This window comes from Aricia agestis, chromosome Z, assembly GCF_905147365.1.
Source record: "Aricia agestis chromosome Z, ilAriAges1.1, whole genome shotgun sequence".
In the NCBI taxonomy this organism is placed as follows: Eukaryota; Metazoa; Arthropoda; class Insecta; order Lepidoptera; family Lycaenidae; genus Aricia; species Aricia agestis.
In genome coordinates, this window is record NC_056428.1 from 22888683 (window position 1) to 22960771 (window position 72089).

Below are 72089 nucleotides of genomic sequence, written 5' to 3' on the forward strand. Positions count from 1 at the left end.
CATTTCTATAATATTGCTGTGAAATTGGATTTTCAATGTCTATTTTCTATGACCATAACCTTGTGATGCTAAATTGTGCCAAGATTCAATTAACCTCGCATCAAACTCATCAGCTGTTCGGATGTTTCTGTAAAAGGCCCTTGATGTACCATAATATAGTGATATCGTATACCGATGTTAAAATGTAAATGTTATGTATGTACGAGTATGCCAACCATAGCAATTTCTCTTTTCAGCGCAAACTTATAATATGCGTGCTGTGGTGTAACTTTTAATTATAAAAATATGGAAGAATCATGAAGTTATTCCAATCTATAAATAAATAGTAGGTACTATTACCATATAATAATACATATTATATTATATACTATGTAAGTACATTACATTATTAAATTGAATAAGCTAGTTAACAGTCATATAAAATTCTGTTTCATTTCACATTCGGGTCGTGTTTTATAACTGTTTTATGAGTACGAACAACCGCAGCGAATCAAAATAAGTTGTGGCATTATTTTTGTGTTTGTCTCGCTTTTCGTTTTCTGTTCTATTTAGTTTTAAAGTTATTCTTAAACACATACTCCGATACAATTTTTTTGTTGTCTAATTGTGGATTAAATTATTTCTCGTATCGATATAAAAAGTAGATATAAAGCTATTCTCAGGCCTAACGAAGGTACATTATCAGAATGTACTATCAGAGAAGTTGATTCCTATGCAAATCGGGGACCTAAGTAGTTTGTTTGCGTTACGTCAAACCCAGCCGACAGATCACAATTAACATTGAATTGGCATATTCGACCAAATAACGTTGGTCTGTCAATTGCATAGGAATCAACTTCCTCGATGGTACATCTATAAACTTAGCAATGTTTGGGTATCCAAGCTCTGTACAGTGTACAAGCACTAATATTCTTACCTAAAAATTGGTTACCTAAAAATTTACCAATTTAAAAGTCAAAGTAACTTCAAACCAAACAGACACACTTTCGGATTAATTATAATACCGTCGGTGGCGAAATTATTATACTAATTTGAAAAAGAATAATAAAAAAGTTAATATTTTTTTTTGCCTTATGGTAAAGTGCAGAGTCTTGCATACATAATATGCAGGTGCCGTCTAGCTGCTATTCAGCCATCTGGGAATGGCGATGACTTTGTAATACTAGCAGATATTGGTCATAACGCATGGTTCCTTCAACCAAGTGTAGTCGACCATTCCCCTTTGAGCTAATCTCGCCCCATGTCGTAACCGACGAAGGAGGTTTCACTCGTTCAATAAAACACCTTTTATAAAAAAAAAATATCGTCTTTGTTGAACAAACTAAGGATTGTCCTGGAGGATCACAATCAATTGGGTTATATTAAGGTCACGCCTTTATCTTCATTATTTAAAAAAATGCAACTTGTTTTCCTCCTTCCAGTATTTCTCAGACCAGTGTTTTTACATTTTAGCAAACGCCAATCGCTTAGCATGCATGCATCTGAGGTAAACTTAGGTTTTTTTGAAGGACGGAAACAACTGAAATCCAGTTTCTTTAGAGTCGTCTTAGCATTCTGTTAGATAAAGCTACGCCAGCATCATCTAACAAAACTTTTATGACTTTTAGGGGTTTTCTTCTGTTCTCAATAATAAAACGCCTTGTTTCCTCTTCTGTTCAAGCAGTTGAAAGACGTTTTCCACCGCATTTATCAACTCAATATGGTGACAAGAATTTTTTTAGGTTCATCACTTTTTTATATTTCAAAGTGTAGACTGAGAAACTCTCTGGATATGATTTATATGACTCTAAGGTGTCTAAATTTTAGATTCATTTCTAGCTGAAATGTCTGAATCCTTAGCCATGACTAAATCTTTCATTATTTTAACTTAAAACTACGTTATCACAAAAAATAGCCAAGAAACACCAGAAACATGCGAACACCTATTAATTATAAATTATAATAAAACAGATATATGTAAGTAGGCTTAGGTATAATACAAGATTATTATTGAATAATAAAATTAATGTTACTGACTCACAAAATGTGGAAGACAATTTAAAATAACAAAAAATAAATGAAAAAACTAAAACTAACAACACAAAATTAAATGGCTAAACGATCAACCAGTACGAATCAACGTAAAAATGTCACATTAAGTATATTAATTTGGCCACCCACGTATATCCATACTAATATAGATATACAATATAAAATCATTTATTAACTTTTATTGTGAATTGTAATTGCATTTTCATTCACGTTCCATTTGATCTGTAAAGGATATTAATTTTAACGTTGGAAAAAATGTTTCACATGAACTTGAGCGCGCGATCGATAACCATTTTCACTTTCATTTTGTATTTACTTCGAGGTGAAAACTGCACTCAATGTCAATATCAAGTTCAATTTAATTTACAACAAAGGAGGCTGGAAATAACAGCGTAGAGGTGCTTCCAAGCGACTTTAATGAGCAATTTTCGGTTGAAAAGACCAACTTTTGTGGTGCAACTGAAAATACAAGCAGTTTTATTCCAGTTATTTTGACCATAGTTTACTACTTACAAACTAACTAAAAAAAAATACAAGATATCCACATGCACTACCTATTCCTTTACTCTCATAACCCAGTCGTGGGATGGACGACCGACACGACTGGCGAGAGATCAGGCGCTGAACCGACTCTTTACATGCCCATCCGACGCATGGATGATCTTACTTGTCAGACAAGGTGATTACTTGATCAGCCTGCATTGGCTGGTTACGCCAATAAAATAAAAGTTATGGTCAAAAAAACTTGGAAATAACATGTTTCCAGCGCGGGAAATGAACCCATACCTCCGAAACGAGAGCCACGCTTTAAACTACTGGACCACGAAGACCTTACTAGGATTTCGTATTATACAATACTGCTGTGGCGTGAGTCGTGACGCGTATTTCGGCAAAGCGGATAAGTTTTAGCAGCGACTAGCGAGCGTCAAATCTATAAAGTTTTCTGTTCAAAATGGTCCATGCTGGCCCGCTATAAGCCATCGCCATTATGTAGACGAGGTAATGGTGCATGATGGCGGACGATGGCCATTGGATTACCAGGCAGTAATGAGCCACGCGCCATTGTGTCTAACACCAAGTGAACTTGGTCTACTTCACGATGGCCTGCAGTGGAAAATCGTGGACCATTGTGTTATGCTGGGGGCTTTACATTTTTGACATTCCATAGCTTAGTCTGTATCTATCACCTGACTAGTTCGCTTGACTTGGAGAATACTCTTGAATGGGCATTGTCCAAAAAAATCACATGTACTTTTTATTTATTTTTTCGTTAAAATAGGAATATAAATTAAATTATTTTCATTGGCTAGTTTTTTCTCAATAAATTTTGAAAGTTCCCTCGGCGGCCAATAATTAACCTCTGCAGTATGTTTTTTTCCTTTCAATCTTATTTATAATGGCTGATTCGTCAAATGCAAGTTCTCATTAAATGAAAGCTGATACGAGAAGCTTACCAAAAGTTCGAAACGTAATGTTGGTCGAATTTATTGCTAATTTAACGCCATTGAAGGTCAAACAAAGGTTTAACATATTTGTTCAACAATATAAGTAACTAATGGGTATTTTTTTCGTTTATATACAGAAAAACGATCATTAACCTTATTCCTCGAAATGTTTTTGTAATGAGCAAAATTAAAAAAAAATGGACAATCCCCATTGCGTGGAATACGCAAATCCAATTTTTTGCCTCGTATTTAATTTGTGTTATACTGTTGATATATAGTTCATTATGCTGTACAGTATCGTTGCAAAAAATCGCTTCCGTTCCATTCCACAGCGGTATAATTGAGCCTAGGCAAATATTTTTTTTGTCAACACACGCTTTAATTTTATTGATCAGCTCATTTGACAATTATGGTTGATTCAGACCTCAACGCGACGCGTAGATGCATTTCTAAATTTGTATGGATTTAACAGATTTCAATTGCGTCAGACGTCTTGCGAATCTGTCAAATCCATACAAATTTATGCCGCGCCGCGCCTCGCCTCGCCTCGTCGCGTTGCGGTCTTTATTGACCCTTGGACCGAAGGCCCGCAATGTTCAATATCAACCAGTTAGTAATACTCGTATTACGCAATACGAGATATTTCATATTGTTCAAAATTATGTTTTTTTTTTATGAAAGAAGGGGGCAAACGAGCAAACGGGTCACCTGATGGAAAGCAACTTCCGTCGCCCATGGACACTCGCAGCATCAGAAGAGCTGAAGGTGCGTTGCCGGCCTTTTAAGAGGGAATAGGGTAATAGGGGAGGGTAGGGATGGGAAGGGAAGAGAAGAGGGGAGGATAGGGAAGGGAATTGGGCCTCCGGTAAACTCACTCACTCGGCGAAACACAGCGTAAGCGCTGTTTCACGCCGGTTTTCAGTTTCACGCCGGTTATGTATGTCTAGGCGCCCGCTTACACGAGTTTATCGCGTCGTTCTCCCTTGTCGCTCGTCTTCCGAGTTTTTAGTTTACAATACCTGTTGCTAAAGGATAAAGCGCGGAATAAAGCTGTTACCCTTGTCATTTATGTCAGAAATCTTGCAGCAAGGTTATTTAGCAAGAAAATAATTTCCTAGAAAATGAAGAAAATAAGTTGCTTGGGCCAAGAGAGGTGTGTGAATCTGGAGTATTTATCCTCCGTGATCAAGAGATTTTATGCATGTCCTATTTGCTACATACTGTAAATTATAACTTTTATGATGCGTGAAAAATTTTTATATTATTATCCTTACTAATTAGAGATGTTCCGATCATTTCATAGGCCGACTGGCTGACTAGTCAGTTGCAAAGAAGCTGACTAATCGGCCGACTAGTCGGCCAAGCCGATTATGGTTTCGGATGTTTCCGTAACGCTTCGCTTACTGCTGATTCGCGGGTATTAGTCGCATACGATTCCTGTGAACTTGTCGGATCGCGATTGTTTCACGTCATGATACAGTTGATGGTTTTCAGGATAATATATTTTATACTGTGCATCATGTGTAACAAGCAATCTTGCTTTAATAATTACCTAATTAGTTATTACAAAATCCGAGTCTTTTATATATTTACTTAACCCATCACCGGTGAGCGAGACACAATAGAACAACAATAGATTTCCAAGAATCCACGATCGAAGGAATAGTCGGCGCTTTTTGCCGACTACTCGGCACATATCTCTACTATTAAAAGTCACTTATCTGCCTGCTTTTAACGTTTAAAAACTTAACCTATTTAGTTGGACATAGGATTGTTTTTATGGTGCTAAAATGTAAGGTTCCCACGTGATAAACTAATTTCTGCCCAATGCAGTTACCAACATCAACTGTATATATCTGTTTTTATTAACATTTATCCGTTTTTCAATATTGAAAACTTTTCAATTAGCTTAGAAAAATCTTACGGAAATATTCAAATAATTTTGTTGTGCTCGAGAGAACAGTTATTTATTTCAATTTGTCTATTTGATTTATGTAGTTTTGCAAAATAATTAAAAAGAAAGAAATTTCAATAAACTTTGATAGTGAAATATTAATAATAATATTTCGTTTGCACTTGATAGAAAGGAATTTCATAAAACACTTAATGTGAAGAGATCTGTCTATCTGTTACCTCTTTATGATACGGTCAAATTATTGATGAAATGATATTTTATCTCAGATACGAGAGACTCGACTATCAGAGATACGATGAGACGCAGACGCAGGATAACAAATTCGCGCAAGGCCTCTCACCACCATGCAAGTTGAAAACCGAACGCGCGTTTCGCCCCAACACCGGAGCATCCTCAGGATGTGGACTCTACAAAAAACGTCCGTCAAGTTTTTTTTTTAAAGTGCGATGGCAGGGAAGTTTTTTGAAAAAAAAAATTACTTACATTATTGCTTGTGTGGTGGTTGTATTTGCAGGTTCTTGCATGCGAGTGTACGTATAGGCAGTGTGGGAGAGGAGGGAGGTGCTATACGCATGCCTATACGTTGTACACTCACTCATTTACTTACAGGTTGAGGTTTATTTCGCGGAATATTGCTAAAAATAATAACATACTAAATTTTAAGCTATCGATTTCCGCAAAGTAACGCCTGATTCTATTAACTACACAGTTTTGTTACACCCCGTATACTAGTTGATAAGTGATAACTATTAAATTACGTCACGTAACACGTAGCACAAGAACCCCGTAGACGCACTACGGCGTAGCATATACATTTCCTTAATATTATGTACCTACCCACAAATGTATGGTACCAATATATCTTGTAAGGCGTAGTACACACGGCATCGTCATCGAGTGACGCATATGACGTACGCTACTACAAAATGTATGGCAAGCATTAATCTTGACGAGATAAGGCATGGTTTACACTTGACACTGTGTACACAAGTAATAGCTTCATTAGATATTGTTTTGTTTAAGCCACTTTAAACGGTATTCTATTATTCTATTGTTTTGAGACAAGGCAAACTCTAAAAATATTTAACAAGATTTTTGACTTTAAAAATTTTGATATAAAATTAATATTTTTTTTATTTTTAAATGCTTATAATATTTTACAACGTGAAATTTTAGTGGTTGTTTTCCCGCATCAGAACGATTTACCTTTAATAGTAGTACTATCGAATCAGGCAAGTTATTTTTTGAAAATAAAAAATATTTTGTATGACGAACTATGACAACTTTATACCGATAGGCTTAGGTGCGAGCGGCGATGACCCGGACGAATTTTATTTATAATTTGAATAAAAAAACTTCACAAATTTATTGTACTACTAAGATAGAATAATTTTAATGCGGGAAAACTGCCATTAAAATTTCACGTAATATACAGGTGCAATTAAACCTTCCTGCCAAATTTTTCCAGGACTTAGGTATCATTAGTAGAGTCCATTTAACCAAAAAAGTTGGGTGTTATTTTTTAATAATTTTATCGCGACGCGTTGTGTCCATTAATTGTAGTGTTTTTAGGATAACTTTCGGATAACTTTCTCATCATTTTAGTACTGAGTGATTATAAAAGAAAAAAATACGTGTATTTTTATTTTTAACAAGGATTAATTATATATCAAATTTTGGCAGGAAGGTTTAATTGCACCCTGTATATAATACATCGATAATAATATAAAAAACTATCATATAAAATAAGAAAATTGGATAAACTATTTCATAGTGATAATGATTAGAATAAAATATGCATAATAAATTACAAAATCACATTTAAATTTATGATTCTGTAGGGGCTATTCCATTAATGATGCAAAAAGACCTTAAAGTTGGTCGTATACCGAGATAGCACTCGTATTATTACCGAGAGCTCAGGTTTACTACTTATTTATAGGATATTAAAGTTCCAAACTTTATCTACTCAAGAATTGAGCTATTCGATTTATTTTCATTGAAAATTGTATCGATAAAAATAGTGTTCGAAAGAATTCGTCTCCTCAAAACCTTTAAAAAAGGTTTTTATCACTTTTTAGGGTTCCGTACCCAAAGGGTAAAAATTATTATTACTAAGACTTCGATGTATATCCGTCTGTCTGTCTGTGTGTCTCCAGGCTGTAACTCAAGAACCGCTACAGCTAGACTTCTTAAATTTTTACAGATTGTGTATATTTGTTGCCCTTATAACAACAAATACTAAAAACAAAATAAATTAAATATTTACGGGGCCCATACAAAAAACACACTTTTAGCCTATTTTTGCTCTATTGTGGTACGGTAACCCTTCGTACGCGAGTCCAACCCGCACTTGGTGGATTTTTTATGTTTATGCAATTCAAAATCCAATATGCTTTAATGGCTGTTGATATGATAGTTTCAGCTTTTTAGTTAAAAAAAATATATATCCACAGCCGAATATATAACCTCCTCGTTTTTTGGAAGTCGTTTAAAAAGAATGCGTAAGGCGATCGGGACTGCCGCAGTAAAGCTATTTCATATTTTATCAACTTATGCAATCATATATTCGCATAAATATTATGTCTAGTCACACGCACACAAACACAGTGCCAAAGTTTGGGAACGCCATACCGACCGGTCGATGTTAGGATATTTTCGTCACGGATTTTCTTGATTCGGTCGCCACGTTTAAAGGCCGCTAAAAACAATTGGTTGCCCTCCGGGTGTGCCAGCTGAAATTAAAATGAAACAGCAGAGCAGGCCACTTTTAGAGATAGACGCCGCTAAAGAAACTATCATCTCATAATTCATTTCAAAACAGTTTAGTTGTAGACACAACTAAACTATCCATGTAAACAACGATTGTTACTATTCACAGAACACTACAATATTAATGTACACCACAACAAATCTGCTCCAAATACGAATCAATCGAGAGCTCGAACAAACAAAACTAACTCAATTAGGGTCATGTGTAACTAGCTTAAGGAGCAACACGTAGTGACGTCACGTAGCGGAAGCGAGGTGCTACGGTCAGTGTGGACGCGCGCCGCATTCAGAAATAGCCACTTGCTGGTTGAATGAACGTTAACTTAAGAGCCCGTCACAATGTACTGTTTTTTTTTAGGTAAGTATACAATAAAATAACGAAATAATGTTTTGTAATATATTACTTTTCGGAGTATCTGTATATTAATACGCAAGCGAAAAACTTTGTATCCCTTTTGACGAAAAATGCGGAAACGTAGGTGAATGAAATTTTGCACAGTTATAGTTTATATGGTGAAGGAGTGCATCGAGCTAATATTATTTTGAAATTATGCTTTTATCATAATTTTTTTTAACAAATAAAACATTACACATACTATAACACACACACATGAGAAATGACAGATTTTTGAGTGATAAGCCTATACATACGAATAACACTCTTTTATTTATGGTTGAACTCTTTTGACAACAAGGTGACAAATTGAAAATGGATCATAGTTTTTTTATTGAATCTTAGATACTATTAAATAATGCATACACGGCCAATCTGAGATCAGCTGAGTCCCAGAGATGAGAATTGAAAAAAAAATATGATTAAGTCAATAAGTATATTTTTTTACAAATATAGGTAGTAGTCCTAATGTCGTTGAAACTAAGGTCGAATTTCGACCATTGGGCGATCGCTAGTTTTTAACTATTGCATGGCTTTTAACGCGGGTTTTGAGCGCGGCGGCCGAATCAAGAAATTCCGCAACGAAAAACGCCTAACATTCGTCTAACATTTCGCTTTGCCGGTCGGTGCAACGTTGTCCCACTTTGGCATGGTGTTTATGTGCATGTGACTAGATGTATGCGAATTATAATTGCATAAGTTGATAAAAAATGCTTTGCAGTACCCGAGTACAACACGTATTTTTAATGTATTTTTCATAATAGATAGAAATAACCACTTGTTGGTTGAATGAACGTTAACCCTTAAGCCCGTCACATTTTACAGGATTTATTTATTTAGATTTATGCAGACAACAAATAAACGAAATGCTTTGAAATATTTCTTTTTTCTGAATGTTTTTACGCATTTTTCATAATAAATAGAAATAGGCACTATTGTTGGTATAATGAGCGTTAACCCTCAAGAGCCCGTTAGGAATTATTTATTTATTTAGGTATACCGACTACAAAATAACGAAATAATGTTTTTGAAATATCACACTTATCGAATTAGTTATTGTTCATTTTCCACAATAGTTAGAAATAACTCGTTGGTTGAATGAACGCTAAGCCTTAAGAGCCCTTACTAGTACTTACTAATATAATAAAAATTTAATTTACACAAATCTTCGCCTAAGCAAGTAAAATCATAAAACGATAGTTAAATCCATACTTAGAATATTATATTATAAAATTATTATAAATGCGAAAGTTTGTCTGTCTGTCTGTTTGTTACCGCACACTCAAACCGCTGAACCGATTTTGCTGAAATTTGGTACGGAGATACTTTGAGTCCCGGTAAAGGACATAGAATACTTTTTATCCCTTAAAAAAGTACGGTTCCCGCGCGATCGCCTAATTTCAGCGCAATAGAGCTGCGGGCGTCACCTAGTGGTTAATTAAATAATTATACACTTTCCTTGCACTTATTTCACTTTATTTTAATATTTTTATTACAAAATAGTTAAATACACGACTGGTTTCGAAAAATTTTGTGATGCTGACAACCCGTTTTTTGTTTACAAAATTTTTAAAAATTTAAAATTACCTGCAGTACACCTGATGATGATTTTTTCGAAACCGGTCGTGTATTTAACCATTTTGTAATAAATATATTAAAATAAAGTGGAATAAGTGCAAGGAAAGTGTATAATTATTTAATTGAAGATCAATTTCCACCAAGAAGTGACAGTACATTCAATATCATACCTAGTGGTTAATAAAATAAACAAACCAAAAACAAAACCCATTTTAAACAAAATCTCTTCACAAAAGTCTAGTGCGATTAATTTAATAATGCACTCCGGTTAAACAAAGGAGAATTTCAAATAACGATCACAAATCGATATCTCTCCAGCGATACTAATAACTTAATAAGCTTATGGTTCGTTCAATATTTACATTCAACATTTCAGTAATGAGGTGTTTACAGGCCAATAAAAGTTTTTATTTCATTTGTTACCACATGATAATTATTATGTAGCTGTAGATCTTTTGTGTCAAACAGCTGTCATATGTGACAATGTGGCTGTCATATTATGTCACAATGTAATAAAAATAATAACTCCCAAACCGGTTTCGGTGAATGGCGGTGTAAGGTTTCATTAAAACCAGGCTCCATAAGCAGGAGTAATTTTATAGAGCCCAGGTGTGCGCGCTGTACACAAGAACACTCTCTATTCCTGTTAGATGTTACTCTCATAACCCAGTGGGATGAAAGACTGACACGACTGGCGAGAGATCCGTGTATTCATATTCATATACACTTAAAGGCTATAATTTTGTTTAAGCCCGTGCGAAGCCAAAGCGGGTCGCTAGTATACACATATTTAATACACATCTATTATGACCCAGGAACTTTTTGTTTTGTTGGAGGGATTCGAACCCCCGGCTTGAGCTGCCACACACTCTTAACCATTAAGAGCCCATATGACCCTAACTTGACTACATACTTTAACCTAGATCTCAAAATCTGTAAGGTCTAGAAAACTGATTTTTTGACACAAGTAACTTCAGTTCATAAAGATTAAATGCTCAAGACGAAAACACGATTACTCAAAAAATGCTCCATAGTTTCTTTTTTTACAAAAAACCTTGTTTTAGACACATTTTTGCTTGGATCTTCGAAGTTTGCTGTCTTTTCTTTAATATTTTTTAATATCTAAAAAGGTATTGATAAAACCTAAATTTGCTCAAAACACTTTTTTCATAATCATTATAGTTCATCTTTTATTCATGTAAAACTAACTCGGCGATGATTCCGCGCCGTCCTTCTTCACCTGGCATATGAAAGACGGTCGTGAGTGCGAAGAGAGTAGGAAGATGTTTGATTTTTAGAGTCAGGTGAGCTCTTAAGCCACAGAGGTCTTCGACTCAATTGAAACCATTTTTGTTCTTTCTGAATTCGAATCTCTCTGGTTTGAGCGCCGGGCACCAGAAAGTCACAAAGGTCGTCGAAATAATTCACTCATAATAATTTAATTCACAAGTTGTTATATTAAAGGGAAGCTGGAATTAATGTAGGCAAAGTTGGGACCATTGGGACCAAAATGCGGGGTGTAGGCATTAGTTACTTGGGACTTTATTGATTCAGATATGACAAGATTGTTAGTCATTAATTACTGTATAGCTCAATCTTCAGGTCCTTAATGAAGTAACGTTAAATACAAGCTGTGTAGTTACAGCTTGCGTAGGCATAAAGGTCAATTCAGACCGCAACGCGACTACGAGGCGCGGTGCGACATAAAGTATGGATTTGACAGATTTCAATTGGGTGAGACGTCTTGCGAATCTGTCAAATCCATATAAATTTAGAAATGCATCTACGCGTCGCATTGCGGTCTGAATCAACCCTTAAACAAAGTACCTTTTCGCTGTCTGTCCCTATAATATGTTTAGATCTTTATTATAGTTAAGATCTTTTACAGACATCGCACATTTAGCCGAACCGCAGCGTGTATCATAATTCATATAAAGTTGCTGAAATTGCTACATTAAAATTTGTTTTAATAGCACACATTGTGTGGGGGCGCAAAGGATCGCATTATTAGGGGGCGCTGCGACGCGGCCCACCCCGCTGTTATTCATAAATAATAAGAATAAGACATTGTATCTAAGTGTCTAAACACACCATGCCGAAGTTCCGCGGCGGAAGTTCGGCGTGATTCCGTCTGCAATGTATTTTATTTTTACCAATGACACACCATGCCAAAATTACGTCGCATTAATTGTATGCGTTTGACATTGCTGACGTAATCATGCCGAACTTCCACCGCGGAACTTTGGCATGGTGTGCTTAGACACCTAGCGCACGAAAGTGCGCAGGCCAAGTTCCAGCAATAGGCTCCGCGCTTTTCGTGCACTATTTACACGAACCGTTTTGACGCACATTTGACCCATCTGCATCTCAGTGTCTATTGCAAGTGCAAGTATAAAATGATACCTTTTATTCTAATAGTTAAGCTATATACCGAATTTCATAGATATAACTTTGGTAGATCCTGAAATATGTCCCTGTATAAAATAGCTAATTTTGGCACTGACTCACTCACTGACCGGTAATCAAAACCTCTTGGCCACTTCCAATTGTCCTACGTTATGAAATTTGGCACACAGGTCGTGTGTTATATATACATTAACAAAAAATTAAGAAATTTAAGAAATCAGTCAAGTGTGAGTCGGCAATTTTAGATAAAAATTCTTATGAACCAGTGATACAATCTGATTACGATGTGGTAGGAGGGGGAGAGGGGGAGGGTATAAAATATTGTTATATACAATGTGTCCCGACACCGGTGTCCGATCCTTTAATGTCATGATTTATAGCATATTTTATCGACAAATTGGCTCTTAATTTTTTTCTCCAACTTTTGAAAAAAAATTTGTTTCTCTGGCTTCATACTAATCTGACCACCTCATCATAAGAAAATCGTTATAACTTCTAAACTATGTGACTTAAAGCATTGAAGTAAAATAATTTTAGAAGATGAAAACTTTCTCTATCTTTTAAAAATAAAAAAGAACCAGTTTAATGTGCTAGATTTTTTTACAAAAAGCCATTAATAAAAAATACACATTTTTTTTTAAACTTGGGTTTTTCTATGTTTAATTCCACGAAATTTATAACATATTGCCTGTGTAAGCGTAGTCCACAAATTTGGCTATCAAATGAGACCATTTTTATCTTCATAGGATATTTACAAGAGCAGTTCTGGTCAGATTAGTGTGAAAGCCCGAGAAAAACAAAAATGGCTGCCATTTTACAACCATGAGAGAGAGAAAAAATTTTAGGGCCAATTTGTCGATAAAATATGCCATAGATCACGACATTAAACGATCGGATACCGGTGTCAGGACACATTGTATAATGCACACTGTATAGCTTATGAAATAAATACTGTTTACTTAAAAAATTTACTTCTATTGAAAATTTAACAAATACCACTAGCGGCATGTACCGAAAGTTTTGTTTATAAATTACTTTCGATAGATGTCGCTAGCAAAGTTGCTCTGAAATGCAAAAGACTTCTTAGATTAACAATGGATGCGGACGAGAAAAAGATTTTTCGAATTTTTTTTTATTGAAATCGCACCAAAACATACCTGTTAAAAATGGGGCCAGGTTCTTATTGGCTAATTATTCGCCTTAAAAAGATTTGAAATCCAATCCAATGCCAAGTTTAGATGTACTTTAAAATCGATCATAATCATCTTCATCAACATCCTGATCCATAATACTTCTAAGTTTGAACTTGGCAGGTTCTCATGCTATACGTAGCACTTGATTTATTGTATAATTAAATTTAAATATTAGATATTTATGTGATTAAATTAACCAGCCAAGTTCAAATAGGAAGTATTATGGAGCCGGCTATTGATTAAGATGATTATGATTGATTTTGAAGTGCATCTAAACTTGGCATTGGATTGGATTTCAACTCTTTAAGGCGATCAATTAGCCAATAGGAACTTGGCCCCATTTTCAACAAATATGTTTTTGGTGGGTAAGATTTACATGACATTGTCACAATAGACATAACGACCAGTCCAGTAGTTCGACTGCAAAGAGACGGACAGGTTTCAATATCTGTCAAATTCGTCGGGTTTCACTAGGATTATGAACGGATTGTGCCTCGCGCTGGCTGATATAATTTATTTTTAAATATTTAAAATAAAGATTTCAAAATTGGAAACACAAACAAAAATACGACCAAAGAGGAACACGTCCAGCGAATATGTCATAGTTTTAAATTCGTAGGTAATAATTTAACAACCCTAGCGACGATTTTCGCCATAATACGACAAATTTAAAAATTTCAACATCAGTTCTAAGTCGGCATACTCTATAATTCTGTCTACTCTGACATTGCAATATTCCAATACTTTAAAATCTTAATTTTTACCACTTTCTTTGGTAAAAAGTTTCTTACGCCGCTTCTTCTCGCCAGATTAGCCACCGAACCGTGGTAACCGGTAGTAGGTCATAACGTAGACTTTCTAAAAAGATTTGATTCACTCAGAAATAAAACATTTTTTTTATAAATAAACAAAGAAACCGAAGGAACTCACTACTAATATTGAGGTATCATTAATCAAATACGAAGAAGAACTTTTGTTTAATACGAAGGCTTATCGGAAGAAATGATAAAGGAATAATATTTACAATAAAGTTATTGTAAGGCAGCCGCGGCCGCTGAAGTCAGCGGGCGTGGGAGTAAAACCAATATCTATTAGGAAACAACTCTTTGAATTTTCAATCTGTCCGAGAAAATTCAATGTTAATATGCAGCCTTAACCTTGACGAGAAATAGAAAGTCGCCTTAGATATTAGATTCTACATGATACCTTACGTTTGCTAAAATGAAAATATTTAATATAAACTTTCCTCAAGAGGTAAGCATAGACATTATAATGGAAAATTGCTTTAGGACCCATACTAGCGCAGTTGATGCGAATTGAAATGAAAAAAAAAATAGTTAAAAAATTAATCTTTACAGTACAATCGTATATTATATTATAACCTTACATTTTTCCGGGATAAAAAGTATCCTTTGTCCTTTCCCGGGACTTAAAGTATGTGCATATCAAATTTCAGCAAAATCGGATAGACAGACAGACACACTTTCGCATTTATAATATTAGTAAAGATTAATTGTATTTATTATAATATTATTTATTACGCCTTTATTATTTCTGCCGATAAGCCTTTGTGTAAACAAGTTGAAGTTCTTCTATTTACACTTATAATATTATCAGTATTTACTTCCTAGTTTCTTTGTTTAATATACCAAATTCTGTATAATGATAATTAAGATGTAATAATTGGAATACACCTATTATAATATTATAATATAAATCAATGTCGATTTAAAATATTATCATTAAAATACTTAGATTAGTTTTAAATTTGTAGTTTATTATTTTTCTATAATTTTGAATCATATAATGCAAATTGAATTTTGTATGTTGTTATTAATATTGAGGTGTATGCATCAAATAGTTAAAATTCTTATTAGTCCGTAGTCAACCAAGTTTTGTTGATTTCAGAAACCTAAAACGGAACCAGCGAATTGTTTGTATATTAGTAGGTTAATAGTTACATAATTTAAGAGTAACATTGTCCTACAAATAGAACAATCCATATTTTAGGACCATCAGATCAAAGTATTAAATACTTTCTATCTCTGTTAGCTACCACTTTCAAGACTTTTCGCAAATAAAATTGTTGTTCGTCTCATCAAAATGAAGCTACTCACAAAAAATTAGCTTGATAGTTGTTGTAATAATGTTCATCGGAACCCGGACTATTATCTTCTTGTAATTCGGGCTCTACACTCGCGGTGCGAATTGCGGCCGCGATTCTCGCCGTGAATACGATTCGAACAAATACGAAGCAGCGAAGCGCAAATACGAAGCCGCGAAATCCTCCACACTCGCGGTTCGCGGCCTTCGCGGGCTTTCGCGCCGCGAGTGTGGAGCCGGCTTAAACTTGACTGGCATTCGTACAGTTTTGTTCCCGTAAGGGTCAATTCAGACCGCAACGCTACGCGCAGATGCATTTCTGTATGGATTTGACAGATTTGCGTCTTGCAAATCTGTCAATTCAGTATAAATTTATATAAATTATATATTTTTATTTAAATTAGTGACGTAGCAGTATAAGCCCAGTACGCACAAACTTATTGCTGCTAAAACTTCGACGTCCTTCATTGTTGCTAGCTCAAAGACGACTGAACTCGGCACGCGAGTTTAAACAGACAACTTATTAACCATCGATCAACACGAGCCTCGCACGAGGGACGAGGCGAGCCACGAGGCGAGTGACGAAACGTGAGTGTAAAGGCCGTCGGATCGCGCTCTCTCGTATAAAGGCGTAGGCGCGAGTATAAATCTCGTAAGATACGAGATTTATACTCGCGCCTCGTGGCTCGGCTCGCGGCGCCTCTCGCAGCTCGCGTCGAAGCGCGAGTGTAAACACATAGCTCGCGTCCCCCTCGAGCTCCTTTGGAAATCGCTCCCGACGCGAGCACTGCGAGCCGCTAGCCGCGCCGCGAGACGAGCCGCGAGCTCGAGTTTACACTCAGGGCTCGCGGTGCGTCTCGCGGCTCGTCTCGTGGCTCGCGCGCGATTGTAAATCGACATTTTGTACTGAGCCGAGTGAGTTCGAACTCGCCGGAAGGAAATTTCGGATAGTGTTCGGTGTGGCGGTCCGGCCAACGTACAAAATATGTTTCGTATCAGAAATTTCGGACAATGTGCGGCCGGGCCAAACCAGACGAAAAATTGCAATCTTTTTGGCAGTTGTGTGAAGTGATTTGGGTGAAATTTCGAAAAATTGTATTTTTTCAGCAACAGGAAATAATTTTTTATCACAATAATAGCACGGCAAGCTCGCTAGCTTGCCGTGCTATTATTGTGATAAAAAATTATTTCAAGTCAAGAAACAAGCGATGAGTATAATCTACCTATTCTCATTTTAGCTTGGCAGCCTTATGGCCTGTTTCACCGCTTCCTAATAAGGTGCCCGATAGGGTTATTTGACAGACTTTCCATACTCTATCTGTCAAATTAAGTTGTGGATAGCCTTATCATGAAGCGGTGAAACAGGCCCTTAATGTCATTATCACCTATGCACTATCAGGGAAGTTGATTCCCTAGATGGCGGAGCTATGTAATTTGGTCGCGATATGTCAAACCCAGTCGACCGATAACAACTGATATAAGCTAACCAAATGACATAGGCCCTTCATCTGCCTTTGAATCAATTTATTCGATGGTACCTGTTTCGGAAGTGCTTTAACTACGTGAAAAAGACTATTCTGTGTACAATGGATGAAACAAGCTTGTCCCATGGGAGTGTTTCCTTAATATTTCATTTTATGTTTTATTACAGCGGCAAGAACATCGTTTAATATTTAAAACATCAAGTACCATTAACGACTGCAACTTGCGGTCCGTCTATGGCCAGTGTTAGGCTAAATATTTTATTTTTCCTTCTTAAATGCAGTCGTGCGGGTAGAGAAATTTCCTTATTTCTTTCAGACAACTATTGTAGCCAAGTTAACATCATAACACTTGAAGTGTTGTAATCAGCTTACAGCGAAGAAGTTGAAGAGGAACCTTGAATGTTATAAGATATCAAGTAACGTGTATAGTCTTTACTTCATGGAAAAACCTTTTGTGTATCGTAAACTATTTTCTTTGTTCCCTTCTATTCATAAGAGTTTTAAGTTTTAAGAAGACTTTGAAAAAATATAAACTCTCTATTGTATGGTTCTTTGCCACCTACACAATTTTTTTGATGATGTCTGGTTTCTTAAAAAAACATAATATACATTATACTTTTGTATGTACTATGTATGATGGATAAAAATTAAAATAATAATTTAAATGTACATAGGATTTCCCAAGCACATACGAAATTCTTACAACATGGTCGGCCTAGTCCAGAGGAAAGAAAAGGTTTAATATGCATATTATGTATAATATTACATTATAACCATAATATTATATTATAAACAAATATCACACATTTTTCCTCAAGACATTTTCCTTCGCTTGAGATCTGAAAATGTCTCTTAGGTACACCACCACCTGGGATCGAACCTGCACCCTCTCACTAGGCCTAGGCCACGGGCGATCTTATACAAGAAGACGAACATATTATTATAACCTCCTCCTTTTTGATTTATGAAATGTAATTTCATAAATCTATAACGAACGGACAGAGTTTTACTTTTTACAAAAACTGAAAATAATTATCGATGCGATTCCCCACAAAGGACAAGGCCAGGTTCGAAAGCTTTGACGGATTATTTTTTCATTTGTTTATCTCTCTTTAGTTTTGGGAAAGCTTTTAATCGATTTCTACTACGAAATTGCTTTTTCAATGTCAGAAAGCGCCTACATAGCTTTGAAGTTTGAAGTGACTTCCCAAATTTTTGACTATCCTTTGACCATAATATTGTACAGTGTACATCTGGTCAAAGCCACCATATATTATGATCTGCAGTACAGAAATCAAACCTATAGTTTGATATCTGTACTGTTTATTCTATCATTTCATTAAAAAGCAAAATACATTATAAAAAAAACTAGATGACGCCCGCAACTCCGCTGCACCAACAATAAAAAGTTGATTGCGCGGTAACCGTATACTTTTACTTCATAAGAAGTATCAAATGGTGTTTCCAGAGTATGTTTGAGTGTAAGTTTGAGTCCCGTTCAAACTATCCCCATACCAAATTTCAGCAAAATCGCTTTAACGGTTTGGGCGTGTAGAGTATTTTGTTGCAAAAAAATGTACGATTTCCGTAAAATTCCTAATTTACGCGGGCGAAGCCGCGCGGGACATTTAGTATTAGTATAAATATAATATTATGATTATTATTATATAAAATATACAGTGTATACACTATTTTTGCAAGGTTATTTTTGTCTGATGCAAATTTTATGTTAGCCGAGAGGCGAGCGGCCGCTCGCCTCTTGGCTATCTCTATCACATGCTGTTTATATTAGGGCTGTTTATATTAGGGCTTCTAATTTTAAACCTTTCGGTGTTCATCCGAAAGACAGCAAACTATGAAGTTATCTACAGTATAATGTATTGTTTTATTTTATACTAAAGTAAGGTTGAGTAATGGCGGACTAATTGTGCTTTGTATAGCATCATTTGTAATTATAGAATATAATAGTTTCACACTAATTCAGTCTAGCTCCTTGCTAAGTACCTGAGACTTATGTAATGTACTATCACACTAGGCAGATATATGGCGGACCTTAAATAATTAGTCGCATAGTAAGTAATTTGGTCGCGTTAGGCTAAACTCATTCGACCGACAATTTAGACTGCAACGCGACGAGGTGAAGCGAGGCGCGGCGTGGCATTTTGTATGGATTTCAATTGTGTGAGAGGTGTTGCGAATCTGTCAAATCCATATAAATTAAGAAATGCGACCACGCGTCGCGTTGCAGTCTGAATCAACCCTTAGCTGACCAAATGACGTATAGCCCTAGTAGACAAGTGGCAAGTCGTAAACTCTATCAAAACTCTATCGTAAACTCTAACAAAATGTATGCGATTTGACATAATATAGTAAGTCATCGCTTCGCTAGCGAATACTAATGTCAAATTCCATACATTTTGTGGCGTTGGCGTTAGCGTTTACGATAATCGCTTGCAGCTTGTCTAGGCCCTCTGGTCCGTCAACTACCTAGGAATAAATTTCCTCCATGCTACCCAATAATGACGTTGTTCTTAATATTTTTATTTTATTAAAATACAATGACCCAAGAACATTTAAACTTTTTCCGTACGTGTAACCTCAAACTCACTAAACTATTAAGCCACGTTCGTCAGCCACAGAGATGTAATGTAAATTACTAGACTACTTAAAAAAAATCAGGTTCTATTGAAAGATCATCATTGAACTTGTACATGGCTATAGATCCCATTTCAAGGGCAGTAGACTGCTTCGTAATCAATATGTTGCAGTAATACATTAAGCCACATTTAGTATAATATACTGCAACATATTAATTACGAGGCAGCCTACTGCCCTTGAAATGGTTTCTATAGCCATGTCCAAGTTCAATGATGATATTTCAATAGAACCCGCTCCGAACATTACAACCTGCGTATTGCATTGTACAGTTAGCAAAAAACATATAAAATATGTATTTTGACTTTGAGTGAATAGTACATACTAATATTATAAATGTGAAAGTGCGTCTATCTGTTACCACTTCACGCCTAAGCCGCTGAACTGATTTTGCTGAAATTTGATTTGGAGATACTTAATTATATAAAAAAAACTTGTCATACCGGGGTTAAAAAGTATGTAGTGACCAGTCAGTATAAAAATAATATTACTGCAAAATAGGTACTTCTTTAAAAAAAAAATCTTCATAAGAAAACAAATATACAAAAATTAATCACACTACAAAGCAAGTCCTTGACAATAAATTATGGATACTAACATTACATTCAGGAGAAACATATTGTACGGTCCAAATCTGATCAAGATATCTAGTATCGTTAGTGGACAATGAATCAATGCACAACTCAACTTTACTTGATATCTCCACTTCAAGCCAACCAGTTATAATTCCCGTCGACTCGACAGAAACGATTGAATTAAAATGTCAAATTGAAAAATTAAGTGAAGAACTTACCAGCGCACACGAGGAAATCACTAACCTACGATATATATATATATATATATATATATATATATATATATATATATATATATATATATATATATATATATATATATATATATATATATATACCTCATAAATAACCTCATATATAACCTCAACACCGAAGTACTATCACTAAAACGTGAAATCGAAGCCAAAAACAAAACAATTACACTGTTAAAAAGTTGTCTGATTATAGCACAAGCAATGCAAATACACCATAGGTAACAAAATATCTGAACCACTAAGCCAATTTATAAATTTGTCCTTGGTTAAAGGCAAATTTCCAGATATTTTGAAGTACTCAATAGTTAGGTACCTTTATTTAAAAAGAACGCTAAAGAGGACATGAATAATTATCGTCCTGTAACATTAATATCAAAGTTAGCAAAAATTTTTGAAAAAATAATGTTCAACAAAATTTATATTTTTGTAACGTCCAAAAACATTTTAGATCCGGCTCAACTTGGGTGTAAAAAAATAGTAGCAATACTCTAGCAAGCTTCTGCCTACCAAAATATACATAGCAGAAAACATAAATGCTGGCAATTCGGTGGTTGGTTTGTTCCTAGATTCTTTTTTTTTTTATGAAAGAAGGGGGCAACCGAGCAAACGGGTCACCTGATGGAAAGCAACTTCCGTCGCCCATGGACACTCGCAGCATCAGAAGAGCTGCAGGTGCGTTGCCGGCCTTTTAAGAGAGAATAGGGTAATAGGGGAGGGTAGGGATGGGAAGGGAAGGGAATAGGGGAGGATAGGGAAGGGAATTGGGCCTCCGGTAAACTCACTCACTCGGCGAAACACAGCGCAAGCGCTGTTTCACGCCGGTTTTCTATGAGAACGTGGTATTTCTCCGGTCATGCCGAAGCATGGCTCTCCCAATTATATGTCAAAAGCTTTTGATCTAATATGCCACAAAAGGTTATTAAATAAATTAGAAAAATATGGCATCAGAGGTGTAACACTGGAGTGGATCAAAAGCTACTTGAAAAATAGGAAACAGGCGGTAGAAATTATTAGAAAAGAAGGTAAACGAGCAAATAATAATAATGTCGACATATATGATAAACAATCCATATGGCGTGCCACAAGGTAGTGTCTAAGGGTATTTTTTTATTTTTGCTGTATATGATTTCCCTAAAATAATAAAGCATAAATGTTGTTTATATGTAGATGATATTACAATAATTTACGTGACAAACGCCTTTTAACGCCTCCGTGGTCCAGCGGTTCAGAGCTCGGCTCTTGACTCGGAGGTCGTGGGTGCGATTCCCGCGTTGGAAACATGTTATTTCCAAGTTTGGTTAGGATAATGCAGGCTGATCACCTGATTGTCTGACAAGTAAGATGATCCATGCGTCGGATGGGCATGTAAAAAGTCGGTCCTGCGCCTGATCTCTCGCCAGTCGTGTCGGTCTGCCGTCCCACTGGGTTATGAGAGTAAAGGAATAGAGAGTGCTCTTGTGTACTGCGCACACACTTGGGCACTATAAAATTACTCCTGTGTAGCTGGCCTGATTTCCATGAAACCGGCCACCGTCACCGGAACCGGTGTGGGAGCTATTATTATTATTATAATTTACGTGAGTAAGAATAAAGAACTTTTATATGAAGAAATAAAAAAAGCTTAAAAATAATGTATAATTGGATACAGACTAATAATTTAAAGATAAATGCAGATAAAACAAATATGATACACTTCAAGACATTAAAAAGCTCAATTAATGTATATTTAAATATAAGTCACAGTGGTGCTAGTATTGCGCTCACCGACGAAACTACATTTTTATGAATCATAATGGCCCAACACTTTTCTTGGAAACAACATACAGATAAATTGTGCACAAAAATAGAAAGATTTATATACGTATTGCGTAACTTATCTCAAAATGTCAATGAAAAGGCGGCTGTTATAGCTTATTACGGTTACATATACATTTTAAGATACGGTATTGTGTTATGGGGCAATTCATCACACAGCCAAAGAGTTTTTATAAAACAAAAAGCTTGCTGAGCAATATGTGGTACCCGGCGACTAGAAAGCTGCAAGCCGTTATTTAAAAAACTTAAAGTACTACCACTACCTAGCCTATATATCTTTGAAATACTCAAGTTCGTTAAAAGTCACAAAGAATTATTTCATGACAAAAAAGAAGTAATAATTTATACGTGAGAGAGCCATGCTTCGGCACGAATGGGCCAATCCGACCGGATAAATACCACGTTCTCACAGAAAACCGGCGTGAAACAGCGCTTGCGCTGTGTTTCGCCGAGTGAGTGAGTTTACCGGAGGCCCAATCCCCTAACCCCTACCCTATTCCCTTAACTACCCTCAACTATTCCCTTCCCTTCCCTTCCCTACCCTCCCCTATTACCCTATTCCCTCTTAAAAGGCCGGCAACGCACTTGCAGCTCTTCTGATGCTGCGAGTGTCCATGGGCGACGGAAGTTGCTTTCCATCAGGTGACCCGTTTGCTCGTTTGCCCCTTTATTTCATTAAAAAAAATAAGCGAAAGGCCACATAGAGGAAACAAATGAAAAATTCCAATTAAAAGGCTCAATATTTTTGCAAACAGTGCATATTGTATGGCTATTACAGTACTAATGAATTCATTAAGGATAAGGAAATTTCTTTCAAATCTTGTTCCAGTTAGTACTTAGATTATAATAATAATTTATTTTCTTGATTTATATTGTACTGGTTTATTGACATTTAATTAAATAAAATTATATTAGTATTGTTACAAAGATTGTAGAATTAAATTTGATTAAGAAGTAATTATTTTTTGACATACTTAATATTTTGTTTAGTAATATAACTTATTAATTATTAATTTTTTAAGCATGTCCTCTACTATTATAATTTATAACATCTGCAGTCTGCACGCTACTTGTAGCAGAATGTTTGTACCACTTTATAATGTAAGAACTTTTGTAACCTACATTCAAGGCAAATAATAATTAATGATTATTATTATGATTCTTTCAAAGAATAATTGATCTATAAAATTCTGTTCGCGGTAAAATATAGTTGCTGACGTTACTTTGCTGTTCTTCGAAGTTTCGACCTTGAGTATCGGGATGCAGATCAAGTTCGATGCTAGAAATAATTCGGCCGAGATTCAGATTGAATTAAAATATTATATCAAATGGCAAATAATTATATTTTGCATTAGGTACCTGGAAAGTTTTGCTACAAACAAAATATATCATATTAAACAAACGACGTCGAAAATTCGAATTTAAACAACTATTTTTTTAAATGAAATAAGGGGGCAAACGAGCGAACGGGTCACAAAGCAACTTCGTCGCCCATGGACACTCGCAGCATCAGAAGAGCTGGAGGTGCGTTGCCGGCCTTTTAAGAGGGAATAGGGTAATAGGGGAGGGTAGGAATGGGAAGAAAAGGGAATAGGGGAGGGTATGGAAGGGAATAGGGTAGGGGATTGGGCCTCCGGTAAACTCACTCACTCGGCGAAACACAGCGCAAGCGCTGTTTCACGCCGGTTTTCTGTGTGGTATTTCTCCGGTCGAGCCGATCCATTCGTGCCAAAGCATGGCTCTCCCACGTATAAACTATTTAGAATATTAGAATATAATATAGTAGCTGACCCAGCAAACGTCATTTTGCCATAAAAAATATTTCTAATATTAAAATTGGTGTCATTGTCAATATTGGTCTACCAACCCATAACGCCGCTGGTTTGTTACTATCGACCTATTGTATTAAAACTATTTTATTTCTTTTCGATGACTGAATGACTAATTGATTTATAGGGTAGGCCTTTGTGGAAGACCAGGGACAGCGGCGACTGTCGCTGTCAAAACCTAAGCGGTCCCCTATTTATTATTTTTGGCATTGCACTGCTATAAATATAGTTTATGTTGTTAAAATAATATGCAATTTTTGTTTTTGTTTTAGGATAACAGCTAGTGTTTTTTTTTTCTTTATCTTATATTTTTTCTTTTGTATTTTTTTGTTTATTGTGGTTGTAATGTTCAAAAATTGGAATAAAGATTTTATTTATTTATTTAACCCTTAATTGGTCGCATGGGGTCAAATCACTTTCAAACCGAAAAAAAATGTACTAGAGTTCCAGGAATGTAACGATGCTTTTGATAGTTTCCTAATTCCTATTGAGGTATCCTAATAAGACGTGGTAGCCGGTCAGCTAACGATGGTACATCTCTAGAGCGCTGACCCTATGCGACCACTTACGTGACTTTTTTGTCACAAGACAAGTTTCCATTTTTGTAATATTATGTTTAATTATTAAATTATTTTTGATATAATTTAGGATGACTTATAAATATATGAGTATATCATTCTATTGACAACATTTTTTATATAATTGCTCTGTAAAAATGTCAATATAGATCAAGATAGTGAAATACGCTGGCGGCTGGAAGGTTTCTGAAGATATTATAAGAGATTTTCCGAGCCTATAAGCCTCCGAACTTCAAAATTATGAACCGATTTGTGACGGGCATGAATAGGTAGACAAAATTTTAGAGCCCAGAGATGCCTAAAATAATCCCCGACCACTGGATGGTGATGATGATGACGATGAGGGGGTGAAACCACAAGGGCGTACCAAATCACATAAATGAGGAAAATACGTTTGTCAGTGTTAGCACAGGACCTACTTCCTTCGGTGCTGCAAAAAAATCTGGTGATCAAAGTGAATAATAGATTTTTTAAATCTCGATCTCAACCATAGTGATATTTATGAGATTTCAAGACAGGGCAGTAGTTGATTGATTTTTTTTAGTTGTATAGAGGCAAATGAAGGTTTTTGCTTATTAAGATTAATTATCATAAAGCATTCTAACAATTTGCATAATTTATTAATTATGCAAATTGTTTTATTCTTTCCTTACTTCGTTTTATTAATTCCTTTAACTTAATTTTCATTTTTTATTTGGGGTCAGTAGAGACCCCATGCGACTACTTTTGTGACTTTTTGATGCGCCTAATTAAGGGTTAAAATTATTCATCGTTGTTAATCAATAGACTTCTCAAACTCAAGTTGCGGGCAACAGTTCGCTACACAAGAGTCTCCTTTAATGTTTATGTAATACGTAATGCAGGAAAAGTATGAAAACCTATTTGGTATATTTGCAATCCTTCTAAAATATATTCTATTTTCATTACTGAATCACATTTTGCGCTGTTTGCAGCGAGTGGTAATAAATTGGCTTGCCGCTTGTAAAGTGTTGTTTCGCCGGCATATTGTTCTTTTGTAGAGCTCGCAAATGACTGCTTTTGAATTCGCTACTAAAAACCACATTTATAATTCTTTTGCTAGTTTTGTGGATTTTCTTCTTGAAAGTGATGGTTTATAGCAGGTTCAAGTCAGCATCTGGTCACACTTAGAAAATGTTTTTGTAATTACTATAGATATACTATTTTATAACTTTATTTTATTTAAAATCATTCAAAAATCGCACAGGAACTGTAGATTTTTCCGGGATAAAAAGTATCCTATGTCCTTTCCCGGGACTCAAAGTATCTCCAATCTCCATGCCGAATTTCAGCAAATTCGGTTCAGCGGTTTAGGCGTGAAGAGGTAACAGACAGACAGATACACTTTCACTCTTATAATATTCTAGTATTATAGTATAATAGTATATAGGTACATATACAGTATGGATTTTATTTTTGTTTTTAACTATCTTTCTTTGACACCCTGTCGTGGACTGTAGGTTAAAAAGAAAGATAATTAAGAGGCAAGTGGATAAAGTTACTTACAGTAGGTAAAGAACTAGCAATTCGAAATGTTAGATTTTTTTATAAATGGAGGCTAAAATATCGGCATAATGATTTGAAATAAAAAAATGTGGATCTTATGTAAGTTCAACAGATATGTTAGCCAGATGATGAAGTACGTAAGTTACTTATTTGTTAAATTTATAACGAAAAAATGAGTTATTTTCCTTGTTATTTATGTTATAAAATGTTTTATTACACTTACGTCTTTAATTAGAAGTACCTCGAGTGACCCTTTTTATAAAAAATAAAAAGGAACATCCCATATTTTCATAAAATTAATATGCATGCGAAAGGTTTTAGAGTATATTGAATAATATTTGCATTTCTTTGTGTCAATTGAAAACATAAAGAGCTTTTGTCTCCGCGGAGTTGGAAATAATTGATTAATTCTGACCCCGAATAAAAATATTTCTACCTTAATTTTAAACGAAAGTTGTCATATTAAGCTACTACTGTCATACTAAGCACATACGGGTTTGCTCGATCGAGCAATAACGTCGAGCAAAACCCGCGGGTCGAGATTTCGTCCACACACTCAGCATTGCTCGACAGTTCTAAATCGATATATTTAATTCCATCGAGCCGGCTCGATGCGAGCCTTCGAACTGTGAGTTTTGCGGTCCACACAGTAATTATTACTCGATTTGGAGCAAAACTATCGAGCATGTGAGTACTTACCATAAGATATTATGTTTATGTATCTTTCTATAACATAAAATTCTCGTATTACAGTGTTTGTTGCCAAACTCCTCAGAAACGTCTGGACCGATTGTGTTGGAACTGTTTTCCATTATCTGAAAATCTGTTAACGTCTATTTATGTTATACTTGAAATAATGTAATTGCTAACAATAAGTGGATTATCCTAACGCACTATCGAATTTTCTGAGATCGATCTCAGCTCTTCGTTCGGTCGGAAGATCTTTACGCTTTCAGACGTATATGGCAACAAGGTTTGCCGTTAGGTTGTTTAACCATTTAGGCTCGATTTAGGACGGACGGACAGGCGGACGCATGCCTGACTACTATAGGGCTCAACTAACAATGGGGGACAGGCGTCACGTTTTTGCCCACAACATATTCATCATATTGTTCTAATATTTAAGTACCTACTACGAAAACATGGGAGCGCGTGTCACGCATTTGCTCATCGACGCTCCCATATTTTCAAAACAGGTAAATAATAGAACAATAGAGAACAAAACCGCGTCGCTTCCACTCTGTGTGATCTAAGCCTAAGTTGTTTGGGCACGGACATAACCTTAATAATTATGTAATATTATAAAATGTTTATGAAAAATACCATCGAGCAAACTGGTTTACCGTATTGTTAGTCAAAATATGAAATTTTTTCATAATAAGAGTTTTACGTGGGTAGGGCTTATTTGTTAAGGTGTTTTGTCGTTATTTTAAATTCCTTCATTCGATTTTTACAATATTACGTACTGGTAAATAAAACGTTCTGAGGTTGCGTGTTTTTTGTGTGATAATATAAAGAAGGATGAGACATAATACTTTTGAGGAATGTCTTTCGAAAGGTATTTATTTACTATTTACGTTTTTTTTTTGAAATGGTAATATAACTGATATTGCTTTGGATTAAAAAGATAATCTATAATAAATAACAGAAGAAGAAATTAAAAAAAACAAATATTATAAAAAATAAAGATATTCAATCTAATAAAACAGAAAAAATAATATTTATTGAATTAAAAGAAATTAATTTCCACTCTAAAAAAATTCTTAAATTATTTATAATAAAATATAAACCAAAAAAATTACTAATATAAAAAAATCTAATAAAACAAATATTAAACTTATAAATAACTTAAAGTAAAATTATATAATATGTGAACGTGAAGGGCTATTTTGATGCAAGGGTCTATTTTTCTTTATTATTCAAACTAGGTACATTATTTTCCCTTTCTGTCTGTCCGAGTCGCACTCGCGCAGTACCCTTAGTCCGTACCGGTATAAAGCGAAAGTAGGAAAAAAAATGTGTTTCTTGTATGTATTTATATCTGCTAAATTAAAATTTTATTATTAACTAGCTGAACCGACAGATGTTCTTCAGTCATAACGATGATTATTTAATTCAAATTGGTACGGTATTGGTATGATTAATAAAAAGTGTGTTTATTTTTGCTTGCCATCGTGCACTCATCCCAAACTATTAGATTGCTCTGCTGCAATACTTTGGCCATCGCACAATTTCTCGAAAGGTTGCAAGTTGGTGTTTCATTTATCTGCAAGTTCAACCTGTTCGACCGCCATCCAACGACGTAGCTGTAATACCTGATGAAGCAAGTGCAAGACGTGCGATACCATTTTAACTTAACCAAAGTGTTGCAGCAGAGCAATCTAATAGTTTGGGATAAGTGCACGATGGCAAGGAAAATAAACACACTTGTTATTATTAGTTAAACCAATTTGAATGAAATAATTATCGTTAAGACAGGAAAACATCTATAGAGGTCAGCTAGTAAATCAATAAAATTCATAATGTAATTCGCATAAAAAGAGTTTACATTTTCTGTAAAACCGAAATGAATTAATAATTATTATTTGAAACGAGTTATTTATTAAAAGTTAATTCTTACTGCAGACGCCGGAGAAAACTTGTGAAAGTTCGAAAGCTTTATATACCGCGGAACTTTTGATGTTGTCAGGAAACCTCAGAATATTAATACCTATAACTTCCTGGTTATCTTCTAGTAGTCATTCAAGTTATGTGAAATGAAATTTAGAAAATTGACATTGTTAAAAAGTCTAAAAAAGTTATCAAATCAATCCCTTTTATGACAAGACTATGGAAAAAATTGAACCTAAAAATTTTCGCAGCAGGCCATTTAGCCAAGACTTTTTCATATCGCTTCATTAAAGAATCACCGATCAAAATGTATGAAATTGTCGTTGACGTTCGACTCGTCTAAATATGTCAATTCCATACATTTTAAACGGCGATTCTATAAAGAAGTGATATAAATTAGATCTCGGCTCATTTGCCTATTTCATCATCAGTTCTCTAACAGTTTGAAAATACCACCCTGGTGGTCACCTACCCTAGAAGAGCTAAAAAAGGAAACTCTAAGAAAAAAGAGAAGAATTCGGAACGCTGCACCGAGCCGAAGGTCCTTTGTAATTGAGGATTATCTCAAAACAAAGGACGAGTACAACAAGGCAGCAGCAAATGCAGCCACAGAAAGCTGGAAGGAATTCTGCTCAACCCAAGACCGCGAGAGTATGTGGGACGGGATCTACAGAGTACTGAGGGGAACAGCGAAAAGGCAAGAACCGACGCTGCTTAGGGACAGCGCAGGAAATACGCTCAACCCGCAGCAATCAGCGGACCTTCTCGCAAGCACATTTTACCCTGAGGACTCTGTGGAAACCGACCAAGAACACCATAAAAGGCTCAGAAACATCATGGTCAAGTCAGATCCGGAGAAAATGGAAGGCCTGTCTGACGACGATCCACCTTTCACGATGCCGGAGCTGGAATTGATCCTGCAAGGACAAAATCCAAAGAAAGCTCCAGGTCAGGATGGATTAACGGCAGACATATGCACAGCTGCTATAAAAAGTGATGGGAAGCTGTTCCTGGCAATAGCTAACAAATGCCTAGACTTAAAATACTTCCCAGAACAATGGAAAGCGGCCCATGTATGCATACACCGGAAACCAGGCAAAGAGGACTACACCCATCCCAAGTCCTACAGACCAATCGGCCTGCTCTCGGTACTGGGTAAAATCATAGAAAAACTCTTCGTCACCAGATTACAATGGCGTCTCCTACCTACACTACATAAAAACCAGTATGGTTTCACACCCCAACGCGGAACCGAGGACGCCCTTTACGACCTAGTGGAACACATCAAAGCAGAAGTAAAAGCTAAAAAGATAGTGCTGATGATTTCACTGGACATAGAGGGTGCCTTCGATAATGCGTGGTGGCCAGCTCTAAATGTTCAACTAATAAAAAAGGGTTGCCCTAAAAACATCTACGGCCTTATTAGGTCGTATCTTCAAAACAGAAAGATCAGAGTGAATTATGCTGGAGCAACGAGCGAGAGAGGGACAACGAAAGGCTGTGTACAAGGTTCAATAGCGGGCCCGACGTTCTGGAACCTCATACTCGACTCGCTGCTGCAAACTCTTGCGAGAATGGGCATACATGTACAGGCCTTTGCGGATGATGTGGTGCTGGTTATCTCAGGTTATAACAGTGAAACCATTGAACAAATAGCTAATAACATCTTGGCAATTGTTTCGGAATGGGGACTGGAAAAAAAACTTCGTTTTGCACCGCAAAAGACCAACGCGATGTTAATAACAAATAAACTAAAATATAACACCCCCATCATCCACATGGCTGACGTTAGAATCCAATTAATAAATGAGATCAAGCTATTGGGCCTAACTATAGACAACAAAATGACCTTCGCTGCGCACGTATCCAAAACCTGCAGGAAAGCAGCTGACATATACAAACAGCTGGCGTGTGCAGCGAAGATAAACTGGGGTCTAAACAAGGAAATAATCAGAACCATATATGTGTCAGTGGTCGAACCAATCGTGCTATACGCAGCATGTGCGTGGGCCCCTGCGGTAGAAAAGTTGTATATAAAAAAACAACTGAATGCACTGCAAAGAAGTTTCGCCCAAAAAATCTGTAAGTCGTACCGTACGGTATCTCTGACCTCGGCACTAATCTTATCCGGCCTGCTGCCCCTAGACCTGAGAATCCAGGAAGCGGCAACCCTATTTAAAATAAAAAAAGGGTACTCACAAGAATACCTACCACCAAACAGGGAAGTGGAAGCTAAAGTGGGACCACTTCAAAACCCACATCCATCGCAACTCATCATAACTGAGTACGAATGCCTGGAAGACGTAAGCCAAAGCCCTACCGAGGAACACCAAATAACCGGCCCCCAAATATACACGGATGGAAGTAAAATAGAGGGGAAAACCGGAGCTGCTCTAACGTGGTGGAATAACAGCCGGGAAACCAGACACTCCACTTTCCACCTAGAACCGCACAATACAGTCTTCCAATCTGAGATCTATGCACTCTATAAAGCGATCCAATTGGCAAGGACATCAAAGGAAAGCTTAATTAACATCATGAGTGACTCCAAATCGTCACTAAACATGCTCAGAAATCCTTTGGTAACTCACCCACTTGCGATCGAAATGAAGAAAGACCTAAGAGCTATAACAGAGGAAGGTAGAAAAGTGCGGCTATTCTGGCTAAAAGCGCACATGGGTACTCCAGGAAACGAAAGAGCGGATGAACTGGCAAAAAAGGCTGCACTTACCATAGACACGGCATCAGATTACAACAGAGTGCCAATGTCCTATATACGGAGGAAAATAAGGGAGGAGACAACAGTTAAGTGGCAGGAAAGATACCAATCCTCCTCAACCGGATCGGTCACAAAAGTTTTTTTCCCCACTGTTAAAAAGGCGTGGGAAATACTAAGGCACGCTACAATGACGCCTACACACGTGCAAGCTATGACCGGTCATGGAGGATTCGCAGCATACTTGTATCGTTTCCACCTTAAAGACAGCCCCTCCTGCATTTGTGACCCCGCAAAGGACGAGACAATATTCCACCTGCTCATTGAATGCCCAAGGTTTGGTAGTAACAGGTCTGACTTAGAAATACAACTGGAAATGGAGCTAAGTCAGGCAACCCTCCCTACCATCATGGAGGAAAAAGCCACCAGAGAACCGTTGATGGTATTCATTAGCAAAGTTGTCTCCAGTGCAGCCACAGCAAATGGCTCAACATTATACACAGGCCACAACAAATTAAACTATACACCAAGGCGAGTAATAACAAACACATCAACACAACACACACGAAATCAAACACAACGCACACGATCACAAACTCCAACGTCCATACAGACATATTTCACATCAACCCACAGGTCAGGAGAAATACATGCGCCAACACAATCACAGGCACACACAGAAACACAACGGGCAGTTTCAACCGAAATTGTAACACAGCCGACCCTAGAGCAAACCCAACAATTATTAGCCCGTGGACAAAACGGGGAACCGAAAATTAAACTAAGGCCGATCCCTCTCTTTATGTCAAATCCAACGGAAACATTGGGTATAACATACAGCCGTTTTAGCACTCCCAACCACGTCAACATCTCACCGGGACTAGCAGCAATCCTAAACGGAAGTACATCAAAGACGAACATGAAAATGAGCAAATATTTAGCTCTCCCAACAACTACCTTCGCTGGCCAACCATGCAGAGTACTGAAATCAGACACCAAAACGATAATAGTATTCGAATGGGACGCGCAAACAGCCTTTGAACGGGCATGTTCGTCTTTGAAGGAGTTGGGAGCAATGGGGATAAGACACAGTACCACCCCACGCATAATCAGCGTAGACGCAATGTCACTGGGACAGGACAAAGGCAGGGCTGCAAATTACTATGGAATAGTAAAAGCCTCAGAACATCATGAGATAATCGTCTACGAGAACCGAGGGGTTGACCTAAGCTTCCTCAAAAGGAATCGTGATGATCAGCCAGCAGCGTCCCAACCCAGTAATAAGGCGAACTCATCCTCCGCAAGTGAACGACTCCAAGCATCACGGGAGGACAAAAAAGAGGATGAGAAAGAGAGAGATAAAAATGAAATTAAGAAGTCTCTAAACTCAATGGCCAAATTAAAAGCGTTTGTGGGATCCATCAAAAAAGTACTTCATCGTGAAAGAATGATCGAGGATAAAAACACCCTTTCTCGGATCAAGGCTTCGTCACAAACAAATCGGCAGGCTTTAGCAATGGAGGCTTTTTTGAGGGAACCATCTACACAAACACCGGCAAATAAAAACAAAAGATATAGGGCCGATCTCGGGCAAGTGCTCCCGCCAAAACTCAGACTGGCCCAGAGCCCCGAAGATCATATAATAAATGCCTTCCTCGAGTTCCAGGCAATAATAAGAGCAAACAAGACCATAAAGCTCTTGACCTGCAATAAGATCATGCAGGCATATCAGCGGAAAAATCAAAAGCTGTTAGAAGTGAGACTCGAGGATGCAAAAGCTGCCATATACGACAATGTCACCTCCACAATAATTGCCGGGGCGATGACAGGGCAGTATATGGCGGCATTAAGTGCCGACTGCGGATTCGTGGTTCTGGACGAGGATGAGACAAAACGCACGGGAACACTCAAATTTATTACAAAATCTGAGGATCCAATAGTGGTAATAGCGGAATGTACCAGAATAATGCTGGAAGACAGGATACTAGAAATGGCAGAAGTCCTATCTGGGGACCCCGAATCTAGCATGGACTGGGACATATTCGCGAAACCTATCAACTACTCGTGGGTCAATGGGGTTCCTGGATGTGGGAAGACAACTTGGATCATTAATAACTTCAATGAGGAAACAGACGTTATAATAACAACTACAATCGAAGCAGCCGAGGATCTAAAGCAAAGGCTATCGCTACGAACTGGCAACAAAGTTAAAGATAAAGTTCGTACCATGGCCTCTTTGCTGGTAAATGGGACAAAAGGAACCTACAAAAGGTTGATAGTTGACGAGGCCCTCATGAACCATTTCGGCTCAATTGTCATGGCGAATCAGTTAACAGGCGCCAACGATGTCATCCTCATTGGAGATATTAACCAACTTCCGTTTATAGAGCGTGAAAACCTCTTTAAACTTAATTACACTCGTCCAAACCTGGTAACCAGCATCACCCAGGAGTTGTCTTGCACACACAGGAGCCCTATGGATGTGGCATACGCCTTAAACATGGTCTATAATAACATCTATTCATCGAAGGAAATTGTGCGGTCCCTAAAGCTAATGAAGTATACAGGAGCGAGAATACCTAAAACCGATCTAAATACCCTGTATCTTGTCCACACACAAGAGGAGAAAGCAGCCCTCACTAATACAGGCTATGGATCGGGAACGGACTCTCGCGTCCTCACAATCCATGAAGCTCAGGGATTAACGAGTCCTTCGGTGATCATCATACAGACCAAGTCCCGAAAGCTGGCAATCCATGACAGCGTTCCTCATGCAGTTGTAGCTATATCCCGGCACACTAACACCTGTGTCTATTACACTGACACTGATGGAGACGCTGTGGCAAGCTTCATAAAAAGAGCCACGGAGGTGTCAACCGAACACATAAAAGATTATAATATAAAAATGGCTATAAAAGACAGGAACGATAAAGTCCTAAGCCACATGGCGGGTAGATTCGACACAGAACGATGTCTTTTTAACAACCTAGAAACTCCACCCAGCTTGAGTGACCCCTCTCCACCAAGCCAATGTCACAACATCTAAAGGCAAAGGGTGGAGCAGCATAAAATCTAAGGAAATCGGAAAATGTCGGATCTACTGGCCGCCACACCGACTGGGACCTCACCGTTCAAAACATTAATATTATTATTATGCAATTTATAAAACAATAAATGTATATATTTATTTATTATATGTATAACATATTATACTCTATTATATTAAATATACATATACACATATATATATATATATATATATATATATATATATATATATATATATATATATATATATATATATATATATATATATATGTGTGTATATATATTATTTCAATTATCCTTGGTGCGAAAAATCTAAATAATAAAATAACAAAAAAAGGATATGGACGAACAGTCTATAGACGGCCCCAATTTTATAATAAAAAAAAAAAAAAAACAGTTTGACAATAAAAAACATATTACACAGCCCCTAGCCAAGACTTTACCGCTTTTTTAAAGAATCGCCGATCAAAATATATGTCGCCGCGGAGGTTCCTGTCTGATTGGAACTCTTTATTTTATGATTAGAAAAATTATTATAATGTGATTATAATCATGAATTATTGTTAAAATGTGTAATACGTCGTTATTAGAACGATTGATATGCGTTTTATAATTTATTGTAAGCCCGGAAGATATTTTAACTTCCGGGGTATTTATTAAAATTATTATTTAATGATAATTTCATAGTTTGCCAATATAGGATTATTCTAATGTGATTAAAACAAGTTTTTCATGCCAAATTTATACGTGGGAGAGCCATGCTTCGGCACAAATGGGCCGGCTCGACCGGAGAAATACCACGTTCTCACAGAAAACCGGCGTGAAACAGCACTTGCGCTGTGTTTCGTCGAGTGAGTGAGTTTACCGGAGGCCCAATCCCCTACCCTATTCCCCTCTCTTCCCTCCCCTGTTCCCTTCCCTTCCTTACTATATTAACCTATTCCCTCTTAAAAGGCCGGCAACGCACTTGCTCTTCTGATGCTGCGAGTGTCCATGGGCGACGGAAGTTGCTTTCCATCAGAAGACCCGTTTGCTCATTTGCCCCCTTATTTCATAAAAAAAATCAAACTTTTAAATAATTTCTTTAAACATTGTCACTAAAATTATGACGTATTTTGGTTGTGAATTAATTACTTCCGGTTTTATTTACTTCGTAATAATTTAATGTGAATTTTGGTAAATTACAAAATAAATAAGCTAATTAATTTTAACGTTATTTAATAATTTTACAATAATTATTTAATGTTCTAACAAGTAGGGATGATGCTTATAAAAAGACGTGTTCTGAGCGTGGAGCTCATTCCACTGTGAATTTGCGGTGAATAAACATTGTAAGTACAATCTATGTCAGTTTAAATAAATGAAAATGATTTTATCACTTTGTTTCCTTTTCATTTTTAAGTTTTAATTTCTTTTGCTCTTTAAGTTATAGTATTTTTAATGTTTTGAAATTGTTTTGTTGTTGCTTTTAGTGAGAAATCAATAGCTTTGATGAAATTAAACATTCAGATCTCATAATAAGTGAATTAATTATTATTTGTATTATTTTTGTAACGCCCTCTCTGATTTTCGATATAATATATATAATATTGGAATTGACATAAGTCGTATCTCTAAATAATTTTCTTCGTGTAAATGTCAATGTCACTATAATATGGAGCGAGAACAACCGATAGTACCGCGCCTAATTGACACTCTGGACCCAATAATTATTGTAAGCAAAATCACAGAAAAAAATATTAAATACAAGCTTAAAACATTATATTTAAACAAATCCCTAAAAGAAACGGACCGACATTTGTTGGTAACAAGTAAGTAATTGCAATTCTACCAATTTTTTGTGGAATATTTAAGTATAATTAACAAGTATAGTTGTTTTGTTAAGTTTGATAAACAATATTAATTTCTTTTAATTATTATAAAATAATTATTGTAATACACTCCGGAGAAACCTTCATGGTTTATGGAGAGTATATTTTATAACGTCATGTATGATTTATGAAAATAATCGAATAAATAAAAAGATAAAAATAATTACGTGTACTGTACTGGTGTAGTGGTTGACTTTGAAAGTTTTCTGCTCGTTTTGAGGTTCTATGCTACACACAAAGCTTATTTTCATACACGTCTAAAAACACCGCGTACGCGCAGAAAACGCGCACGTTCGAACGTGACCTAATGGTATAGACTCGAAAATCTCTATTTTCATCGAATAAGAAAAATATCTTTCAGCCGATATCACAGACTCAGTCATGCCTTAAATCTTCTGTGAGAGCAAATCAAAGCGAAAATAGCAAAGCCCTACCAAATGACCACGTATTTTGTGTAAACATTTTTACATTTAGAAATAACAGGACTATTTCATTTTACTAGAAAGTGAGGTATCACGTCGTGGTTTTAGGTTTGAGCCTATCTATATTGTGTTTACGCGGCTTTCACTCACACAAAATTTTATAATATGTCTATCAAACTTTCGCGATATAATATAAGTGAGATATAGACACGTTGATGAAAATAAAATCGGCCAAGTGCGAGTTGGACTCGCGCACGAAGGGGACACCATTATAAAGCAAAAAAAGTAAATAAATGTGATTTTTGTATGGGAATTTTATTTAAATTTTATTATTAATTATTAAAGTATAAATGCAATCAATGCCATGATGACAAATGCAAGTGCCAATCTGTTGTCATCATTGATACCGAGCAAATAATGTTTGAAAAATCACGTTTGTTGTATGGAATATTTAATATTTAATTTATTTTGTTTTTAGTATTTGTTGTTACTGTGCGGCAACAGAAATACATAATCTGTGAAAATTTCAACACTCTAGCTATTGCCGTTCTTGAGTTACAGCCTGAAGACATACAGACATACAGACAGACAGACGGACAGACGGACAGATATCGAAGTCTTAGTAGTAGGCTCCCGTTTTTACCCTTTGGGTACGGAACCCTAAAAAGTATTTTTATTACCACGAATAAACAAATTCAGATGTGTTGAATATTATAAATGCGAAAGTGTGTCTGTCTGTCTGTCTGTTACCTCTTCACGCCCAAACAGCTGAACCGATTTTGCTGAAATTTGGCATGGAGATACTTTGAGTTCCGAGAAAGGACATAGTATACTTTTTATCCCGGGAAAATGTACGTTTAATCGCGGGCGTCATCTAGTTTAATATAATATACTCAATTTATATAATAATTTCAATCATTATAGAGTGTGTAACAAAAATAAGTGATAATAACGTGTTCCTTGTAGAGAGTTAACTGCGAAAGTAGCAGCGCTGAAAGACGAAAAAAAATTTTCACTTTTGTATAGGAAAAGTGAAAATATCGGCCCTTGCCCGAGCGTCACGAGTTTCCCCATACAAAAGTGAAAAATTTTGGTCTTTCAGGGCTGCTACTTTCACAGTGAACTCTCGACAAGAAACACGTACACACCCTTAAGTATTATCACTTATTTTTGTTACAGCCTGTATATTATATACGAATATGACAAAGCTGAAAAGTTTTGTTTGAACACGGTTATCTCAAAAACTACTGGCCCGAATTTTTATCTTGGTTAATATTTATTTAGGAGGATTTTAGGCTTAATTTATAGTCTTATAATCCAGTCATCACGCTGCGATAATAGGAGAAAAGAATTGGTTTGAAATTTGGAAAACGGGAAAGTTATTTATCTTTGTTACTTTGAGTTGACGCAGACAAAGTCATGGGGAACAGCTTATAATCTACACTAATATTAAAAATCCAAAGCGTTGGTTTGAACGCTTGCTAATCTCGAAAACTATTATAGGTCTACCAGGATCTGAGGAAAATTTGGATGACAGATTTTCAAAAAATATCCTTGAGCATTGGATAAATTTTTATATTTTTGCATGTTTCACATACCGAATAAGCCGCTTAAGGAAAAAAAAGGATCAAAATGTTTTATTCCTATTACCTCCATATTGCTAGAGCCAATTCACTTTCTCACTTTTTGCCATCAGATTCTGGTAGACCTATACCACATATATAATAATAGTCACAGCGTAGTACAATAAATCGACTAGCCGTAACATATGCGTACTGCGTAGACATGCTACCGTCTACGTTAAGGGTAGCGCCGTAGCATGTCTACGCAGGACGTAGCACCGTAGCGCATCTACGTTAAGCGTAGCACCGTAGCATGTCTACGCAGGACGTAGCACCGTAGCGCATCTACGTTAAGCGTAGCACCGTAGCATGTCTACGCAGGACGTAGCACCGTAGCGCATCTACGTTAAACGTAGCACCGTAGCATGTCTACGCAGGACGTAGCACCGTAGCGCATCTACGTTAAGCGTAGCACCGTAGCATGTCCACGCAGGACGTAGCACCGTAGCGCGTCTACGTTAAGCGTAGCACCGTAGCATGTCCACGCAGGACGTAGCACCGTAGCGCATCTACGTTAAGCGTAGCACCGTAGCATGTCCACGCAGGACGTAGCACCGTAGTGCATCTACGTTAAGCGTAGCACCGTAGCATGTCCACGCAGGACGTAGCACCGTAGCGCATCTACGTTAAGCGTAGCACCGTAGCATGTCTACGTAGGACGTAGCGTCATAGCATGTCTACGTGGGATTATATTTTACGATTATTGTCATATTTCATTACCTTTACCTTTTAGGACAACGCAATAATTGTAATTACATTGACCCAAAAATTTTGTGGGCGCGGCTGAGGGATAGGCAGGATATTTTGAATAAATTTTCAGTTTTTTCTTTTATTGTGATGTACAATCCTGTAACATTTTATTTTAAGGAAAGTATAACACAAAGGTAGGATGTTTAAAATTTAAATTTTTTATAACTGGCGAATGTACGTTTGTACTGTATTCAAGTTAAAAATAAAAAGCATAAAAACCAAAAAATCCAGTAAGTTGGACTATCAAATTATTCGATGCAACATTTTCATCTCATATCGTAACATTGAATGAGGATAAAGATAAAAAATAAACAAACGTAGCATTAAAATAAAAACACAAAATAAACAAAGGTATAATTTATTTAATGTACAAAAGTATATTAAATAAATTATACCTTTGAATGAAATTTAAATCAATCCCATAGAAGTTGTTTAGTAAAGTGCGGCTCTTGAAATATATGAATTGCAAATGTTTTTTTTTAAATACGGTCGCTTTAATCGCGATATTTTTGAGACTCCCGACTCAGAAAATCAATTTGAGCTTCGCTTAGACTAGAGATGCAAACAAAGAAAACACTTTGGCTTTTATCTTTTTTTTATAATCTAATGTCTTTTCTTTCTTTAGTATTGGCGCAATAAATAAAATTTACTGCCGGGAAAATGAGAGTTTCAAAAGGATTTTGTATTTTTTCATCAACGTTTTTAAGGATTTACTGATTAGCATTTTGTCTGTTACTACTGGCAATTATTATTTCAGATGGTAATTGTTTCATGGTAGAGAATGGCTTATGACAATAAGAGTCTGAAAATATATTAACAACTAGATGTCCCGCGCGGCTTCGCCCGCGTAAATTAGGAATTTTCCCATAAAAAATAGCTCTTATGTCCCTACTCCCTTCACTTGGTTTACTCTATATCTGTGCCAAATATTGCCCTAAAAATTGCCCCAGTAGTTCGTAATTTCTAATATTTCCCCCGTTTTTCCATTATTTTTTTGAGTTTCTTCGGTCGTATTAGTCTCAGCGTGATAGTATTAAATAGCCTATAGTCTTACTCGATAAATTAGCTATCTTACACTGAAATAAGTTTTTAAATCGGACCAGTAGTTCCTGAAATTAGCGCGTTCAAGCAAACATACTCTTAAGCAATATTAAGTATAGATTTTTTTCAATTAACAGGGTAATATAACAGATTATTTTTCATAGACTTATAGGCTCATAGGAAACCGAAGTCACCACATGTTTCCATATAAATTTTGAGGAGTTCCCTCGATTACTTATGGATCCTTCATCAGATCACCACTTTTGTGAATATAATACCAAATTGGAATGATACCCTATATACCAAAAGCAAAAATTTTGAATATCGGTTAACAAACGGCGGAGTAATCGTTGAACATAAGAAAACGAACATAACACCTCCCCCATTTTGAAAGTCGGTTAAAATTGTAGCTTATGTGTTATTCTGATGTATAAGCTATATTATTGTAAAGTTTCATAAAATCCGTTCAGTAGTTTTTGCGTGAAAGAGTAACAAACATCCATGCATCCACACACCCACACATCCATACATCCAAACAAACTTTCGCCTTTATAATATTAGTAGGATAATGACTGAAAATATAAATAGCAACTACATACTCGCAGAAATAAGTTTATCGCACATATTTTTTGAGATACAAATAGCCAACGATGTTTAATCGTGAAGAGTAGTACACTCAAAAAAATTACTTTTTTCTGTCATACTTGAAGACGTTAATGGATGAAGTGGATAGCTAACATTTTATCTATATATTATATTAATACGCGACCGAAAAACTTTGGATCCCTTTTGACGAAAAATGCGGAAAAGGAGGTGAATGAAATTTTGCACTATAGGTAATAGTTTATATGGTGAAGGAGTGCATAGAGCTAATATTGTTTTGAAATTATGCTTTTATCACACATTTTTTAACAAATAAATCATTACACACACTAGGAGATTTTGATTTACAAGCCTATACACACGAATTGTACTCTTTTATTTATGGTTGAAGTCTGTTGTCAAATTGAAAATAAATTTAGTTTTTAGGGTTCCGTACTCAAAGGGTAAAAACGGGACCCTATTACTAAGACTTCGATGTCTGTCTGTCCGTCTGTCTGTCAGTCTGTCTGTCTGTCTGTCAGCAGGCTGTATCTCAAGAACCGCTATAGGTAGATTTCTGAAATTTTCACCGATTGTGTATATCTGTTGCTGCTATAACAACAAATACTAAAAACAAAATAAATTAATTATATTATTAATCCCATACAACAAACGTATTTTTTTTGCTATTTTATGCTCGATATCAATAATGGCAATGGGTAGGCACTTGAAATGTTCACAAAATACTCAGTTGTATTTATTATTTAAATAATTAATAATAAAATTAAAAGAAATTAATAATTAAGGTGGGATCCATACTAAAAAACACATTTTTTTACCTTATTTTGCTTTTTAATGGTACGGAACCCTTCGTGCTCGAGTCCAACTTGCACTTGGCCGATTTTTTTTATTGAATCTTAAATACTGTTAGACAATTATTACACGGCCAGTCTGTCATCATATTTTGACCTTATTAATCTGAGACTGTCGCAGGAATTATGTCTAAAAATAATAAAGTTAATATTTTGACAATAGAATATCAATAGAAAAGCGTTAAAATTTGAAACTTATAATTTTTTTTTGAGGTCGAAATTCGACCATTGGGCGATCTCTAGTAACTTATGATAATTCGAACAAACCTTGTAAATTACCTACTTAATCAACTGGCTAATATTTATATCTGGCTGCCGCAGGGCCCCCGTAAGGGCTACTGGCGCCTGTGTGCAAAAAAAGGATTTTGGCGCCCCTTTAGGCAAATTTTTTGGGACCTTGATTTTGGCGCCCCTAAAGATGGCAATTTGCCGCCCCTAGAGGATGGCGCCCGTGTGCATTGCACACATTGCACATATTATGGTAGCGGGGGCTGGTATATATCTCTGTATACAGAAAATCTACATCTTATCCATACTACAAATGTGAACGTCTGTCTGTTGCCTCTTCACGTCAAAAACGCTGAATCGATATTGCTGTTTGTTATGGAGATACTTTGAGTCCCAGGAACAAAGGACATTTTTATTCCGGAAAAATGTACGGTTGTCGTGCGATAAACTAATTTGGTGCAACGGAGTTGCGGGCGTCATCTAGTTTTAAATATTGTTTTGGTCCTAAAGCCACTATTTTGCAAATTAACTAAAATTTTCAAATTGTTTCTCATCTACTTTATCTTCAGTTGAGAAAAATGTGTAAAAAATTTGAACATACTGCTCATTACTCAGGTAATTTCTTATGAGCACATGATGATGATGTTAAGTGCAGAAGCTGCTAAGTTTTAACATTAACGGCAACTTTCAGTGTGCCCACGGGGATAATTCTATGAAGATGTGTCACAGAAAACTTACACCCCACAAACGTACTACTAGCGACCACTACCAGAAGCAGTAGTACACTAATTTACTAAGGCCCAATTTTGCCAGACTGGGTTAACTCTGAGTTAAATTATACTTCGGAGTTAAATTCTCATCATGTCTTGCACCACCGAGAGTTAGGAGTTAACCTCGTGTTAAATTTTAAATTTTTAACCCACCGATTCGGGGCTAGTAATGTCAATTCTGAGATTTTAAGTTATTTACTTACATATTTTGTTGTGTTCAGTATTAGGTATCGGCTATTTATTATTCGTAGGGTACCGGCTTTATTTTGTGTTTAACCATGATTAATGAGTGGTGGTTATCTGATGATGATGAAGAAATTATCAAATACATTAGTTCGGACTCTTTTATTAGAAGGATTGCAGAACGGACCGATCTTTCTTACTCACAAAGAGACCAAGATTTTTATTGAAGATTTTGCCTAGAAAAATAATCTGTTCTCTTTTTATTAAATGAAATTAAAAAGTAATTGCAATAATATACAAATGAGAATAAAAAGTAAGTACCTACCAAAGTTTCAATTATTAGGGATTAGTGCGTCTTTAGTGAACTCCTAGTAAATTGGTAGACAAGATGAATGAAAAAGTGCAATGAATGAAATTCCTACAATATAATTAAATTTTATTTCATGAATGAACATGACATATGCCTGGGTTAGTTGACTCTGGGATAAATTCTTCTGGCGGAATATATAGTATGAGTTAAAAATTAAAAACGTTAACACTGAGCTATTAAGCCCGGGGTCGTTTATTTACCTCAAAATTTTGGCACGAGTGGGCCAAACTAGTTTTTCCCACTCTGTATTGACTTTTATATCGTATTCATTAATTTAATTCATCCTAATGCAATGACATCTTCAATTCCAATACAGTTAAATATTGCTAAGATTATGATAGAAATAAATGATTACACTGTTCACAAATAAAATAAAAAATGTACTTACTACATAATTCAAAATCAAAAATGATAGAATATCTAGATATATTCAGTGCTTGCACTGAAATTTTAAACATTAAATTAGAAATTAAGCACAGGTCCAAATGTAAAACCAATAATAGAAAATTCACAACTAATAGTATTCTCACAATTACTAAACTGACTCGTGTTTTACTGGAGCTTAAAATTAATCAGTGCAATACCTTCAAATTATACAAGTTCATCCTTTATACTACATAGTTATACGAAAGGGAAGTCTCATCATTGATTTTCGGAGGTCCCACTTGAACTAAACACATTCGAAACTAAAGACCCTTCCCGTTTCCCAGGGTACTCAAGATTCGGGAAGTTACGTCGTGTATTATATTGCCATAGTTTGAAAGTATTTCTCGTGTATTTATAAGTATCTTGGTAATATAATGTTATTGAAAAACTTTCCAACTAAAGTATAAACGCGCAACGAGCATCTTTTAGTACTGCATCTTTTATAGTGAATTTTGTATAAGAGATACACACCACACACTTAAGTATCATTGTTTCGTTTTCCTTCACTCTGTATAAATATATAAAGTTGCATGTATACGAAGCCCTGAAAATTTAATCAAACATAAAATAATAAAAAAGCATTTTCTGATAGGCGCCCGATCAAATCAACAAGCTGAGGTCTTGCCGTATTTCTACCAAACCCTAAAGGGGTTGATAAAATATTTGCTTTAAGGGCCTCCTCACACTGACAGTTTATGGGCGGAGCGATGGCGCGGCGGCCATGAGATCACAGGCCTCTAACCGAGGCGGGTTCACAACGCTCGCTAGACGTATCACCTGGCAACCGCTCCTCCCGCTAATCGACAGCGATGATCACAGGATCATGAATATGATAAGGCCGTACAGTGTTAATAAAATACTTACTTTAGAAGGCTTTATCACATTGGTTGTTTACGAGCGGAGCGATTGCGTGGCAGTAACTAGATCATAGGTGTTTGATCGCGGCGAACACGCGGTGGATTCGCGGAGCTCGTTAGATGTATGGGCGCTATAACCCCTACACCGCCAGTATGATAAGGCCCTAAGTCAGTCGACTAGGCACGAATTTCCACAAAAAGCAAAATGAGCTTGCTCCGCCACCCAATAGAAAAATTGGCAAAATATTTGTTGTATGCCAAAAATACAGACGAAACTACCCCGAATAGCTCAGCAAGATAAAGTTAAAATATTTGCTGATAAATCAGCGCGATAGTGTTTGATTTTCATTCCAGGAATTTTAAAGAAAAGTTGAAATTGATGTGTATGAATATTGTCAATAACCACTTATAATGATATAGTGACTGATGCGAGTTTTCACGTGAAATCACGGAATTCCAAATACGGAAAACGAATTCAGAAATCGCATACGGAAAACATTTATGTATGCGGCCCACCTTATCTTATTATCTTATATCTTTAAACGAGCACAATATATCAAATAGCTTGGTCAATTAGCTAGTAGAGTATAATATGGTATAGCGAAATGATGATGATTATCATTGATTTTGATTACACGTCTAGTTGATCGATGTTGATGTTTACGATTTTCTTCTTTAAAAAATATTCCATGTAATTATTTTATTCGAACGATCTAAAATGTTGTAGAACACTTCTACACAATATATTTAAATATATTTAGAATAAGATGGCACCTGCGATACGCCGAAAGAAGACAGATATTATAAGCATTATTTTATAATAATATTAGTAAGGGTTTTAAAGATTCTGGGAACTCTAGTCTGGGAGAGCCGAGACTCACGTAATATCTTTTATCATCAAACATCAAAGTACTTTTAATTAAAAATGGTTCGAATTCTTCGTCAATTTAATTAACAATTTACACATAATTATTCACTGAAGTCGAGAAATATTGTTTTCGACAGTATTTAAATATTGTATTAAACGATTATTATCTTTCATGTTCTATCAGAAAAAAATATTTATAGGCAGACGGCGGACCTATGTAATTTGGTTGGGCAAAGTCGACAAGGACTGACATACTTTGTTCGGGTTGTGACCTGTATTACTTCGAACCCGAAAATATTACATCGGACAGCCGTTTGTCTGCTCATAAATGAATTTCTCTTATGGTAAAATAACTGATTTTTCTAGAGCATTTAGTCAAAATTAACATCTTGACTGGGATAACTCCTAGCGACATCTCCTTCGCGATGAATTATGACCAATAATTGACATTTTCTCAACTAAATATTTGTCAGCATCGTACGCACCGAACGCACCGAATAGTACACGAAATGCGGCGCGTACGGTGCGGACGAATGTATGAGGTTTCACATCATAATATTATAAAACGAAGCTTGCTGATAAATGTTCGATTGCCTTAATCTGTCGAATGTTTAAAAAATGACTAAAAGGTCTGATTTTTAGTTGCCGAACTTGAATAATAATGAGTAGGCACTAAAACATCCAAACTGCTAAATATACTCGTGTATAATATTGAATGTACTGTAACTTCTCAGTGGAAATTGTGGAAAGTGTTTCACAGTAAAAATATACACTGTTCATGCACTTCATTTATTAATTTATTTTATTACAACAATTATGTTTCACACCCGGTTTTGATAGAATCATCATCAGGACACCTGGACGCACCATCGAAACCGGCCGTGTGGAACATAATTGTAATAAAAATAAAAAATATCCACACTCCACAGACAAACGTATTTAACCTCCTCCTTTTTTGGAAGTCAGTTAAAAATGTATGAAAAGTGTTATAAGTGCATCAAAAGTGTATTATTATTACTGAGAAACTGCTAAATGTTTAGTTTTCTTGATTTCATAATATTATACAACAGTATTTTATCACTAATTTTATAATCATACTTTTATCTTCGCCACTTTTAAATTCATCGCAATAATATTGTTCGAGTAATCCCACTGTCCATATTGTAAGTAATTAATGTTTCATCGGTGTACTACATGACAGGACTCGATGGAATTCAAATATTTTATTTTTGAATTCCATGGAATTCCATCGATTATCCAATTTAGTTTGTTATTAATTGTCTGCATGTTGATTAAAGCTAAGCTTTGTCTAGAAATATACCTCAACACAATTTTGAACCTGAGTTTGAAATTAGATTTCAATTATTCTTAAGCCAATGAAGATTTAATTCATGTAATCCATGGATTATTTTACCTACGCTTGATTAATTATTCTAATATAAAATATATTTAAACGCAGTAGCTATAAATATTTTAATCTAAAAACTAATCCAAATAAACGCATATAAATGTGAGTATTTCAGTCTAACTATATTTCAGTTACGTGTTGCTAAAATTGACATATTTAATCGGGTTTAACGACACGTTTTGTAAAAAATGTGTGTCACTTACACCCTCGTGTGGGGACAAATTAAAATATACCCCCAAGGAACCGTAAAGAAGAACTGTCGTTAACTAAACTTGACGCCCGTCTCAAAAACATAACTCACGTTCTTGCTCAACATGAAATTCAGCGTAAAGTAAATCTCACGAGTTTCTGCCAAATAATCAGCAGAGTTACATAATTTAGTCAAAATTGCGACCATTGCGGGTAAAATTTAGCACACCGCTTGATAAAAATCCTCGAGTTAACTACAATATATTATATTACTCCGCCGCGGGCTAAACCTAATTGTAATTTTGTATCACATTAGAAATCTGTACTTTTTCAGTATAAAAAGCATCCTATTATGTGTAAGACCAAAGATTAAATTAAGAACATAACAAATAAATTATCATAACCGAAAGAAGATTTTACGTAAATAATAATACAATTACTTTCTTTACAAGATATATAAAAATTGGCTTGCTAATTTATTATACAGGACATGCGACATGACATTCATTTATTACTATATTATAATGTCAATTCCATGTTCTCTCTTGACGAGAGATTCAAGAATGTGTTAATAACAAATATTACATGATTTATTTGTAATTAATATTTTATTAACATGATGTATTATTAATAAATATTACAAGTACTGCTTTATAATAACACTTGTATATTTATTAATCTTTGACGGTAGTGGTACAAATTGATATAATATTTTGACGAGTAAGATATTGAACCTTCCGTTTATTGTGTTGCTTGTTCAAGACATCTGTTGCTCCGACCCTGTATCAAACCTTATTCGTAGAATGCCGACAAGCACCCGCGTCTCCAGTAAATGATGATGGGCAATCTCCATAATGATGAGATGCAAAAGTGTGGTAAACCAATAAATTGTAAAAAATAAAATTGTCGAGGAAAATTAAAAAGTGTGGAAGCAATTGGATTGGAATAATTTGAGATGAGCGAGTAAATAGGTCTACATCTGCATCCGCCACGTTCCTTCCACTTGCCACCACCAAAACGACATCACCGGTGGTGTCATATGGAATCTTTATTCCATATTATGATACCATCCTAGTGGTGTCGAATGAACATTTGAGTGACTGATAAATATAAACTTTACTGCTTGAACTTATATGGAGTTTTCATATCAACAACTAAGCAACTATGTCACATCACTAACAGTCGGTGGTGTCATATGGACTAGAGATTCCATAATATGATACCACCAGTGGTGTCATTTTGGTGGTGTCAAGTGGAATGATCGAGAAGTTATGATTTGATGATGATGAATAATAATTATGATCATCACCAAAATAATAATATTCTCAAAAAATGTTGACAAACGTCGTTAAATATTAGCTCAATATGAAATAATGCATTTATGTATCATGACACTAACATTAAAAAAAATTACTACGAGCCGTTTTAATCAAATAAAATAAAATGAGCATAATAAAAATATAGATTAAATAATATTCACTAAAAACATTTATAGTATTCTCAAAAATAATATTTTGAAATCAAATTGTCCCAAAAACACGTTACAACCTGAATAACAAAATCCATTAAGCGCAAAGAAAACAATAATTGAATTGCAGCGAATTGAAAATTTCAATAAGCACACACTTCCATTAGGATAATAAGCGAAATTCGGGAGCAACAGTTTGTCGCGGCAAGGGCTCGCGAAAATGGCGGATCCAGGATTATGACCGCTTAAACGAAAAGTAAAAGTGAACGAATCGCTCGATACCGACCTACCTGTTGCGGCGTCGCTTTCTTAAACTTTTCGCGCCCAATTAACTACTTACCGGAAGTGCTGGGCTGCGCTTCGGTGGCACCGCTGTACCTTTTGACAACTTTTATGACACTTGAAAACAGTTTGACGACTTTTTGGTAACTGTTGGGGAAGAACTACATAGCTCGTAACGCGAGTATCGAGCCGGGTCGCGACGTGCGACCAACGAGACGAGAAGCGAAACAGTGAACGCGCTTGCCTCTGTCCCTGTAGCCCGACCCCCGCGCGCCGCCATCCCACCCCCTCACCCTGCCAACACCTATCCTAACCCGGTGCGCCAAATTACAATATTTTTGATATATCAGAAAACATAAGAAATACAGCTGCAGAGCAACAGTTATCAAGAAATACATTCAATCTTTCGTTCGATTGATTTAGACATTTTTCTTTGAAGTACCAAAATTATTTCAGAATGTTAGGACAAATATCAACATGTAATCTTATTTTTTTTTTTATTTAATTAAAATTTATTATCATTTTATTAATATGTCTAATTATACTCACATATCTTTGAAACCTGGTCTCATTCGAGGAAATTATTATGATCGCTTAATTACCTTAATAATTAACATAAATCAAGCGAGAGATATTTATCATAAAAACTATAGCCAGCTAAATGTATTCAAAAGAAGTAAATTACAACGTAATAAAGCTCTAACGCGATTAATTCGAAGTCCATATTTAAATGAAATCACAACGCCGAGTCGAATTACTCTTTACAAAAATATTCATGAAATCTAAAATTAACGGTAAATCTAAGTTTATCATTGGATTAAAAAGTCAAAATATTACATAATAATTGTAAAATTTTAAAAGTTGTATTTACATATTTTTATTTAATAAAATTTTAATTGAATTTTATCGTCATTGTCCTATTTAAATTTAGAGTCCTTGATGACATCATTATTTTATTTCAGATAGAGAAACCTATGACTGAGCATTAGATAGGTTAAAGTACTGAAATTAATATAATATAGGCACGTACCTATTGTCTAAAAAAGTACATTCAATCTTTTAAATAGAAACATAATAATCATAACTAGAGATCGCCTAATGGTCGAAATTCGACCTTAGTTTCAACAACATTAGGGCTACGACCTATATTTTGTAAAAAAATATTAACTTTATCATTTTTTTTTCAACTCTTGTTTTTGGGACTCAACTAATCTCAGACTGGCCGTGTAAGCATTGTCTAATAGTATCTTAGATTCAATAAAAAAAAAAACTATAATCCATTTTCAATTTGTCAACTTGTTGTTAACAGACTTCAACCATAAATAAAAGAGTATAATTCGTATGTATAGGCCTGTCACTCAAAAATCTGTCATTTCTCATGTATGTGTGTTGTAGTGTGTGTAATGTTTTATTTGTTAAAAAAATATACGATAAAAGCATAATTTCAAAATAATATACGCTCGATGCACTCCTTCACCATATTATGCACTATAACTTTGCAAAATTTCATTCACCTGCGTTTCCCCATTTTTCGTCAAAAGGGATACAAAGTTTTTGGCTCACGTATTAATACACGTATTGTCTAAAAAAGTACATTCAATCTTTTAATAAGGTACATAATAATTATAATGCTACCAAAATAATCTAGTATACAGTAGACAGTAGAGTATGACATTTTGTTTGAAATTATTTATATGGACTGGATTGACGAGGGCTTATTTTGATAAGAATTGTGTCTGTGCAGTATCTACTTAGGGCGAGGCCACAACACTGCGTTGCGGTGTGGTATCGCAAAAATTTCAACGCAGTGCTGTGGCCTGATACGCCAAAATCAAAATGTATGGTTTCCGATAGTAAAATCATCAGCGTACTAAGGTGATGCGTTTATAAAATGTTAAAAATAATTTCATATTTAAGTTTAGTAACAATATAAATTGTATAAGTTACTAAACGAAACTGCACCTCCTTAAAAATCCACTTACTCTATAGTAATATATAATTCATTAGTACGGAGCAAGATCGAATTCTGCAGTCCAGTTTGGAACCCACACTATGCCATCAACTCAAATCACCTCGAGAGAGTCCAAAAACGTTTCTTGTAGTATCCCACAAACATGGTGTACAATTTGTACATTCTTGTAGGGAGAGTAAAACACAGAATATTGTTATATCACTCAACACCACCACTCGGGCTCGTAGAAGTGATCGTCAGACCGAAGTCGAGCGACCACTACTACTCTCCCTACTACCTACCCAAGTAGGCGAGGCATATCTTTATTTATATACACTACACATGGTGTAGTCAGAAACCTTGCTCATTATTTCTGTAGATTAAAATATTTTTATCTAGACTCACTCTTGGATCGCCGTAAACATTTAAAACTAATTTTTATGACTGGCGCTAAGGATAAATGCTGAGTAAAATAAAGCTATAAATATTCCCACAAGACCACCCCGAAAAAGTAAATAAAAACCATTCCACGTAAAGCTTGCCAGAACAAACGTAGGTTACTAGCGTAAACGTAGGTTACTAAACGTAGGTTATGCACCACTCTGAAGATTGTGTAGATCTAACAATGCTATATCCGACTGTACCGATATCTGTATTTTGATTCCTTTGATAAACTTAGGTAGGTATTTTAATAGGAATTTAAAATAAGTACTAAACACACCGGCAAAATTAGAGGAACATAACAAAATTTTCAATTTTTTTAAAATTGTTCACCGATTTTTATATATTTATTTATTTATTTACTAATTGATTATTAAAAAATAAATTTTATATAAATTTAGGGCATAAAAACGTGAAAAATAGAAAAAAATCAGCAAAAATCAAAAAATTAAGAAAATCTTTGAAATTTCAGTAGTAAGTTTTTAAGATAAATTCTCCATTATTATTAAAGAAATGCCATGTTAAAAGCGTGTAATTCCTTCTATGGATCTCAAGACGGCATGGATACGCCATTCCATGCTTGCATTTTAATTGTCAATCATTTCCTGTGGGATATTCTCCTACCCCTCCAGTAGCGCCAACTCGAGCTCCTGGACACATTTTGGAGCTGGAGTTTTAACTCGTACCGTTCACCCATTGATGTGCCACACGTCTTCAATCGGATCCACATCCGTAGACCACGCTGGCCTCTCCACCTGGGCTACGCCAACATCGTTTAGGTAATAATGCCCGATTTTCTCACTTTATGGACGCACATAAAATTGAAATTACTACCTAAAACTGTGTAAAAGGAACACCATGCAGTTCCAGGATGTCGGTGCTATAGCCCTGTACTGTCAAAGTACCATCATCTATAATCATCAGCTCCATGCGGGCTCCAAATCATATGCAACTCCAAACCATTACGAAGCCTGCATCATAGGCCACTGTTTCCGGTAAGTTTGATGGCCAGTAGCTTTCCTTATGATTTATCCACATTCTTTATCGCCTGTCAATACAATGTACACAGAATTTGCTCCCATCACTGTACAGCACAAGATTTCACTCACTTGTCTAATTTTGATGTTCACGCGCAAATCTTAGCCTGGCTCTTCGGTGTCCTGTCTCAAGTTTTGGTGCCCTTGCTGGCACTTTTGAGTTTAATTTAACTTCTTTGAGTCTTCTTCTTACTGTACAATCACTTACACGTTCATCTTGGATCTGTTCCGACAGGTTTCGTGTCTACATAGCAGTTTGAGGTCGATTTCTTAAGTTTTGTTTCCTTACAAAATGGTCATCCTGAACCATTGTCACCCGATATCTGCCTTGTTAACGTTCTCCGAACGTTAGATCCAGTCTCTCTGAAGCGTTGAAAGTTACGATGAACCACGGAAGCCGACACACCTAAGGCCTGACTGACCGGACGGTAGGTGTGACCTTTCTCTATCGTGGTTACAGCTCTAGCTGTCGCAGATGCTGGGAAATCACTAATTTTGTATCTAAGCAATGTGGTCTTCCAAAAACCAAATAATCAAATGAGCTGAGCATACCTTGCACCCCGCTAAAACGCCATTCTTATCAGGAACACTTACAACGTCAATAATCGAAAAACACTTATTAGGGCATAATTGCTATAAAAACCTGTCAACTTGCCAGTTTTATTCAATATTTTATTTCTTGAATGAGCTTAGAAGCTATAAAAAAGGCTTTCAGACAGCCCGACCCACTTGAGTTCAAGTTTTGGCCCTTTTTACCTATGTTCCGCTAATTTTGCCAGTGTGTGTATATTAACAAATAAAACATCCTGCAAGAAAAGTAGAAATTATAATAATAATTTACTATTTGGCTATTTGGTTTGTACTGTCCACAGTTTAAATTTGATTTTTGTTATATAGTTTTATTTTAGTATTATTGATTATATCTGTATAGGTATACCAAATAACAGTAATCATTCTTATTTTCCTATGAAAATAAGAATGATTACTGTTATTTGGTTACATTCATATTTTTATTATATTATTATTAACTAGCTGTTACCCGCGACTGCGTCCGCGTCAACAAAAATATGTAAAATACATAGGGAAAAAATAAAAAGTAAAAAAATATCCTCCTCCTTTTTGGAAGTCGGTTAAAAAGTAGCCTAAGTTACTCCTTATTACATCAGCTACCTGCCAATAAAAGTCCCGTCAAAAGCCATTTTGGAGATTATCTGGAACAAACAGACAGACAAAAATTTAAAAAATTGTTATTTTGGTGTAAGTACCGTCTAAATATTTAAATACATGTAGTAAAAAATGGTTACTTTAATATTACAAACAGACACTCCAATTTTATTTATATGTGTGTGTGTAATGTGTAATAGATTACATTTCATCTCAAAGCTTTGTCGCATACGCACGCTGTATTTCATCTGTCATTAGAACTAATACAATGTGCACAATCTTGAAATGTCATAAATGATGGAAAATCGAATCTATGGGCCAAATACATTTTTACATATTAACAGAAGAGTCGATTGAAATATTAGAAAAAAATAAAACGAAGCTATTATTTTTTTAATACCTATTCATTCCGGCACGAAGTTGTTCTAGTGCCGAAGCGCGCATATTTTGTTTATTTTTGTATGAATCACAACGCTTATTCCACAAGCATTCTAGCTCCCTGTAGAGTTGTATAATTTTTAAAGGTTGAATTTTCTCGGCATTTTGTCCTAGAAATTACAAACACGTGCATACCGTACAGACGTTCGCCAGTGACTGGCGAGATCCATCTACTTGCTAGGAGGTCATTGGCTAGAAAAATAGAAAAATAGACGGACCCTCTATTCTCGCCAGTACTGGCGTCTGGCAGCCAGCGTTGGCCTGGCTTGAAAAAACTTTTCACATGCGGCATATACCAAGGCTATACTGGCTGCCAGTCTTATTGGCAAACTATACTTTAACTATACTTTATTTTAGCACGACAATTTAACAGCTATAACTTCATATAATTGTATATATATATATATATATATATATATATATATATATATATATATATATATATATATATATATATATATATATATATATATATATATATATATATATATATATATATATATATATATATATATATATATATATATATATATATACAAGTTATATCTGTTATATATATATATATATATATATATATATATATATATATATATATATATATGATGTGGGAGAGCCATGCTTCGGCACGAATGGGCTGGCTCGACCGGAGAAATACCACGTTCTCACAGAAAACTGGCGTGAAACAGCGCTTGCGCTGTGTTTCGCCGAGTGAGTGACTTTACCGGAGGCCCAATTCCCTTTTCTATCCTCCCCGTTTCCCTTCCCTTCCCATCCTTACCCTCCCCTATTACCCTATTCCCTCTTAAAAGGCCGGCAACGCACCTGCAGCTCTTCTGATGCTGCGAGTGTCAATGGGCGACTGAAGTTGCTTTCCCCGTTTGCTCGTTTGCCCCTCCTTTCTTAAAAAAAAGAATGGAGGTCAAAATTACTACTGAATCAATTTTAATCATTCTTTCAATGAATAGGCTAATAATAATTATATTTTATACCCGTACGAAGCCGGGGCGGGTCGCTACTTTTGTGATATTTTTTATTTGCACATATTTCTGCAACAAAAAATGTCCTCAAGTCTTTTCCCTTTTTTCAGAATATCTCCAAACTTATCTAAATCTGTACAACCGCTATGCACATTAGCTTCATTCCCTTACTTACGGCTGAACCGATAATTTCGATGAAAGTAGGTATGTAGCTACGTTGGGCAGACAGAGAAAGACAAAATAGTTCTGTTTAGTAAAATGTACGGTTGCCGCGCAATAAACTTATTTCGACGTAACGGAGTAGCGAGCGTCGCCTAGTTTATTACATTAGTAGGGGTTCTAACTTAAGGGGGCGACTAACCCTAAAGTGTCGATTTTATAATTCATTTTTATACTTGAAAAAAAGCCCCGAATTGTTTCATTTTCTAAAATTAGATACCTACTACATTATATTTCCGAGAATTCGATCTGAGCAAAAACACGATATCTTAAAATTTTCTCGTTAGAAAAAATCACATAGATGCATCTAATTTTCACGAATTTTTCATTTATTGCCATAACCGTGCATTGAACTAAGTTAATATTTTAACACATTGTATAAAATTCTATCAATGAGAGATCGACCTAGCGGATTTTTAAAATGTTGTATATTTATCGACATATTGAGAAAAAACTAATTTGGCGATGAATCTGCGTCGTCCTTTTTCACCTGGCATATGAAAGACGGGCCTGAGTGTGAAGAGAGAAGGACGATGTTTGATTTTTTGGGTTGGTCGCCGTCTTAAGGCTTTTCGAAGTTGTCTCAGAGTGATTCGGTAATCGGACAGCCGGGCCTGACGTCACAGCCTTAATAGGGGATAAACCTAAACCTACTCGAGACATACTCGAGAAAAGGATAACTTACTAGTGACAGAAATGCCGCTGATCCAACAGAGACAAGAAAATGGAATTAGTTTTAGAGATTAAGGTGCGATTTCACCAAAGAATTTGAACGCGCTTAGTCCACACTGAACCGGTTATAAATGTATAACCGCGTTTATATCACCGAATAGCATTTCACCGACATAAACTAAACGCGTTCACAGCAAATCCGAGTTTCATCTTCTGAACGCCCAATGTTCGAGGTTTATCTTTATAAAACTCGTCAAAGTCCTGACAATGTAGTGTCACGGTGGAACGACAAATATAGACGAAAGAAAATATGTAAATGTCAAAATCACAGTTTACACAGATGTGTTTAGTTATTTTATATGTACGAATAATAAAAATCCAAGGTTCCATGCCGTTATAGAGCGAAAGAAGGAAAAAAAAGTGTTTTTGTATGGGAGCCCCTTTATTATTTATTTTATGTAAGTTTTATTATTAAATATTAGAATAAACAAATAATTAAGGATTTTCAAGTTTTCTACATGTTGCCATTATGGATTACGAGCCAAATAGGCCAAAAAATCACGTTTGTTGTATGGAAGCCCCACTTGAACTTTATTTTGTTTTTAGTAATTGTTGTTATAGCGGCAACAGCTGATATACACAATGTGTGAAAATTTCAGAAGTCTAGCTATGACAGTTTTTAAGATGCAGCCTGGAGACCGACAGACAGACGGACAGATATCGAAGTCTTAGTAATAGGGTCCCGTTTTTACCCTTTGGGCACGGAACCCTAAAAATTAAGGAAACGTAACTCCCATACTTCGAAACCGTTTTGAATTTGCTTCCTTTTCGCACACTAAAATATGGCAATAGCAACGAAACACTAACACTCTTTACGAAATAAGGCCATTGACATTAATTGTCACGAAATAAAGCCATTTACAATATTTGCACAATATTGTGTACCGAATACATGCATAAAGTATGCATGTATTCGGGTCACATTTTGTAGACTCGTGGATAAATTTGACACAGTTAGTCTTCCTTAGTTTTTATTGATCGTAGGTTTATATATTGTTTTTTGCTATTTTGTTGTTAAATTAACGAGACAAGGCTCCAAAATATTAAAAATCATCCACTTATTCTCTCCGGGACTTGAAGTATGTCCAAACCAAATTTCAGCTAAATCGGTTCAGTGGTTTGGGCTTGAAGAGATAATAGACAGACAGACACACTTTCACGTTTATAATAACATATTAAGTATGAAAAGTACAGCTTCCGTGTATGGTAGCATTGGTAGCTAAATTCAACTATATTTTAATAGTTAAAAAAAAACTAAAAAAATACGCTCTAGTCAGTCCGCCATATTGGATTTATGTCAGGTGAGGTTTTTTTGTATTCCTGACAGCAAACCCTTTCATTTGATACCCATATCATATATATCCGTCATCTTGGGGAGGCCGCCATATTTGATTTGTAATGACGTTTCTTAACTAGTCATGTTTTTTTGTTTGTCATCAGAACTTAGAGCGTGTGCAAAATTTCGTCCTAATCGAAGACCGGGAAGTGGGTGAAATCGAAATTTCAAGATTTTCTTACATAGTTAGTTGCAAGTGAAATTAAAAAAAGCGTGTTAAAAACATAAACTCAGCTATGCCATAACGTTTATTTGGCAGAAGTTATTTTAATACAATTTACGCCATCATACTTCAAATGTCAGAGTATACTGAAGTGGCATCATTTGGCAACGCTCTTACCTTGACATGGTCCGTCCATTATTATTTAGGTCTACGCGTTTTTACGTAAAGTATCCCATAAATTCATAATATTTCATTTTAATAGTTTCTCTTATTTTACAGTGTACTTTTATTGAGTCATGACATGCCAGAATCTGACATCACGCGACTTGGCGATAATGATATTATTAGAATTTACGCTAATTTACGTGATATAAATAAACGACGTCATTACTCACGTGACCTTGAAACCCTCTCGTGTGTTTCCGAAGTACATACATACTAATATTATTATAAATGCATAAGTGCGTCTGTCTGTCTGTTACCCCTTCACGCCCAAACCTCTGAACCGATTTTTCTGATCATTTGGTATGGAGATAGTTTGAGTCCTGGCCCCCGGGAAAGGACAAAGCCTACTTTTTATCTCGAAAAAATGTACGGTTTCCACGTGGTAAACAAATTTTGGCGCAACGAGTTGTGGGCACCTCGTAGTTCAGTATAATATACGCAATTTATTAAAAAATATATCGAATCAAATATTTTAACGCGAATGTGAATCAGCGACTTTAATATCGTCACAAAATGGACGCAGTCACAAAGAATACTGACGTCACAGTAGAGAGGCTTCTAAAGCTTCTACTTAAAATAAACCCTAGTTCTGTATGTTGATAATGGATGGCATCGTAAATTATTATTTTTAACAAAAAAAATTAAAGTTAGATAGGGTTTAGGTATGAAACTATGACAATTATAATTGCTGTGTAGTTAGGTGGTTTTTAATTTTCAAAATCACTAGATAAACTCAAGTATCGATCTGATATGCACGGAAGCATATGCTTTTTGTTCTTAAAACAACGCCGAAACCCCCAAACCTGCATCTTTAAGGAGTCAGAAGTTCTCTCAGCATCTTTGGGACTATGGTATACCTGGTGCAAATCTTACTTTTTGATAACATAATATATGCCTGGAATACTTCATATAATACCAAAATTGCCATAATATGTTTCCATATAAATTTTGAGGAGTTCCCTCGTTTACTCATGGATTCCATCATCAGGTCACCACTTTTGTGAATATGGTGCCAAATTGGAGTGAAACTCGATAGGACAAAATATGAAAATCGGACCACAAGCGGCTGAGTAATTGTTGAACATACAAAAAAAAAATTTAATATGCAGCCGAACGTATAACCTCCTCCTTTTTTGAAATCGGTTAAAAAATTAATATTGTTTAAATACTTCGATTGTCTTTAAATAAAATGAGGTGGATAGAGAAAGACCAAAAAGAATATAATATTATGTTTCACTTAATTAAAAGTAAAATAAAACATATTTGACTACTACGAACTTTACATAAATATTAAGTATAATTATTTTTATATAACATTTTAAGTAAAAATTTTATTTAAAGTCGATTAGACGTAATATAATTATATTATGTTGATTGACATTTTCTCCTAATTATAAACTTTATAATATTAGATTGCGGACCAAACCCAATTAACCAACATGAGTATGATGTATTAAATTTGTGAAAGCAATGTGATGCATGAATGATGAATTGAAATTATCGATTGTGCCGAAATTCATGGTCAAAACATAAGTCAAAATCAAGGTCGTCATAGTCGGCTTTTGGTCAAACGTGAACCATTGGAAAAGGCTTTTCATATCATCTACGCTAATAGTCCATTATAAAAAACATTGCAAAATATATCAAAACTAGCTGTTGCCCGCGACTTCGTCCGCGTGGACCTCAAATGTCGCGCGCGATGTTCAAACAACAAAATTGGTGTCAAAAGCTTTTTTAAAAAAAACCCTGGTATCCCTTAAATCAAAACACCCAAAAACAGCTGTGCAGTATGCACATAACTTATTTCATTTTTTTTAAATTAAGTAAACATTATTTATGCCAAATTTTAAAGTATATTTAGCCCCCCAATTACACAACTTTACCCATAAACTATTTATCATTGATAGGTTTAAGGTTTCGTCTCTCATCACTGCATAGATAAAGTACAAAGTTATTTAATAAAGTAAATAAGAAATGACAATCGAAAATACCGAAAACTGAATGTAAGATGATACCACCTCTTATAGAAAGACTTTTGAGCAAGCGTCAGCGCGATGTAGGAGACGGCACGGCGCCATCTATTATGTATTTTGAGAACTGACTTAATTTGAACAAATTTACGGATTTTTACCCCCTTACAACCCTTTTTTCCAGTTAAAAAGTAGCCTATGTCCTTTCTCAGGCTTTAGAATATCTGTGTACAAAATTTCATTACAATCGGAAGTTTTGGCGTGAAAGCGAGACAGACAGACAGAGATACTTTTTATTTTATTTTATTCGGTTTGTCAACAATTGATTACTCGTAATACATTTAAGAAATACAATTTAAGGTTACAGTGAAATCGCATATCAATTTCTTAACCCTTAATTCGACGGATTTTTTTTTTTCGCGATTTTTTTTGTTCATATACCTTTCCTTTAGTGCCTAAAGACGTACATAAAAATATTTAAAAAAATCCCTATTTGACAATTTTCGAGAAAATGATAGTATAGTATATTATACGTTGCCGGGTTCCTACAAAGCACCCTTCCAATATATACGTATAGCCCGCTACGCAACTCTGATTCAGAGCACATTACATTTAATTTTTTTTTAGAAATAAAAATAACTTTAAAATAATTAATTGGTTTTAAGGCTAAGTTAGGACAAATAATAGCTGTTTCTTTGGCTTGTTTATCAATTTGCTCAAGCAGTGACATTTATTGGGGATGAAACATAGGGGTAGTTATAAGTTTCTGCAAAAGATAAATGACCTTTTTTAAGGGTGTTAAATGTCCACATAGAGTAGTAGCTACATTATAGACTTAATTTCAAACGTAATTTTCTGCAAATTGGAGGTTTTCTTTATGGATTTTAAAATTAATCAAAATTTGACTACTAAGAGCATTCAAAGAGAAAAGTTTCTGAAGCTTCGAGTAAAAGTATTTGTCAACAGGCTGTCAGAAAGCATTTAGAAGACGCTTTAAAGATCCTGATCTGTAGAAAAATTTAAATTTCAATAAAATACAGGTATATAACTTACTTATTATGGCTGGTTGGCAAAAGCGCAGTAATGACAGAAACTTTGAAAGCTCTAACAAAATGTTTCATGACCTATAATGGAGTCATATACCTAGAGAACCACAGGGTAAACATTGGAAAATATAATATTATATCAAAAACCGATTTAGTAGCCATCTAAGTACTTACTAAAAGTGTTTTAGTCAAGGTGGTAGGTGAGGGTTTTCATCTAGAAGTAAAGATCAAGTAATTAAATTTTACTTGTAAAAAAAAGCTCAGTTATCGTGTCCAGCTATACTTTTGCTTTAAAAGGCCTTTCATGTATTTTTTGTAAAAAAAAGTCATTGGCAACTAAAAAGAAATGCCTCAAACTAGCAATTTATCAATTTTTACAAAATTAGGAATACCAGAAAAACTTTTTTTAGTAAGCTACGTCTCACTCAATGAGGAAAAGAAAGCTTTGTAAAAGCTTAGAGTGGGTAGAAATGTAAAATTCCTAGAGTAACCAAAGTATTTTTCATAGACCAGTACAAAAGTAAGCTAAGACTAAAGAGGCCGAATAATTTTCCCATAGATATTATCAAATCTGAGACCAAATGTCGAAATATTAAGTACAATGAAGACCATGGACAAAGTTTATGTCCAATAAGTCCAACAGCTCCAGCTGCAGCAGTTCACAAAAGGTCCAGGATGATAGTACCGACTTCACCTTTAATTCGACGAAGTGAAACTCGCTATACATAGAATTTTGTAGTGTGATTTCAGAGAAAGCGGCAATGTATAATCGGCTAAACGTATAGTTTAGGCATAATTATAGGTATGATATGAAAGCAGATTTGTCCAAATTATTATTCAGTCCCTGAATAATAATTTGGACTTAATATGAATAATATTTTGGATTATCTGAATCATTCAGATAGTTGACAATTAATAACTATTGCTAAAGTGTAACTTAGACCATTTTAAATATCTTAAATAACATTATTTAAAAACATATCCTGCAAACCATCGACTTTGGTTTACACTTTTCTAATTTTTATATAATTTTTCTTTGAAACATATAAAATAATATTTTTTTATAAAAACTAGAAGAGTTTTTTTATAGTACAATACAGAAATCTCATTAAAATATGGAATAATTTTCGAGCTAGAATTTTTTAAAGTAAACGTATAGGGTTTACTTTAAAATTTAGAGTCGGTTATATAGGGTCGAATTATGGGTTAAAGACAAACACCACATTCACAATATCATAAAATCAACTAAAAAATATAAAATATAACATGCATTACAATTTGCTTAAAGTATTAATATAAAATTAATAAAAGATATAAAAATTCGTAATAGTAAAAAGGGATACAAGAACAAAATTAAAATATAAAAATTCATCTAACAGTAAAAGCAAAAGGGGATACAAAAATAAAAATTAATAAAAATAAGCAATTAAATAAATAAAAAATCGTAATAGTAATGTTAAAAAAAAGGACATTATACAATAATAAAATTCATTAAATAACCAAAATTAAAATATAAAAATTATTTTACAAAAATTATTAATTGATTAATACTCTACTTGATAAAGTTATTTCTTTTGAATTCAAGTTTCAATGTTAAGATTTTCTTTTATGTGACGCAAAAAGGACGCGGGGGAGTCAAAGTGCAAGTCCAAGACACTGCTGCATTCGTTAATCAATCTTGTCATTCGAGTCATAGGAGAGTTCATGCCAAGATTAGTTCTTTTTGGTCGATAATAAAGAGGTGTTATAGGAGCTCGAGGAAGACGAACTGGGACACGATACCCTAAACTTTGCAGCAATTGGGGGCAAGAAACCTTATTTCTCAATACTTCATAAATGAAAGTGGCATCAAGTTTTTTTGCCCGAATTATTAGCTGATCAATTAAGCTCCTTTATTTTGCCAAGAGAAAAAGCTAAATGTCAAAGAAACCTCTTTTGAAGTCGCTCTAACCGAAGTGTGTGTATGGCATAATGAGGCCGCCAAATTTGTATACCATATTCTAAAATACTTCGCACTAGGGAAAAATATAATAAAATTTTTACTTTAGGGTTTTGGAAATCTTTACAAGTCCTGATCACAAAGCCTAGTAATCTAGACGCCTTTTTAATCACACATTCCATATGCGAATTAAATGTTAATTTTCTATCAAAAATTATGCCTAGGTCCCTAATGCTGTCAACATTCTGTATTAAGTGGTTTTCTACATGGTAATTAAATTTAATTAGAGTATTTTTCCTGGAATAGTTAACCGAATAACATTTACTAGTATTTAATGACACAATTATTTTTACAACAATTGTAAAGTCTATAAAGATCGTTTTGCAAAAGTATACAATCATTGAGGTAAGTTATAATTTTACAAAATTTTCAGTCGTCAGCATACAAATTCAGACGAGAGAAAACATTCTATAATATCATTAATAAAAAAGTTAAACAAGGTGGGTCCTAAATGTGATCCTTGGGGAACGCCTGATGTTGCGCAATAGTATGAAAAGCGATATCCATTAATTACAACATAAAATGGTCTATTTTTCAAGTAAGATTTTATAAGATTTAAAAGAGAGCCCGTGATGCCATAAGCAGATAACTTGCTTAATAACTTTTGATGACATACCTTATCGAATGCTTTTGAAAAATCTGTATATATTACGTCGCACTGTTTTCCAGCATCGACGGCATCGTTCAAGTATTCAGTAAAACTAACCGAGTTTGTTATTACAGACCTACCAGCAACGAAACCATGTTGATTATTAGAGATTTGTAAATGACTCTGAAAATGCAAACATAACAAAGACTCAAACACTTTGGAAAACGTAGACAAAATGGAAATAGGACGGTAGTTTGAAAATATTTTTTTTTCGCCTGACTTATGAATTGGCAATATTTTTGCTTTTTTCCATTCACATGGGAAAACACCACTTTTAAGAGAATGGTTGAATATCAATCTAAGGGGAGTAGTTAGAGACGTAGCACATAAAATTATAAAAATTGGTGGTATTTCATCTGGACCCGCTCCCTTATTGCGATCTAAATTTTTAAGTTTATGCAAAATAGCCTTATCTGTTAGTTGAGATATAACCATTTTATCACCGTAAGCATTCAAAAAGTGAAGATTTTTAGAATCGTGATCACAGGGCTCTTTAATTTCGGGGTCATACACAGTTGTAAAATAAGATGCGAACATTTCACAAATGTCAGGGCCATTACAGATCTCTGTCTCACCGTTAACAAATGTACTTGGATATACACTTGATCCCCCCCTCCTTGTCTTGACATGAGACCAGAAAAGCTTAGGATTAGTCAAGATACCATCTTCTATTTTGCGTAAATAATTTTTATAACACTGGGCAGTCTGTTTTTACATCTCGAGTTAAGCAGCTGAAGCTCGATCTCGTCCCTGGGATTTCGGTATGATTTAAAGCGTTTTCTAATTTTATTCCTCTCATTTAAAATTCTAATAAGATTTTTGTCAAACCAACGTGGATAGTTCTTACCCCTTCGCTTCATCTCTGGGACGAACTTTCACATTTATAATATTAACGTATAGATTAATTCGGAACATTGTTGATTGATAATAACTCATTTTTGGGGTGCTTTCACACGAAAACTACTACTCCGAATAACATACAAAAAGGACACATATATTTTTGAACTTGTTCGAAGTAAAGATGGTTTTTATTAAAAACCATCCTTACTTCGAAACCGCGACTCCGTCCGCGTCAACATAATGTGAAAAGTTGATAACAAAGACAGAAATTTTTCTACTCTATTACAAAGACAGCAGCAGCCTGTCTGTATGTCCGTCTCTAGCGTTTAATGGCACGCGTTTTGAAGTAAAATACTATGAGAAATACCGTTAATTCGCTTGGCTCATCTTGGCGGAGGCACTCCCGTGCCCCCAGATAAGGTTATAATGTGACGATGCATAGCATAATTAAAGTGATGATGATGATGAATAATATAATTGATAGCCGGAACAAACAGACAGACATACAGAAAATTCTAAAAAAAAATCTTTTGGTGTATGTACCATCTAAATATTCATATGCATGTACTAAAAAATGGTTATTTCAATATTACAAACAGACACTCCAATTTTATTTATATGTAAAGATTTAATTTACAACAGTTTATTTCGTGTAACAAAGCGGGGCGGACACCCCGGTCAGTGCGCATATAGCTATAATTTCATCCATTTCATAATTTAAAAAACTATCAACGACAGTTTTAAACCTTTTAACTAGGAGTCGATGTTCCCAGAAGTTCTAATTAAATTAAGATAGATAAGAATAAGATAAGATTCCGTGAAGAGGTAATAGATAGATACGCTTTCACATTTATAATATTACTAGCTATTTGACCGAGCTTTGCTCGGTATTCGATAAAACACGAATTAAATGAAATTTGCCCTTTAAACCCCCATATATACTAAATTTCATGAAAATCGTTGGAGCCGATATCTATACTATTTAATATTATAAAGCGGAAGAGTTTGTTTGTTTGTTTGTTTGTTTGAACGCGCTAATCTCAGGAGCTGCTGGTCCGATTTGAAAAATTTTTTCAGTGTTAGATAGCCCATTTATCGAGGAAGGCTATAGGCTATATTTTATTACGCTAAGACTAATGAAATTGCTTATTATCTTAAGAACTACTGGAGCAATTTTAATGTTATTTGACAAACATGAAGAATAGACCACGTGAAGGAAAAAAGGCTATTTTTTGCGGAGAAATGTACGGGTGCGTGAAATTGCTAAAATATGCAAGCAAAGTCGCGCGGAACATCTATATATAATAAAATCGTAGGAAAGTCAATTCTGTACATTGAATATTTTTGTACAATAAATAATACTTGGTATGTGATCTACTATGCTAACGCGGACGAAGTCGCGGGCAACAGCTAGTATTTATATTAGAATTGCTCGTTTAAAGATATAAGATTAGTATGGGTAAAATTTTCGTAGGGAACGCCACGGAGCTGCTACGAAGAGCTACGATTATGCTACGGAGAATCTACAAGTATGCTACAGAGAGGCTTCTCGGAGTACGCTACGGTGAACTATAAGGCTTTATAGCCTTACCCTAATGGACAAGGAACTTTACTACGAAGAAATTATAATGATGATATTTTTGAGCACGCCATTAAAAATGTACGCTGATAGTACAAATATTTAATGATTACTCATAAGATATTTGTGTTTTTGTACAATTATTTACGATTAGAAAAATATTATTTTTTACCGAAATAAGAGGAATTTTCCAACACCATCGAAGAATTATTTTTTTTATTATTTTAATTATATGCAGTAATCTGCATACATTACCACTTCCTAATTTAACTGTAAAATAGACAAAAAATATATCTGTGAAAAGTCAGTAGATGACTTGAATTGGTACGGAACATATCAAATTCTCATAGGATCTCACCAAAATAGGCTAAGAAGTGAATATATAATATCTATCGTGCACTAGTAATAGAAACTTATGCTATTCCCTATTCATTTCATTGTTTTTGCTAAAATCATCTTGAACTCTCGATTCGCATCGCACCGCTCACATCGAGTATTATTTCAAATCGAGTGAAATATAATTATATTATTATTAGCAATAAGCACCGCGGTGTGGAACAGCACGGACAGGGCCCCGTAAGGTCTACTGGCGCCTGTGTGCAAAAAAAGGATCTTGGCGCCTCTTTAGGCAAATTTTTGGGTCCTTGGTTTTGGCGCCCCTAAAGATGACGATTTCGCGCCCTTAGAGGATGGCGCCCGTGTGCATTGCACACATTGCACATAATATGGTAGCGGGGGCCCTGAGCACGGACGTGAATTTTTTGATGATCCCCGACTATTGCTGCGCACAATTATCGCAATCGTATTTTTAGCAAGTACTATTAATTTAATTATATTTGACTAGCTGTTGCCCGCGCTTCGTCCGCGTTAGCATAGTAGATCGCATCCCAAGTATTATTTATTGTACAAAAATATTCAATATACAGAATTGACTTTCCTACGATTTTATTATATTATATAGATGTTCCGCGTGGCTTCGCTTGCGTAATTTAGGAATTTCACGCAACCGTACATTTTGCAGCAAAAAATAGCTTATGTCCCTTCACGTGGTCTATTCTTCATGTTTGCCAAATAACATAAAAATTGATCCAGTAGTTCATAAGATAATAAGCAATTCCACATAATTTCCCCGTTATTTCCACATTTTCATCTATTTATTCGCTCTTATTAGTCTAAGCCCCAATTTCACCAACGGCTGTTAGTGTTAACAGCTTGTTAAAATGTCATGTCTTCTCTTTCATTCATAAGAAAAATGAAAGAGGTGACGTGATACTAATTCGAGCGTTAACTTTAACAGTCATTGGTGAAATTGGGGCTAAGCGTGATAAAATATAGCCTATAGCCTTCCTCGATAAATGGGCTATTTAACACTGGAAGATTTTATTCAAATCAGACCAGTAGTTCCTGAGATTAGCGCGTTCAAATAAGCCCTTTCATATAATTTCCCCCGTTTTTTCCACATTTTTCTCTATTTCTTAGTTCTTATTACTCTGAGCGTAATAAAATATAGCTAATAGCCTACCCCGATAAATGGGCTATCTAACATTGAAAGCATTTTTGAAATCGGATAAGTAGTTCCTGAGATTAGCGCGTTCAAATAAGCCCTCTCATATAATTTCCCCCGTTTTTTCCACATTTTCCTCTATTTCTTTGCTCCTGTTAGTCTTAGCGTTATAAAATATAGCCTACATCCTACCTCGATAAATGGGCTATGTAACAGTGAAATAATTTTTCAAATCGGATAAGTAGTTCCTGAGATTAGTGCCTTCAAATAGGCCCTTTCATATAATTTCCCCCGTTTTTTCCACATTTTCCTCTATTTCTTCACTCGTATTAGTCTTAGCGTAATAAAATGTAGCTTATAACCTTCCTCAATCAATGTGCTATCTAACACTGAGAGAATTTTTCAAATCGGACCAGTAGTTCCTGAGATTAGCGCGTTCAAACAAACAAACAAACTCTTCCCAATTATAATATTAGTATAGATGGGCATTTAACAATAAATTATTATTATTATTGCTTAAGGTATAAGGTACAAGTTAGAAGCCGGCTACATGCAGTTGCAGCAAACGACGTGTCGTCGTGACATTACTAGTTTAGCTATGTATTTCTATGAATAAGTGTCGCTAGTCACGAGCTGCGGAGGAAATTTCACAGGAATATATATTCCTGTGAAACCTTTATGCTATTTTTACCAGCACTTTCGTGCACATACTACGAAGCCGTAGCACTTCAAAGCATTTTGTAGCACTTCGTAGCCATTTCGTAGCACTTCGTAGCACGTCATAGCACTTCGTAGCATTTCGTAGCATTTCATAGCACTTCGTAGCGGCTCGTAACCTCGCTACGAGGTTTTATTTATTTAATTATTATTGTAACTATAAATAATTTTCGTGCGCATCTCTATCCGGGTAAATACAGTATCTCACGCTGTTTAAAATAGTGAGTTTTGAAGTATCAGGATTCAGGTGCAATAATATTTATGAACGGAAAAAAAAAATATTTTTGACATTTTCAAAACTTTTGTAGTAATTCTTACCTTACACCTTGCTTTAGCGTTATCTTATATTTCTATATATTACTAGCTGTCCCGGCAAACGTTGTTTTGCTATATAAGTATTTCGCCCATATTATTTTATTGAAGTGACTAAATAAGTATGTCACCATGGCAACGACCATCGCGGCTATCCCGTTGCACAAATAATGGTCGCCATCAGTCTCGAGTTGTAATAATTTACTATTATTTATTCAACAAAATATGCACTTGCACAACAAATGCACTTATCAATACAAAAAGTACCGAATAGCCGATTCTCAGACCTACTGAATATGCATATAGAATTTGGTAAAAATCAGTAAAGCCCTTTCGGAGGATTGTGGTAACTAACATTGTAACACGAAATTTTTTTTAAATATATAAGATAAGAATATTTCGTTAGTTAGTAATTTTAACGAACAAATCTAAAATTCCATTTAGTAGGAGTTTAAAAGGATTAAGTTACTCATTGTGAGTGTTCTGTACACTTTAGAAACTGGGCTCGTACCACGAAACGGTTTTGAGATTCAAACAATCGTACCTACGAGAATGTTGCGTCCTACTCTAACAAACGGGAAATGACGTTGTTAGAGCAGGACGTGGCATTCTCGTCCGATTGTTTGAGTCTCAAAACGGTTTCGTGGTAGGCCTACTGATTCTCTAATACGAAACCGTTTTGAGACCGATTTAAATTCTCTAATTTAACTTTCAAATATAAACTGATTAATAATATTGTTTAATGTTTTATAATATTGTTTAATGTTTAGTATAATGGTCTAAATACTTAATATCTATATTCTCAATGTAATATTATATACTTACTCAATTTAAAACTGTTTAATCATTATTTATTACTATAAAGTGTGCTTGTCTCTCCGTCTTTCTATGTTTGAAATAAAACACAAATAAAAATCATTTAAAAATAGCTACATATTTTCTGAAATTGTCCTATAATTCCTACCATTGGGGGACTAGCATAACAAACTTGTCCTAATCACTAAACCTGACACTTTTCATCCCGGAAAATTTACGGATCCCGCTCAAAAAACAAATTTTGACACGACAAAGTTGCGGCGTCATAAAGTTAATAATACAAGATATAAAAAATCCGTCTTCATACCCATACAAATTGCCGATCCGGGCATCCGTATGGGTATGAAGACGGCATTTTTTTTTTGAGTTTCCAGCATTGTTCTCATAGAAAAAGTTGTTCATTTTGGCGGGCTCATTTGATGGTTTCAAAGATAACGGTATTTGTACACTAACATACTGTATACTCTAGTAAAGATCTAGTCTAATCAAAGTCCTTACCTTTCGAAAAACAACAAGTTAAAAATAAACTACTCCATTCTCTCAAAAAAAAATGTTTTTTGTTTTTAACAGAGACGATTTTATTTTCAGAGCCCAATTATCACTGACGAGATCTATTTTCTCGCTAGTCATAACAGCTGTGGAGATAAACAAGATTGTAGTCAAAATGTATCGGGTTACAACAACAACTTAGGATGTGGGAGTCTGAGCATTGTCTTGACAACCTCGGCCAGTCTGGCATAGAAAAACAATGGGTAGCATTCTTGAAGTGTCGGCACATGAGTAAAGAAATGGAACAGAGACAAAGATTCTAAAGAGCTAGAAAAATTTATACCTATTTTGGTATGGCTGGCAAAATCTAATAAATTAAAAAATATAAAATGATAATTTCTTACAGCTTTTCATAACTGGATATTTTTTACAAATCACATTCGCTAAATATTTTTATTATAAACCGGTTTTTATGAGGCTCTTTTTGTTTGATAAGAAATTTCGAAGATGGTCCCATGATGACATCCCATGATATACTGTTTCAAGTGGGTTTTTTTGTTAAAAATTATCGTGAAAGGATAGAAACTTCCTCACTTACGCCGCGTAGGTCAATGATATTCTATGTTACTAACGTAACTAGATTGGAAGTTTACGGTAGCAACGCGTTGCCACTTCGAAGATGCCTGCAGGCATATCTCACATATATAATGACATAACGAATATATGACTTGACATTGTCTTTTGAACAAAAAAGTGGTTACGCATTTCTGAGAATCTTTTGTAAGACATTGCTACTCTAGTATTTTAGAAACTCATTGGCGTAGGTAGTCTAAAACAAATTTTCAATTACGCAACGAGTTCTGACGTGACGTTTGTATTTTTCACGTGTCCCAAAAAAGTGCACAATGCAAAAAAATACTCCAAAATCCCGTACAGATCTACAAGGCTTTAAATCTAAGGCCGCCGTTACGTTAGTAACATACAATATCATTGCCGCCACTTTATAAAGTGTCACGCAAGTTTTAGAGTATAATAAAGAAATAAACCACTACCACAACAGTATCAAATTGGTAATGGCGAAACAACAAAAATTCTCCTTTTACTTTCTTGTATAATTTTGAACGTGGCCAAAATAAAACTGCGATTCATTAATGTCATTTTGACAGGCTGCTTTGTATTCATGATAATGACATGAAAGTGCCAAGTGCCACACCTTGTAGGTATGAATTAATTCGGAGTTTTGTAGCGGAAAATTGGAACACTCCAGTGACTCCTGAAGTGTTAACATAATATTATGAGACTCGTCTGCTCATTTTCTGGACCATTAATTCATATTACACGTGGTAAACAGAAACGGTTATTGATTTGGATCAAAATAGATATTTTCATTCATCAATCATTGTTACCTTTCCAGTTTTACATGACATAGCTTTGACATGTAATGACCAAATTTATGTTATGATTTTTTTATTTGTATAAAGTTAAAAATACAGTAATTAACACGGTGTCACAAAAACCCATTAGGTTTGACCGTGTGTTGGTGTATCTATCACTTTTTATATAATAATTTATTTATTGATTGGTACGTATAGCGCATTTTAAGACGTCTAATGGTCAGCGGGGCTAAAATGGTCGCTATGGAGAATCATAATAATATTATGAATCATAATATTATGATTCATTTTTTAAAAATCGCAAAATTGACACTCTGTTTGCAATTCAGATATCTAAATTCGTACTAATTGATATTCGTTTGACAGTTTTGACAAATCATTTTGTGAATAATTGATTGAGATCAATAATTGCTAAATTGCGATTTTAGCCCCGCAGTACTCACTATCGGTATTACTCGATAGTTTTACTCCAAATCAAGTAAAAATTATCGTGTGGACTGCAAAACTCACAACTCGAAGGCTCGCTTCGAGCCGGCTCGATGGAATTAAATAATATACGTGGGAGAGCCATGCTTCGGCACGAATGGGCCGGCTCGACCGGAGAAATGCCACGTTCTCACAGAAAACCGGCGTGAAACAGCGCTTGCGCTGTGTTAGGCCGGCAACGCACCTGCAGCTCTTTTGATGCTGCGAGTGTCCATGGGCGACGGAAGTTGCTTTCCATCAGGTGACCCGTTTGCTCGTTTGCCCCCTTATTTCCTTTGAAGCCGTCGAACTTTACTCAAGCCTGTGAGTTTTGCGGCTACACGATAATGTTTACTCGATTTGGAGTAAAACTATCGAGTAATGCTGAAAGTGTGGACAAAATCCCACGCCGTGGCTTTTACTCTACGTACTTGCTCAATAAAGTACTTAGCATATAATAATATTTCCTTTTAAAATCTTTATTATAATTTA

General features: G+C 35.3%; 1 long non-coding RNA gene across 1 annotated transcript; it reads left to right on the forward strand.

The window, feature by feature from the left end:
- The first annotated feature begins 44967 nt into the window (after window positions 1–44967).
- LOC121739327 lies at window positions 44968–58698 on the forward strand. Its single transcript, XR_006037428.1, has 3 exons — window positions 44968–44978; window positions 55347–55350; window positions 58579–58698. It is a non-coding gene; the product is annotated as an uncharacterized LOC121739327 (long non-coding RNA).
- The last annotated feature ends 13391 nt before the right edge of the window (window positions 58699–72089 follow it).